The sequence below is a fragment of the Bombina bombina genome, chromosome 1, assembly GCF_027579735.1.
Source record: "Bombina bombina isolate aBomBom1 chromosome 1, aBomBom1.pri, whole genome shotgun sequence".
Lineage (NCBI taxonomy): Eukaryota > Metazoa > Chordata > Amphibia > Anura > Bombinatoridae > Bombina > Bombina bombina.
This window is the reverse complement of record NC_069499.1, coordinates 1,108,324,705-1,108,396,793: the sequence shown is the minus strand read 5'-3', so window position 1 is coordinate 1,108,396,793 and position 72,089 is coordinate 1,108,324,705. Positions and strand designations below refer to the sequence as shown.

At 37.4% G+C, this 72,089-nt stretch overlaps 1 protein-coding gene across 1 annotated transcript; it reads right to left on the bottom strand.

The window, feature by feature from the left end:
• Nucleotides 1–15,244: 15,244 nt before the first annotated feature.
• SP6 (Sp6 transcription factor) lies at nt 15,245–37,303 on the bottom strand. The gene is made up of 2 exons (XM_053693886.1): nt 36,576–37,303; nt 15,245–18,304 (listed from the first exon to the last, which is right to left on the bottom strand). Exon 2 carries the CDS (start codon nt 18,272–18,274, stop codon nt 17,255–17,257), a length of 1,020 nt encoding a protein of 339 aa, XP_053549861.1. The 5' UTR covers nt 18,275–18,304; nt 36,576–37,303; the 3' UTR covers nt 15,245–17,254.
• Nucleotides 37,304–72,089: the final 34,786 nt, after the last annotated feature.

Below are 72,089 nucleotides of genomic sequence, written 5' to 3'. Positions count from 1 at the left end.
TGTCCTATTGACAATTTACATTGTAATTAACACGTATCTTCATTGCCCTTTAAAAGCATCAATCTTTTAGTGCTAGGACCATAATATACCCAAACCTATAGATTAACACAGTGTCTTCTGGTGACTTAAATAATAAAGAATTTTCCTAGAGCATTGGCTTAGACCTTTACCTTTTAGTAAACCAAGCTGGCATATTGTGTTTTAGACAAGAACCTTCTGTTAAGATGCCATAGAATATATAAATTCCCCAAAACAATATCTTAAACTTTAATCGTCTAGTGACCTTACTGTGAATTGTGTGTAACTTTCTGTACAATTTAACAAGCCATAAATTCTGTTATTCTAATACTAACTTGTGACATTTCTATTATCAACTAAGATTAGATCGGGATGTCCTAATGACACTTTACATTAAGATTAACCCGCATCTTTACTACCCATTGTAGACAACCACCTCTTAGTGAAAAGGCCCAAGTGTAGCCAAACCTATATATTGACCCAGTATCTTCTATTGGCTTAACAAAATAGTAAAGAATTTTCATAGTATTCTGTCTTGAACATATGCCTACTGATGACCTAGCTAGCATCTTTATATCTTAATATACATTGTATCATACCAGCAATACCATTGTGAAGTTAACAAAAAAAAAGAACGCCACTAATTCCAGCTGCACACCACACTTCTGAAATTCTCAGCCGCAAAGGGGTTAATCACTTAGCTGTTATGGGTAATATTTGCTGTAGTTTATGTTTTACCCTCCCAATTATTCCCTGATCCCTACCTGACCCCTCCCAAACAGCTCTTTTCCCTAATCTGCCAGTATCCAGTTTGGGGTTGTTGTTTATTGTTTTTTAATAAATATTTTTTTTATTTTCTGTAGTGCAGAGATCCCCCTCACCCTTCCACCTTTCTGATTCCCCAAAAACAGCTCTATAACTCTCTTTCCTCCCACTGTTTCCCTCTAGTCTGCAAGTAACAAGTTAGTGCTTTCTTTTAAAAATGTATTTATAATTATTTTCTGAAGCGTAGGGATCACTCTACAAGTGATCACTGTGTTTTATTTTTTTTCTGTAGTGTAGGGACCCACCTCCTCCTAGCCAAAAGGTTTTTTTCTGTAGTGTAGGGACCCACCACCTCCTCCTAGCTAAAAGTTTTTTTCTGTAGTGTAGGGACCCTCCCTCCCCCTTCCATAATAAGTCACACACTACATTTCATCTGGCTTCATATATAATATAAAGGCAGATGCCTCTTCCCCTCCCCCTGTTAAAGCAGGGACTGCAACCTGCGCCTTTGGGATAGATTTAGGTACTACATCAACACAGTACAGTGGGAAAAGTACTGTGTGAGATAGTACCTACATCAAAAAGGAACAGGTTAAGAGGACAGTATATAAAATGTTCAGTTATGTATATTGAAACAACTTTGCAGTATATTTTCATTACTTATTTTGCCCCCTTTTTGTAATTTAGCTTTAAAAATTAAGACATTTCTCATTCTCAGAATTTGAATTGTGTCCTGCTGACTTCTGCTCGGTATCTATCCCTAGTTGGCTTTATCAGATAACAACTGCAAAGCAGTGTATTTTATACTACCTTTATTGCAGTGGCTATAGCCTTGTTGTCTGTACACTAAAACCCAGATTGGCTCATATAAATAATGAAAATGGTGGGTAGAGTTTTGCCATTAAAAAATAATTGCAGTAAAAAGGATTCTAATTTGTTTTAACAACGATAAGCCTTGGCTGATATGTTATTCTATAAAGTTAACAGAAAAATCTTGTATATATAAAGCGTTTACCATACCTTTAAGAGAAAAATTCTATTTCTTACAGGAAGGCAAGCAGTGATGTGCAGGTACCTCACCTGTGATGGCAATAGAAAAAAATAATTTTAAATTGGAAAAAAATATCTAATTTTGTTTATTTAAAATCTATAGGGAGAGGCAGCGAGCAGGTCTGCCTCTCTCTATTGCGCAACAGTTACTACAGTGGTAATAGGAGGGCCGGCCCCACTGTCAATTTCAGCCACTGCTAGTCACACATTCAGAATACTTTCAGCCAATCAAATAAAGCCCTAAGTGAGGCATCTCTCATGGGGGGGGGGCTGTCTGTCAGCATCACAGCACAGCATGTCTGAAGGAAACAGGGAGAAGCTCTGCACTACTAATGTGCGACTGCACAGTTGACCCTGCTGTGACCATGCTCACAATAAGAACCTGCAAATTCCGGGCAGCATTGGAGCTGTATCGGAGAGCTGCCTGCCACATTACTGGCTTCACAATACCCTGGGGAACACACAGATGTGGCTGCACAAGTTATAGGTAATTAATGGGAATCAGCTTAACTGGGGAGGGATACACCATGGCAGTGCTTAAGGATGGGAGTGACTGTCTGAACCAGTTACAGGTGATTTAGGATACTGGGCGTACTGTGGAGGGGGGGGGAGCCTGAGAACAAACTATTAGTTTTATGAATAGTGTGTGTGTATGTATGTATATGTATGTGTGTGTGTATATATATATGTGTGTTTCTTGGGCGTATCATAGCCAGTGCCTCACCAACCTCTAACCTCACTGTACGTCACTGTTTTGTGTAGATACAAGTTACTGATTGCCACACAGGGTTTTGTTTTTAATACATATATCTGTGGTTAGAGCACAACACTATACTTTATAAATATTATAAATATATAAATATATATATGTGAATATGTGTGTGTGCATTTTTTTAATAAAGCTACACTATAATGACCTAACCGAGCAGACACAGCAATGAACCACCTTATGTGAACCCTCTCTTTCTTCTACTGAACATGTGTACAACAATCCAAGTTCATAACAAACATACATTTACAGATCTAAGATTGGTTAGCCATTTTCCTTCTGCTCGTTTGCGAGATAGTGAAGTCATTAAAAAGAGAAACAAATATAATATATATATACTGTATATATATATATATATATATACATATATATATATATATATATATACAGTATCTCACAAAAGTGAGTTCACCTCTCACATTTTTGTAAATATTTTATTATATCTTTTCATGTGACAACACTGAAGAAATGACATTTTGCTACAATGTAAAGTAGTGAGTGTACAGCCTGTGTACCAGTGGCGTGCAGTGACGTCAGAGGCTGGTGAGGCAGTGGCTAGGATATGCCTTCATTCTTTAGATATCCTTTGTTGAAGAAATAGCAATGCACATGGGTGAGCCAATCACATGAGGTATCTATGTACAGCCACCAATCAGCAGCTACTGAGCATATTTAGATATGATTTTCAACAAAGGATATCAAAAGAATGAAGAAAATTAGATATTAGATTTAAATTGGAAATTTATTTAAAATTGCATGCTCTTTCTAAATCATGAAAGAAAACATATGGGTTCCATGTCCCTTTAAATGGTGTCTTGGAAAACTGGTCAACTTAGTAAACATCTGATTTTAGTCTAAAGGATTGTAACAGAAACTCTTGCCAGATAACAAAATGCTTGCTCTGATTATGAGATCTAGAAATCCATGTCCATTAAAATATGTTTAAAACATACTTTTTACTTTAATGCTGCAAATTATGCTTATAGATTATTTCATTATTCAGTAAATATAAAAATGTCTTGATCCAGTGGCGGCTGGTGAAATTTAAAGATGGTGGGGCGCTTGACCCCACCCCTTTAAATAAAGCCACACCATCAGATGGCACTACCAATTAATTAATTAAATAAATAAAAGGTAGACATAAACACAGAAAAGCACTCGGGGGGAGAGGGAGAGAGAGACGGGGGGGAGACACAATCACACACAGAGGGTTAGAGAGAGAGAAAGAGAGAGAGACACAATCACACACAGAGGGTTAGAGAGAGAAAAAGAGAGAGAGACACAATCACACACAGAGGGTTAGGGAGAGAGAAAGAGAGAGAGACACAATCACGCACAGAGGGTTAGAGAGAGAGAGAAAGAGAGACACAATTACACACAGAGGGTTAGAGAAAGAGAGACACAATCACACACAGAGGGTTAGAGAGAGAAAGAGAGAGACACAATCATACACAGAGGGTTAGAGAGAGAGAGAAAGAGAGAGAGAGACACAATCACACACAGAGGGTTAGAGAGAGAGAAAGAGAGAGAGACACAATCATACACAGATGGTTAGAGAGAGAGAGAAAGAGAGAGAGACACAATCACACACAGAGGGTTAGAGAGAGAGAGAGACACAATCACACACAGAGGGTTAGAGAGAGAGAGAGAAAGAGAGAGAGACACAATCACACACAGAGGGTTAGAGAGAAAGAGAGAAAGACACAATCACACGCAGATGGGTAGAGAGAAAGAGAGAGAGACACAATCACACACAGAGGGTTAGAGAAATAGAGAGAGACACAATCACACACAGAGGGTTAGAAAGACACATAAGGGATGAGAGAGTCAGAGGGGGAGGAAGAGAGACAGAGAGAGAAAGAGACCATGGGGGAGAACGACACATAAGGAGAGAGATGGATAGATAGAGAGAGAGAGAGAGAGAGACACACACACACACAAGGGGGGGGGGAGAGGGACCACTGCATTTTTAAGTAATAAAACAGCAGAGCTACAGAGAGTTCAGAAAGTGAGACTATAAATTAGTGTGAAGTACAGAGGCAAGCTGCTAAGGTAGTGGGTGGGTGTAAATTTTGAGTAAACAAAATACAAAAACGATCCTTAAACTGCTGTAAAAGAGTAAAAAAACAAATAACACTAAACCACATTCATTAAATTATAATTTTCACTAACAGAATCCCTTTCAGCAAAATCTAAGGTTGCAGAACTTACTTCAATAAGATGTGGCTAAAACACTGCTCAGTCTCTGCATCTCTTCCTGCTCTGTAAGGAAGTGACAGTGGCACATTCCACTGCACTTGTAGGGGAAGTATAGAACTCTCTTTTTCACTTTAGCAAAGCTAGCAGCTTCACAGGACAGCAACAAAATAAATGAAAGTTGTTTTTTTCCATTTTTGTTTTGTTTTATATCATTTAACATCCAGCCCCAACCCTAAGTTCCACTTACTAATGCCTCTCACTGGATTGGGTCAACCCAAATAGGACTGCCTCAAATAAGCAGTTATGGGCCATGCAATGATCTTAACCACCTCCATCCAATAGGTGGCGCAGCATGTTGTGTAATGGTGGCCAGACCTGCTTGTGCCTCTCCATTGCACAACATGTAGCTGTGAAAAAAAAATGCTGTGGGAAAAAAAATTGCAATTTTAAAAATTTTTTTTTTTTTTAAAGCCAATAAAAAAATATATATATTTTTGCCCATATGAGAGGTGAAGCCCTGCCTCACCTGCCTTTAGTGACTGCACATCACTGCTGCCGCCCCTAACATCGCCGCTACCTACCTATATTTATTAACCCCTAATCTGCCGCCCCCAACTTCGCCGCTACTGTACTAAATTTATTAACCCCTAAACCTAAGTCTAACCCTAACACCCCCTAACTTAAATATAATTAAAATAAATCTAAATAAAACCTACTATCATTACCTAAATAATTAATATTTAAAACTAAATACCTCTAAAATAAACCCTAAGCTAGCTACAATATAACTAATAGTTACATTGTATCTAGCTTAGGTTTTATTTTTATTTCACAGGGAAGTTTGTATTTATTTTAACTAGGTAGAATAGTTACTAAATAGTTATTAACTATTTACTAACTACCTAGATAAAATAAATACAAATTTACCTGTAAAATAAAACCTAACCTGTCTTACACTAACATCTAATCTTACACTACAATTAAATAAATTACATAAATTAAATACAATTACCTAAATTACAAAAAAACATACACTAAATTACACAAAATTAAAAAAGAAATGATCAGATATTTAAACTAATTACACCTAATCTAATAGCCCTATCAAAATAACCCCCCCCCCCCCCAATAAAAAAAAACCCTAGCCTAAACTAAACTACCAATAGCCCTTAAAAGGGCCTTTTGCAGGGCATTGCCCCAAAGAAATTAGGTATTTTACTTGTAAAATCCTAATTAAAAAAACTAAACTCCCCATTGCCCTAAAAAGGGCATTTGGATGGGCATTGTCCTTAAAAGAGCATTTAGCTCTTTTGCAAGTGCCCAAACTCTAATCTAAAAATAAAACCCACCCAATAAACCCTTAAAAAAACCTAACACTAACCCCGAAGATCCACTTACAGTTTTGAAGACCAGACATCGATCCTCAACGAAGCCGGGAGAAGTCTTCATCCAAGCGGCAAGAAGTCCTCAACGATGCCGGGAGAAGTCTTCATCCAAGCCGGCAGAAGTGGTCCTCCAGACGGGCAGCAGTCTTCATCCAGATGGCATCTTCTATCTTCATCCATCCGGCGCAGAGCGGGTCCATCTTCAAGACATCCGGCGCGGAGCATCCTCTTCGATCGAAGTCTTCTTCCAGAATGAAGGTTCCTTTAAGTGACGTCATCCAAGATGGCGTCCCTTCAATTCCGATTGGCTGATAGAATTCTATCAGCCAATCGGAATTAAAGGTGAAAAAATCCTATTGGCTGATGCAATCAGCCAATAGGATTGAGCTCACATTCTATTGGCTGATTGGAACAGACTTCTCCTGGCTTCATTGAGAATGGATATCCGGTCTTCAAAACTGTAAGTGGATCTTCGGGGGTTAGTGTTAGGTTTTTTTAAGGGTTTATTGGGTGGGTTTTATTTTTAGCTTAGGGTTTGGGCACTTGAAAAAGAGCTAAATGGGGGGTTGGTTGTGTGGGTGGTGGGTTTTATGTTGGTGGGTGTTTGTATTTTATTTTTTTTACAGGTAAAAGAGCTGATTTCTTTGGGGCAATGCCCCGCAAAAGGCCTTTTTAAGGGCTATTGGTAGTTTAGTTTAGGCTAGGATTTTTTTTTATTGGGGGGGGGGTATTTTGATAGGGCTATTAGATTAGGTGTAATTAGTTTAAATATCTGTCTTTTTTATTTTGTGTAATTTGTGTGGTTTTTTTTGTAATTTTATTTAATTTAGGTAATTCATTTAATTGTAGTGTAAGGTTAGGTTTTATTTTACAGGTAAATTTGTATTTATTTTAGCTAGGTAGTTAGTAAATAGTTAATAACTATTTAGTAACTATTCTACCTAGTTAAAATAAATACAAACTTGCCTGTAAAATAAAAATAAACCCTAAGATAGCTACAATGTAACTATTAGTTATATTGTAGCTAGCTTAGGGTTTATTTTATAGGTAAGTATTTCGTTTTAAATAGGAATTATTTAGGTAATGATAGTAAGTTTTATTTAGATTTATTTTAATTATATTTAAGTTAGGAGGTGTTAGGGGGGTGTTAGGGTTAGACTTAAGGGTTAATAACTTTAGTATAGTGTCGGCGACATTGGGGGTGGCAGATTAGGGGTTAATAACTGTAATGTAGGTTGTGGCGATGTTAGGGACAGCAGATTAGGGGTTAATAATATTTAACTAGTGTTTACAAGGCGGGAGTGCGGCGGTTTAGGGGTTAATATGTTTATTCTAGTGGCAGCAATGTCCGGAGTGGCAGATTAGGGGTTAATAAATTTATTTTAGTGTTTGCGATGCGGGAGGGCCTCGGTTTAGGGGTTAATAGGTAGTTTATGGGTGTTAGTGTACTTTTTAGCACTTTAGTTATGAGTTTTATGCTACAGCTTTGTAGCGCAAAACTCATAACTACTGACTTTCAGTTTATGGTATCGATCTTGGCGGTATAGGGTGTACCGCTCACTTTTTGGCCTCCCAGGCAGACTCGTAATATCGGCGCAAAGGAAGTCCCATTGAAAAAGGACTTTTTGAAAGCTGCAGTAATTACGTTGCGTTAAGGCCAAAAAAGTGTGCGGTGCCCCTAAACCTACAAGACTTGTAATACCAGCGGTAGTGAAAAAGCAGCGTTATGAGCCTTAACGCTTCTTTTTCACTCATACCGCAAAACTCGTAATCTAGCCGTTAGATATCAAGGGGCTTAATAAGATCATAAGTACGTTTCTATGACCTCTGGTTAATTGCGCTTAGCTTAAAGGGACACTGAAGAGCATGCAATTTTAAGCAACTTTGTAATTTACTCCTATTATCAATTTTTCTTCGTTCTCTTGCTATCTTTATTTGAAAAAGAATGCATCTAAGCTTTTTTTTGGTTCAGACCTCTGGACAGCACTTTTTTTATTGGTGGATGAATTTATCCACCAATGAGCAAGAACAACCCGGGTTGTTCACCAAAAATGGGCCGGCATCTAAACTTACATTCTTGCATTTCAATTAAAGATACCAAGAGAATGAAGAAAATTTGATAAAAGAAGTAATTTAGAAAGTTGCTTAAAATTTCATGCTCTATCTGAATTACGAAAAAAAAATTTGGGTTCAGTGTCCCTTTAAAGTGAAACTGCAAGCTTGCGTTCACAATCAGTGATGTGCAGGGCTTCACCTCTCTTCACCTCTCATATGGGCAAAAATATATATATTTTTATTGGCTTTAAAAAAATAAATAAAAAAAAATTCCAATTTTTCCCCCCCCAGCATTTTTTTTCACAGCTACATGTTGTGCAATGGAGAGGCACAAGCAGGTCTGCCCACCATTACACAACATGCTGCGCCACCTACTGGATGAAATTGGTTAAGATCATTGCATGGCCCATAACTGCTTATTTGAGGCAGTCCTATTTGGGCTGACCCAATCCAGTGAGAGGCATTAGTAAGTGGAACTTAGGGTTGGGGCTGGATGTTAAATGATATAAAACAAAGCAAAAACGGAAAAAAACAACTTTTATTTATTTTGTTGCTGTCCTGTGAAGCTGCCAGCTTTGCTAAAGTGAAAAAGAGAGTTCTATACTTCCCCTCCAAGTGCAGTGGAATGTGCCACTGTCACTTCCTTACAGAGCAGGAAGAGATGCAGAGACTGAGCAGTGTTTTCGCCACATCTTATTGAAGTAAGTTCTGCAACCTTAGATTTTGCTGAAAGGGATTCTGTTAGTGAAAATTATAATTTAATGAATGTGGTTTAGTGTTTTTTGTTTTTTAACTCTTTTACAGCAGTTTAAGGATCATTTTTGTATTTTGTTTACTCAAAATTTACACCCACCCACTACCTTAGCAGCTTGCCTCTGTACTTCACACTAATTTATAGTCTCACTTTCTGAACTCTCTGTAGCTCTGCTGTTTTATTACTTAAAAATGCAGTGGTCCCTCCCCCCCCCCCCTTGTGTGTGTGTGTGTCTCTCTCTCTCTCTCTCTCTCTCTCTCTCTATCTATCCATCTCTCTCCTTATGTGTCGTTCTCCCCCATGGTCTCTTTCTCTCTCTGTCTCTCTTCCTCCCCCTCTGACTCTCTCATCCCTTATGTGTCTTTCTAACCCTCTGTGTGTGATTGTGTCTCTCTTTCTCTAACCCTCTGTGTGTGATTGTGTCTCTCTCTCTTTCTCTCTCTCTAACCCTTTGTGTGTGATTGTCTCTCTCTCGCTCTCTTTCTCTCTAACCCTCTGTGTGTGATTGTGTCTCTCTTTCTCTCTCTCTAACCCTCTGTGTGTGATTGTGTCTCTCTTTCTCTCTCTCTCTCTAACCCTCTGTGTGTGATTGTGTCTCTCTCTCTTTCTCTCTCTCTAACCCTCTGTATGATTGTGTCTCTCTCTCTCTAACCCTCTGTGTGTGATTGTGTCTCTATTTCTCTCTCTCTCTAACCCTCTGTGTGTGATTGTGTCTTTCTCTCTTTCTCTCTCTCTCTCTCTCTAACCATCTGTGTTTGATTGTGTCTCTCTCTTTCTCTCTCTCTAACCCTCTGTGTGTGATTGTGTCTCTCTCTCTCTCTCTCTAACCCTCTGTGTATGATTGTGTCTCTCTCTCTCTAACCATCTGTGTATGATTGTGTCTCTCTCTCTTTCTCTCTCTCTAACCCTCTGTGTGTGATTGTGTCTCTCTCTCTTTCTCTCTCTCTCTCTAACCCTCTGTGTATGATTGTGTCTTTCTCTCTTTCTCTCTCTCTAACCCTCTGTGTGTGATTGTGTCTCTCTCTCTCTCTCTCTCTCTCTCTAACCCTCTGTGCGTGATTGTGTCTCTCTCTCTCTCTTTTTCTCTCTCTAACCCTCTGTGTGTGATTGTGTCTCTCTCTCTTTCTCTCTCTCTAACCCTCTGTGTGTGATTGTGTCTCTCTCTCTCTTTCTCTCTCTCTAACCCTCTGTGTATGATTGTGTCTCTCTCTCTTTCTCTCTCTCTAACCCTCTGTGTGTGATTGTGTCTCTCTCTCTCTCTCTTTCTCTCTCTCTCTCTCTCTAACCCTCTGTGTATGATTGTCTCTCTCTCTCTCTTTCTCTCTCTCTCTCTCTCTAACCCTCTGTGTGTGATTGTGTCTCTCTCTCTAACCCTCTGTGCGTGATTGTGTGTCTCTCTCTCTCTCTTTTTCTCTCTCTAACCCTCTGTGTGTGATTGTGTCTCTGTCTTTCTCTCTCTCTCTAACCCTCTGTGCGTGATTGTGTCTCTCTCTCTCTTTTTCTCTCTCTAACCCTCTGTGTGTGATTGTGTCTCTCTCTCTTTCTCTCTCTCTCTCTAACCCTCTGTGTGTGATTGTGTCTCTCTCTCTCTCTCTCTCTTTCTCTCTCTCTCTCTCTCTAACCCTCTGTGTATGATTGTCTCTCTCTCCCTTTCTCTCTCTCTCTCTCTCTCTCTCTCTAACCCTCTGTGTGTGATTGTGTCTCTCTCTCTAACCCTCTGTGCGTGTTTGTGTGTCTCTCTCTCTCTCTTTTTCTCTCTCTAACCCTCTGTGTGTGATTGTGTCTCTGTCTTTCTCTCTCTCTCTAACCCTCTGTGTGTGATTGTGTCTCTCTCTTTCTCTCTCTCTCTCTAACCCTCTGTGTGTGATTGTGTCTCTCTCTCTTTCTCTCTCTCTCTAACCCTCTGTGTGTGATTGTGTCTCTCTGCCCCCGTCTCTCTCTCCCTCTCCCCCCGAGTGCTTTTCTGTGTTTCTGTCTACCTTTTATTTATTTAATTAATGAATTGGTAGTGCCATCTGATGGTGCGGCTTTATTTAAAGGGGTGGGGTCAATCGCCCCACCATCTTTAAATTTCACCAGCCGCCACTGGATCAAGATATTTTTATATTTACTGAATAATGAAATAATCTATAAGCATAATTTGCAGCATTAAAGTAAAAAAGTATGTTTTAAACATATTTTAATAGACATGGATTTCTAGATCTCATAATCAGAGCAAGAATTTTATTATCTGGCAAGAGTTTCTGTTACAATCCTTTAGACTTAAATCAGATGTTTACTAAGTTGACCAGTTTTCCAAGACAACATTTAAAGGGACATGAAACCCATATGTTTTCTTTCATGATTTAGAAAGAGCATGCAATTTTGAATAACTTTCCAATTTACATCTAATATCTAATTTTCTTCATTCTTTTGATATCCTTTGTTGAAAATCATATCTAAATATGCTCAGTAGCTGCTGATTGGTGGCTGCACATAGATACCTCATGTGATTGGCTCACCCATGTGCATTGCTATTTCTTCAACAAAGGATATCTAAAGAATGAAGGCGTATCCTAGCCCCTGCCTCACCAGCCTCTGACGTTTCTGCACGTCACTGGTTCACATTAATCAGCCACTTGTTTTTTTAAGATCAAAGAAAGAATTGAAAGAAAGTAGTTTATATATATATATATATATATATATATATATATATACACACACACACACACACTCTCATATACGAGATAATTAATTAGCTTCTTAAAGGGACAGTCAAGTCCAAAAAAAACTTTCATGATTTAAATAGGGAATGTAATTTTATCACCAATTTTGCTTTGTTCTCTTGGTATTTTTAGTTGAAAGCTCATTCTAGGAAGTTGATATGCTAATTTCTTAGACCTTGAAGACTGCCTCTAATCTGAATGCATTTTCACCACTAGAGAGAGTTAGTTCATGTGTTTTATATAGATAACATTGAGATCATGCAACTGAAGTTACATGAAGTTACTGATTGGCTAAAATGCAAGTCTGTCAAAAGAACTGAAATAAGGGGGCAGTTTGCAGAGGCTTAGATACATGGTAATCACAGAGATAAAAAAGTGTATTTCTACTTGCAAAACTGGGGAATTGGGAATGAAAGGATTATCTTTCTTATTAAACAAAAAAAAATCTGGTGTTGACTGTCCCTTTAAACATTGTTTTTGTACAGCTAAGCAGTTAAAAAAATATTCAGTATTATTTTGCTATATTTAAGAATTTGACAAAATACAGTACTTTATTAATGCTATTGGGAGATTGTTATTTTCCTTTTTCTTATGTATTTTCTATTGTAATGATTTATATCTTCTAAAAATAATAAAAATGAAAAAAAGAAACAAATGTAAGCAGCTTTTTAAGATTTAGTTGTGTTTTGAGGGTCTCAGATTTAGTCCTTGCAGGACCTTTTGGTATGGGCATGTAAGTTACTGTACACGTGTACGGAAGCAATGTTTACTAATTTAGATAAGTAACACACTTGTCCATGACACCAGCTACTTCCAGACTCACTTGCCCTTCAGGCTGCTTCCTAGGATAATCACTCACCAGGTGATCTTGTGTAAGCTCAGTGTCCCTGCAGGCCTCTGAAAAGAATATCATGTTTTATAGGCATAATAACAGGTGTCAGTGTAACAATTGTATTAGCATGATACCTATACTGGTATATTTTTTATTATGTTTCAAATAAAATAGTAGGAATATTAATATTATATTTTAATTATTATTATTATTTCTTTAATTCCCCCCCCCACCAAATTGCTAAACTTATGTGTACCCTCCAATACCACAAATATGGAACTAAACTATTTTTTTTTTTTTGCTAGCAGCTGATAAAATTAATTTTGGTTTAGTTACCGTTATTGACATTGTTCTTTTCATTGTACAATATGTAACCAAAGTTTGTAAATTATTTTTATTAAGAGACCTAGCCTTTTGCATTGTATTTGTTCATTAAAGGGACACTGAACCCAAATGTTTTCTTTTGTAATTCAGAAAGAGCATGCAATTTTAAGCAACTTTCTAATTTACTCCTATTATCAATTTTTCTTCGTTCTCTTGCTATCATTATTTGAAAAAGAAGGTATCTAAGCTTTTTTTTGGTTTCAGTACTCTGGACAGCACTTTTTTTATTGGTGGATGAATTTATCTACCAATCAGCAAGGACAACCCAGGTTGTTCACCAAAAATGGGCCGGCATCTAAACTTACATTCTTGCATTTCAAATAAAGATACCAAGAGAATGAAAAAAAATTGATAATAGGAGTACATTAGAAAGTTGCTAAAAATTTCATGCTCAATCTGAATCATGAAAGAAAATTTTTGGGTACAGTGTCCCTTTAAGTGAACGGATAGGTAAAATGAAAGATCTCAAGCTTACTGTGCAGTTAATTTTTTAGTTTAATTATTGTTTTGTTGTTTTCTTATTTCTTATGTTGTTTATCTGGATGCAGGCGGTGTATTTTAATTGGGAACAACTGTCATTTTTTTTATTTTGTATACATCTAATATTTTATAGAGGTATTATTCCATCTCAGTTAACGGGTTAAAACTTTAAAAGGTACAGTCTAGTCAAAATTAAACTTTCATGATTCATAAAGGGCATGCAATTTTAAACAACTTTCCAATGTACTTTTATCATCAAATTTGCTTTTGTTTTCTTCGTATTCTTTGTTGAAAGTTAAACCTAGGTAGGCTTATATCCTAATGTCGTTAAAGCCGTTGAAGGCCGCCTCTTATCTCAGTGCATTTTGACAGTTTCTCACAGCTAGACAGTGCTAGTTCATGGGTGCCATATAAATAACATTATGCTCACTCCTTTGAAGTTAATTTATGAGTCAGCACTGATTGGCTTAAATGCAAATCTATCAAATAACTAAGATAAGGGGGCAGTCTGCAGAGGCTTATATATAAGGTAATCACAGAGGTGAAAAGTAACTGTGTGGGTTAAGCAAAACTGGTTAATAAAGGGATTATTTATCTTTTTAAACAATACAAATTCTGGAGTAGACTGTTCCTTTAAAACCAACAAAGGATTGTTACATTATGATGTAGTGAATTAGGGAATGGTACAGCCTGATACCCTTGTATATGGCATGTGGATATAATACCATATATGTTCCTGCAGTCTCATTAGGATGTAAGATACAGATGAACTGATTGCAACCACTTCTGGAGTTTGGAATTTTTTTGAAAGGCACTTTGATACATTTTGTGTGTCGTGTGGAGTGTCCCAGCACCCTCTGGTGTTCAGTGTGTCCCAGAATGTCAGCCCATCCCAAGATCACACCCGCAGAGACCACAAATCCCACAGGAGACGCTGATTCATGGATTATACAGAGCACTCACCAACTTGACGCCTGCAAAGCAATAGACTGAGGCCCTGGCTCCTCTCCCCCCCTCCCTGTGTCTGTGCTGACAAAAACACAAACTCATCACAAATTACACATAACTTTTATTTGTATAGCCATTGCCTTCAGCAGTAACAGAAGAATTCTCAATCTGGAAGGGAAGGGAATATGTGTCGGGGCTTCACTACTCAGAGGGTAAATAAGTTTTAATTATTAGAATAAAATTTATTGGTCCCCTAACAGATCTGCATTGTACCTTTTACAGGTAAATATCAATTGAAAGGATGCTTATAGTAACTCTGATTTGGGCACAAGATGTTTCAACCTACTAAGTCCAAAGATAGGATGTATCTTCCTATCAGCCAGACAGTGGCACTAAATGCTATTGTTACTGTAAGCAAATGTATTTTACTTCCCGGAAATCCACTCACCTCACACAGTTTTGTCTAAATGTCTTCTTGGCTTATTATATATTAATGAAAATGAAACTACAAAGGATTAGTTACTGGCCATAAACCAAACCAACCCCTCTTCCGAGAGGGATGGTCCTAATAAATTACAACCCTCAATTATAGGTATAATTAGAAGAATATTTACACTGTTCTTGTGGAAAAGACGGACTGACTGGGATGGGTAACACATCTCACACATGGACACATATTTACAGCATATATAAAAACATGAAATAGACAAGCAGGTACAATGCATGCTGAACTGGCAGAAAAGGGTTAATGTTTTTTTTCTTCTTAAAGTCCATATTGCTAAATGATCAACACAGCACATTTTATCCTGTCACCTGGGGCCTGGCAGTATACTAGTGGTTAATACAGCACCCTAGCAGGTCCCCTGGGTGCAGCTGGTGCCTCTTTGGGCGTGGCGCTGTTCTCTTCCAGTGTTCCTCCCCACCCACTTTTATAGGCATATCCCCCCCCATAACAAAGGGAGAGTCTGTAAGTGGGAGGGGTGGCCCCCCACCCTTAGTTTAACGAGGGAGAGCAGAGAGGGATGTGTTCATATGACATCTTGACAGCTCATATGCCCCCTGGTTATAGCTATGAGGCACCGGGGAATGTTAAAATAAACTACATGGTTAGATAAGAATCAAAAAGAAAATGAATAATGAAAAAATGATTATATAGAAAAATCTCTGCTCAAGCACTGTCTACAAAAACTGCATCTGAACTTTCCTATGCTAGCATTACTTGTGCCCCATTTTCTCTCTCCCACAGCTATATAATATGCACTCCCCCTACTAATAATGCTGTCAGTACGTGCTCCTTTCTTAGCTAACACTGCAGGCTGTTCTCGCTATCTTCACTAAAACTACACCCTCTTGTTTCTTTTTCTTTCTAATTCTGCATCCTATCTTCCATTTTAGATTGGATAACACAACTATCTACTTCTCTCTGGTTCCTGCTCTATCTACCTCCACTAAAAACCGAAGCTTTAGATTGCCTCTTTACCATATAGACCACGCATTGCACCTACACTAAAACCTAAGCATTAGAAGGTCTCTTTACCATATAGACCATGCATTGCACCTACACTAAAACCTAAGCATTAGATGGTCTCTTTACCATATAGACCATGCATTGCACCTACACTAAAACCTAAGCTTTAGATTGCGTCTTTACCATATAGACCACGCATTGCACCTACACTAAAACCTAAGCTTTAGATTGCGTCTTTACCATATAGACCACGCATTGCACCTACACTAAAACCTAAGCTTTAGATTGCGTCTTTACCATATAGACTACGCATTGAACCTACACTAAAACCTAAGCTTTAGATTGCGTCTTTACCATATAGACTACGCATTGAACCTACACTAAAGACCTAAGGTTTAGATGTCCTCTTTACCATATAGACCGCACTCTGCACCTACACTAAGACCTAAGCTTTAGAAAACCTCTTTACCATATAGACCTCACATTGCACCTACACTAAAACCTAAGCTTTAGATGACTTCTTTACCATATAGACCTCACATTGCACCTACACTAAAACCTAAGCTTTAGATTGCGTCTTTACCATATAGACTACGCATTGAACCTACACTAAAACCTAAGCTTTAGATTGCGTCTTTACCATATAGACTACGCATTGAACTTACACTAAAGACCTAAGGTTTAGATGGCCTCTTTACCATATAGACCACACTCTGCACCTACACTAAGACCTAAGCTTTAGAAAACATCTTTACCATATAGACCTCACATTGCACCTACACTAAAACCTAAGCTTTAGATGACTTCTTTACCATATAGACCTCACATTGCACCTACACTAAAACCTAAGCTTTAGATTGCGTCTTTACCATATAGACCTCACATTGCACCTACACTTAAACCTAAGCTTTAGATGACTTCTTTACCATATAGACCACACATTGTACCTCTGTTTTAACAATGCAACTTGAGTTGATGTTAATTAATCTAACAATGAACCTGCACTTCTTACCACATTGTACCACACTGTACCCCTTTACCTTAGCTAATGTTCATCTCTAATCATCTCATACCCTTTAATAGCACTGCACCCTGCATTACACATCTTGTGACTACACCGCTTCTTGATTTATGGATTTAGCCTGAAAACATTTACCTATAAAACATTGCTATTAACTATTACTACCTGGTGGTAACAACAAAAATCTGAATTTAAGCCTTTGTAGATCTTTTTGTTTTAATACAGTAGTGTGTAAGTCCAATCTGTTGCACACATTATGAAGGTTTAAGGCACGTAACGTATACTATCTACAAAATAAATTAATACATTACAGCATCCCACATTTGTTTGCAGTCCTGCATTTTATTAGTGGGGGCAGACCAAAGTTTCACAGAAGAAACAGCCTACACACTCCAGTGTTGATAGTTGTAAAATTAGGTTGTCAGTTTGGCTGTGTTTGACTATTCTCCTCTGGTTCACTCTTTGTTTTGCTTGAGGATTCTGCAGCCCCCCGACTCTCACTGTCATGGGTTTTCATGTGTTTAGTGAGGTGATCACTCCGCATAAAGACTCGGCTACAAGAAGGGCAGGGATATTTTTTTGCCCCTGTGTGGGTCTGTAGGTGCCTCTGCAGTTCATCACTCCTTGTAAACCTCTTGCCACAGAAAAGCCAGTTGCAAACAAATGGTCGGTCTCCACTGTGCCACCGTAAGTGTGCTTTCAAGTGAGAAGTCTTAGCATATGCTTTTCCACAGCCTGGTATATGGCAGTTATGAAAAATTTTCCGCTTAGCTCCCTCTGCACCTGTGCCCACACGTTCTGCTTCCTGACAGTTGGGGCAACGGCAGGCAGCCTGTGCAGCACTTCGTGGCAAGGCTCGTCTGGCTCCTTTGGGACGAGGAGAGCCATCTGAGCCTTGGTCAGTGGGATGGGATTCTAGAGTGGGGTCCAATACTCCCATGAGGTGAGGAGTAGAAGGCAGCATGTGAGTTGGTGGCATGCATAGCTCAGAACTGTACCCTCCTGAAGATGCCTGGTGTGATGAAGGAGCAGGAAATCCACCAGCACCAGTTTGCAAATCAACCCAACTGGAAGTGGCATGAAGATCCCACCAAGGAGGAACACCTCCCTCTTCCCCAGAGTTTCCTGGAGCTGGTGGTCTTATCCACTGCTCATATGGGTGAGACATCTCAAAGGGTGGATGCAAGAATTTAGGGAATGGGTTGTTCTCTGATGATTCACGGCCTGCAAAACTCTGGCAGGGCCCTCTCACAGATGTTAGGGATGTATAGCGCTCAGCAGGAGGATACTGGAGCTCCTGGACAGAGTCAGGCTGCAGGGAATGGGCTGAATCAGCGTCTGTAGGATGATTGTATGGTTTCAGAGAGAGTTCAGAAGAGGAGGGAGAGCCAGGAGCCTCTGATGGCTGGTTACCCAGAGAGGAGCATACAGCAGTGAGCATTGCAGAGGGTGATCACCAAGAAAATATTATCTGTAGGATAAAGAATGAGAGAATGTGAGAATTTGAGAAGTGATTTACATAAAATGTTTGGAGAAACTAAACCAATCTCTGGTACAAGAAGTGTTTACTTTACTGTGATATTCTGCCTACCCCGTCCTGCCCTGAGTGCTACAGATTTCCTAAAGCTCCAATCTGGAGCCAAGTGTTTCCAAAGTATGAAAAAGAGAGAGGCCAGACTCCTATGTCTCCCGCCCTGATTAGATGTTTTTAAATACACAGAGGAAATGTAAATATAGTTTATCTTTCATCCTAAATATCCCAGGAGCCGGCAGCTATATTAAAGGGCTGAAGGATGCAAATTACAGTAATTATTGTCTGAGCTCTAACAAAGTAGAGGTTGAGAGAGACCCCAAGGATATTGGGGTCATAGAATCCAGGGGCTTGAAATTAAATCCCTGCAAAAACACAATGTAAATTCTGTTACCAAATAACACTATAAATCTATATTATGTATATCTTTATTTAATACATATTTACATTTGGTAGCAATGTATATCAAGTGATCTGCATAACAGCATGATAAAAAGCACAGGGACATGGAAGCAGTAATTTATCAGCTAAATGCATCACTTTAGTGCCAATACTCTACTTAAAATAAATAAATTACAATAAATACATAAACAAACATGTTTCAGTTTTGTATATTAAAGATACAACCTTACTATTTTAGCTTATGTGGCACTGTTTGTTTAGTTTTTAACTAGGTTAAAGGAGAATACAACAAGAAAAAAATGTCTGCATCAATATTCTCTATGGGAGCAAACTCTAAGCTTGTCATGTGTAAGAAAGAGAGAAACTGCACATCTGCACAAAGCTTAAAGGGACATTGTACTGTAACATTTTCTCCCCTTAATGTGTTCCCAGCGATCCATTTTTTCTGCTGGAGTGTATTAAATTGTTTACAAATAGCTCATATACCTTTATTTTGTCATTTGAAATAGCTGTTCTTAACAATTGTTAAAAAACATCTATACTGAACATTTCAGTACTTTAAAGTGATAGGAAACCCAAAATGTGCCTATTATGATTCACAGAGAGCATGCAATCATAAACAAGTTTCTCATTTACCTCTATTATCAAATTTTATTTGTACTCTTGGTATCTTTTGCTGAAAAGCAGGGACATAAGCTTAGGAGCCAGCCCATTTCTGGAGCACTATATGACAGCAGTTTTGCAAAACTGATATCCATATGCAAGAGTACTAGATGGCAGCACTATTCCCTCCAGGTGCCTACTTAGGTATCTCTTCAACAAAGAATACAATTGGAATGTAGCAAATTTGATAAAATAAACTTTTTTTAAATTGTATACTCTGTCTCATTCACTTTAAGTACTGGTTATAGACAAGCTATGTAGACATGAAGCTGCCAAAGAAATTACACTCCTAGCTTGGGGTTAAAGAGACAGATTTTAAAATGTTAACGTTCTATTGCTCTCTGTAAGTACTGATCTTTGTGTAATGTGACAGAGAAAATATAAGAAGGCCATTGTGCATATAAATAATAATAAAGATGCCTGTTAAAATATCAGCCCATTTTAGTTGTGGTTTCAACTAGAAAAAATGTTATTTCATATAGAAAAATAAACCTAAATGAACAATTATACATACATTGTATACTCTGCAGCTGGTATAACAAGTCACTGGAAACGAATTTTATACCACACTGTTCCTTTAAGTTTCTGTTTCTTTTCAGCATGGCAATTAGTGGCTTCTATGCAGCAGAATGGCTCATCTTTATGTCCATTTAACTGTTATATAAGAATTTCCCTAAATGAGCACAGGCCATTGGCCAATAGACCAAATTATTTAAACCACTGGTCAGACCTAAAAGAACTCATAACTTAACCTTCCAGTATTTTGGAACTCGGCCACAAAGAAATCTGTTTGGTTACATATATTTTATTAGTTATATTCATTGATATCATCTCTTAAAGGGACACTGAACACACATTTTTTCTTTCATGATTCAGATAGAGCATGCAATTTTAAGCAACTTTCTAATTTTCTCCTATTATCAAATTTTTTCAGTCTCTTGGTATCTTTATTTGAAAAGTAAGACTGTAAGTTTAGATGCCGGCCCTTTTTTGGTGAACAACTTGGATTGTCCTTGCTAATTGGACAGAACCAATAAAAAAAAGTGCTGTCCATGGTACTGAACAAAAAAATGACTGACTCCTTAGCTTAGATGCCTTCTTTTTCAAATAAAGATAGCAAGAGAATGAAGAAAAAAATGATAATAGAAGTAAATTAGAAAGTTGCTTAAAATCGCATGCTCTATCTGAATCATGAAAGAAAAAAAATGGGTTTAGTGTCCCTTTAAAGGGCATTCCAGACAAAATTGGAATCCACATGGATGCATTTAAGTTTTTGAATAGAAGAATTTTTGTAGTATACTGTAAACTGCTTGTAATAAAAGCTATAGCTGATTCAAATGTGTATTTAATTATGCACGTGCACCAGCATTTTAAACACAGCACTTTATCAGAGAGCCTAAGGTGCTTGTACTATCTGGTAATGACTAAGTGCCAGATTACGAGTGGAGCGCAAAATATCACTTACCTGAGCACAATATTTGCGCTCCACTCAGTAATACCAGCGCACGCAAATGTGTGCTGGTATTACAAGTTAAGTACAATGCGAACACGGCACTCACGAGAGTGCACTTCCATAGGCTCCAATGGAAACCTTGTTTTCATGCCGTGAGACACGGCATGAGAACCTAGCACAGTGAAGGGGGTAAGTTGCGCAGCGATGGGCAGCAAAGGTTAAATATATATGTATATATAAATATATATTTATGTGTTTATATGTGTATATACACATATATATATATATATGTATATAAGTATAAACATATATGTTTACTGGGAACACACAATTCCCTAGAGACTGCAATTTAAAGACAATTTTTAGTATGTTTTTTTTATTTTCTAACACCCCAGACCTGCTCACGTTTACACCTAAAAACTGTTTTTTTTTTTTTTTTTTTTTTTCTTTAAAAAGATGCTCATATTTTTTTTTTATTTAAAAAAGGCACACTACACTGTATTTAGGGGCAATTGGGCAACATTTTAAAAATTAACCAGAGGTCTGACCTCTGGTTAATTTTTTGAGCGCTAATTGCTACCACTGTAATGGCTGGTTATTTATTGTGCGCCCGTAAACGGATGAATTTGCCCGTTTACAGACGAGCAATAAATTAGCGCTCCACTTGTAATCTAGGCCAAAAGTGTTTAATTGCTGACATGATACAAGCCCCACTGATGTTCTGAGCAGCTGCAGTATTTAAAATGCTGGTGCACTGAGATATCTAACTGCTTCACATGCACATGCAGAGAAAAATGTTAACATTAAAACAGTGATAACTTTTATAATACATGTATATTGCAAATATGTTTCTATTCAAAGATGTAATTCATCTATGTACATTTAAATTTTGTCCATAATGTCCCTTTTTTGCTTAACCCTTTGAGTGCTAAGCACTTTCCTACCTGGGTGCTAAGGTGATTGAAGTTTTTTTTTTAAATTTTTATTTTTGAATTTTTTTTTCTTAACTTTTAGATATTTTTCTTCAGATCCCCAAGACTTACACTGTTGGAAATGTTAGGCGATTACCTTTCCAATGGTGGGTCTTGGGTGTCTGTAGCTGCTTAGATGCCTGAGATACAGGCGTCTAAGCAGCATGCCCCCTTTCCCTATACTTTCTATTGTTACTTGTTAATAAAGTTGCGCGGTGATGTCATCACGTCATTGTGCGTGACATCACCACACAAAACGTGAAGCCCCGACGATGCCTGTCACTTCATAGGCACGATCGCAGGGGGTAGGAGCGGGTGGGAGCCCCCAGATCTCCCTCAATGTGGGAGAGTGCTAGCGACGGCTCTGAGCCGTCGTTAGCACCAGAGTGGGAAACTCTGTGATGGCTCAGAGCTGTCGTTAGCACTCAAGGGGTTAAAGGGACATTAAACACACATTTTTTTCATTCATGATTTTGAAAGAGAATGCAATTTTAAACAATTTTCTAATTTACTTCTATTATCTAATTTGCTTCATTCTCTTGATATCCTTTGCTGAAAAGCATATCTAGATAGGCTCAGAAGCTGCTGATTGGTGGCTCCACATAGATGCCTCGTGTGATTTGCTCACCCATGCACATTGCTATTTCTTCAAAAAAGGATATCTAAATAATGAAGCAAATTAGATAATAGAAGTAAATTGGAATGTTGTTTAAAATTGTATTATTTATCTTAATCATGAAATAAAAAAAATGGGTTTAATGTCCCTTTAATTATAATGCAAAGATTCTAAATTGTCATAACTTACTGGCAGGATAGACAGACAGACAGAAAGACAGACAGATTAGATAGACAGATAGATTAGACAGACAGATTTATATAGCTACATATACTAGTTATATAGAGGTGATGCACTGTAAATGAATTCATTTGAGATCATCACTTAAATTTACAGTATTCACAGTATTAACAGTATAGCAAACACAACACTTTTTTTTATAAATTATAATGTTTTAAACTGTCCTAACTTACTAGCAGGATAGACAGACAGACAGAAAGACAAAGAGATTAGATAGACAGATAAATTAGACAGACAGATTTATATAGCTACATATACTAGTTATATAGAGGTGATGCACTGTAAATGAATTCATTTGAGATCATCACTTAAATTTACAGTATTCACAGTATTAACAGTATAGCAAACACAACACTTTTTTTTATAAATTATAATGTTTTAAACTCTCCTAACTTACTAGCAGGATAGAAAGGCAGTGGATAAGACAGACAGAAGACCGATTCTATGTAACTTTTCTATTTTTCTCTGTGGTTTTAATCTAATAAAGGAATTGATATTTTTTTAATCCACATAGGATACAACTTTGTCCTTTAGATAGATATGTATACTGTAAGCAGTCAGCGAGAAGATCTGATTTGGCTGACTGAAGCAAATCTGGAAGCAAAAACAGCCTAAGTAAGGGTTTGTCTTGAAGGCTTCCATTTTTTTTTTTTGCAAGCTTAAAGGGACAGTCAAGTCCAAAAAAAAAACTTTCATGATTTAAATAAGGCATGTAATTTTAAACAACTTTCCAATTTACTTTTATCACCAATTTTGCTTTGTTCTCTTGGTATTCTTAGTTGAAAGCTAATCCTAGGAGGTTCATATGCTAATTCTTAGACCTTGAAGGCCGCCTCTGCATTTGACAGTTTTTCACCAGTAAAGGGTGTTAGTTCATGTTTTTTTTTATATAGATAACATTGAGCTCATGCACGTGAATTTACAGAGGAGTGAACACTGATTGGCTAAAATGCAAGTCTGTCAAAAGAACTGAAATAAGGGGGCAGTCTGCAGAGGCTTAGATACAGGGTAATCACAGAGGTAAAAAGTGTATTATTATAACTGTGTTGGTTATGCAGAACTCGGGAATGGGTAATTAAGGGATTATCTATCTTTTAAAACAACAAAATTCTGGTGTTGACTGTAGCTTTAAATGATGCAAATTGTTTTTTTATTTGCAAAAACAACCCTGATCCAGAGAAATAGGACTGTATTAAAAGCACCATTCTCCTGGTCTCTAAAATATTTTTATATAAAGTTCTAGTTGTTTAGACATACAGTATAAATAGAAATGCATCATACATAGGGGATACCTGACGTTATCTTTTAAAGTGGACCAAACAAGGAACACAAACTTTATCTCAGCTATCCTAGGGTTCTGTAGCTTGTAGTAAAAAGACCCGGAAGCTTTTGCAAAAGACCTCTATAAAAAAATAAAATGTTCAAAAAGAATAAAAAATATTACTTTATTATTGATTAACAAAATAGCCTAAATACTCTGGTGAGTATGAGTGTGTCCTCTGCTCTAAGCAATCACTGTCTTTTATATAGCTGGTTTAGGCAAATTGCAGCAATTTGAATGTAACCTAGGTTACAGGACTTGCTTTTCAGCTTCCTTAGGGAACGTGTTACAAGCACAAATATTTAAACAAAAGCAAGGTATTTTACAGCAAAAGGTAGCAAGCAAAATACACTGTGTGCAGAATTATTAGGCAAATGAGTATTTTGACCACATCATCCTCTTTATGCATGTTGTCTTACTCCAAGCGGTATAGGCTCGAAAGCCTACTACCAATTAAGCAAATTAGGTGATGTGCATCTCTGTAATGAGAAGGGGTGTGGTCTAATGACATCAACACCCTATATCAGGTGTGCATAATTATTAGGCAACTTCCTTTCCTTTGGCAAAATGGGTCAAAAGAAGGACTGACAGGCTCAGAAAAGTCAAAAATAGTGAGATATCTTGCAGAGGGATGCAGCACTCTTAAAATTGCAAAGCTTCTGAAGCGTGATCATCGAACAATCAAGCGTTTCATTCAAAATAGTCAACAGGGTCGCAAGAAGCGTGTGGAAAAACCAAGGCGCAAAATAACTGCCCATGAACTGAGAAAAGTCAAGCGTGCAGCTGCCAAGATGCCACTTGCCACCAGTTTGGCCATATTTCAGAGCTGCAACATCATTGGAGTGCCCAAAAGCACAAGGTGTGCAAAACTCAGAGACATGGCCAAGGTAAGAAAGGCTGAAAGACGACCACCACTGAACAAGACACACAAGCTGAAACGTCAAGACTGGGCCAAGAAATATCTCAAGACTGATTTTTCTAAGGTTTTATGGACTGATGAAATGAGAGTGAGTCTTGACTGGCCAGATGGATGGGCCCGTGGCTGGATTGGTAAAGGGCAGAGAGCTCCAGTCCGACTCAGACGCCAGCAAGGTGGAGGTGGAGTACTGGTTTGGGCTGGTATCATCAAAGATGAGCTTGTGGGGCCTTTTCGGGTTGAGGATGGAGTCAAGCTCAACTCCCAGTCCTACTGCCAGTTTCTGGAAGACACCTTCTTCAAGCAGTGGTACAGGAAGAAGTCTGCATCCTTCAAGAAAAACATGATATTCATGCAGGACAATGCTCCATCACACGCGTCCAAGTACTCCACAGCGTGGCTGGCAAGAAAGGGTATAAAAGAAGAAAATCTAATGACATGGCCTCCTTGTTCACCTGATCTGAACCCCATTGAGAACCTGTGGTCCATCATCAAATGTGAGATTTACAAGGAGGGAAAACAGTACACCTCTCTGAACAGTGTCTGGGAGGCTGTGGTTGCTGCTGCACGCAATGTTGATGGTGAACAGATCAAAACACTGACAGAATCCATGGATGGCAGGCTTTTGAGTGTCCTTGCAAAGAAAGGTGGCTATATTGGTCACTGATTTGTTTTTGTTTTGTTTTTGAATGTCAGAAATGTATATTTGTGAATGTTGAGATGTTATATTGGTTTCACTGGTAAAAATAAATAATTGAAATGGGTATATATTTGTTTTTTGTTAAGTTGCCTAATAATTATGCACAGTAATAGTCACCTGCACACACAGATATCCCCCTAAAATAGCTATAACTAAAAACAAACTAAAAACTACTTCCAAAACTATTCAGCTTTGATATTAATGAGTTTTTTGGGTTCATTGAGAACATGGTTGTTGTTCAATAATAAAATGAATCCTCAAAAATACAACTTGCCCAATAATTCTGCACTCCCTGTACATGGGGACATGTATAGAGGGCAGCGGAGCATGCTGAAGGCTTATATAAAATACATAAAATAATAGTTATATGACCTAGAATCCCATGAATATAATAATAAAGTTATATGTACATACGTAATCTCTATTGGAAAGTTTATCCTGTCTGTCAATGGGTAGTTGCCCATGTTATAAGGGAGGCACATCTTTTTCTGCAGCTTCCCACCATCATGTGACAATTTATTTTTTATAAAATGTATATATAGTCTTGCATAATAAAAAGAATACAAATACACATTATGAAACAGCTGAACTCTAGCATAATACCCTCCAAAAGGGAAGGCCTTCCTCAAAACACCATGCTATATCGTAGCACCTTATACCTCAGCATTCATGTGCCTTGTTATGGAAATCAATCAGGCACTTATGGGGAAAGTAACTTTGTGTGCCTGTCTGGGGAAGAATCTATCCATGGTAATCAACTGGTAATTCCTACTTTATACTTTCCCAAACACACCTGGTTAGATTCACTACAGCTCTTGTGAAATGCAATGTAATCAGGAAACATGTCTGTGGTATCTGCTGTGCCCTATACTTTTAAAAGAATGGAGTAAAATGTTGGACTTCTAAGTTATTACAGCCCTATCCATTATTTTCACTATTCAGCTTGTATTTCCCCAGTAGATTCACTACATTTAAAGAACCATCTCTTCATTGCCAGTTCCACAGTCTGTGTGTAGAATAATGAGCTTCTTCTCAATGATTAATTCTGTGATTTAGTTTTAATTCTAACCAGCTTTTAGTGTTAGTCTCAATTTGTGCGCCCCTATTAAAAGGGACATGAAACCCTAAATTTTTCTTTCATTATTCAGATAGAGAATACAATTTTAAACAACTTTCAAATTTACTTCTATTATCAAATTTTGTTTTTTGTTTCTTGGTAATGCGCTACTGGGAGCTTGCCAAAGACATTGGTTGAGCCAATACAAGAGGCATATATGTGCAGCCATCAATAAGCAGCTAGTTCCCAGTAGTGCATTGCTGATCCTGAGTCTACCTAGGTATGCTTTTCAACAAATCATACCAAGTGAACTAAGCAAATAATAGAATGAAATTGGAAAGTTGTTACATTGCATGTTCTATCTGAATCATGAAAGAAAAAAAATTGAATTCCATGTCCCTTTAAAGGAATAGTATAGTCAAAATTAAACTTTCATAAATCAGATAGAGCAGGCAATTTAAAGCAACTTTCTAATTTACTCCTATTATCAATTCTTCTTCGTTCTCTTGGTATATTTATTTTAAAAAGCTGGAAAGTAAGCTTATTAGCCAGCCCATTTTTGGTTCAGCACCTGAGTAGCGATTGCTGATTAGGGGGTCGCCAATATTTGCGCGGGTTTGGTATCCTATATACGGCGTAACCTAGAAGTTACGCGCGTATATTTCTGCCGTCGCCCGTAGTTTTTTGGGCCATAGGCAGGTATACCAAACCCGCGCAATTTGGTATCCAATATACAGCGTAAGGACTTACGTGGCGAAAATGGAGAAATCTTACTCCATTTTCACCTCGCCACAAAAAGCAGCCGTAAGAAGCCTTACGCTGACTATTGGAGCCCCGTAACTCCCTAAACTGGCTGCTAAAATAAACCTAACACCTAACGCATGCGCAATATCTATCTCCCTGTCAACCGCGATCTTCTAAAATAAACATAACACCTAACGCATGCGCAATGTTTATCTCCCAGTCAACCGCGATCTTCTAAAATAAACCTAACACCGAACGCATGCGCAATGTCTATCTCCCTGTCAACCGCGATCCCCCGCCGCAATCCCTAATAAAGTATTTAACCCCTAAACCGCCACCATCTACATAAACTAACCCCCTACTGTGAGCCCCTAAAACCGCCACCATCTAACTGATCTATCCCCTAATGTGAACCCCTAAAACCGCCACCATCTAACTGATCTATCCCCTAATGTGAACCCCTTACACCGCCGCCATCTATATTAAAATTATTAACCCCTAATTTAATCTACCTACCCCGCCGCCAGCTATATTATCTATATTAACCCTAAGTATATTATAGTTAATATAGTTATTACATTATATATATTAACTATATTAACCCTAATTATATTAGGGTTAATATAGTTACTATAGTATTTATATTAACTATATTAACTCTATCTAACCCTAACACCCCTAACTAAATTCTTATTAAATAAATCTAATTCATATTATAAACTAAAATATTCCTATTTAAATCTAAATACTTACCTATAAAATAAACCCTAAGATAGCTACAATATAATTAATAATTACATTATAGCTATGTTAGGGTTTATATTTATTTTACAGGTAAATTGTTAATTATTTTAACTAGGTATAATAGCTATTAAATAGTTATTACCAATTTAATAGCTACCTAGTTAAAATAATTACCCAATTACCTGTAAAATAAATCCTAACCTAAGTTACAAATACACCTACACTATCAATAAATTAAATAAACTACAAATATCTATCTAAAAATACAATTAAATAAACTAAACTAAATTACAAAAACAAACAAACACTAAATTACAAAAAATAAAAAAAAGATTACAAGATTTTTAAGCTAATTACACCTATTCTAAGCCCCCTAATAAAATAATAAAGCCCCCCAAAATAAAAAAATTCCCTACCCTATTCTAAATTAAAAAAAGTTCAAAGCTCTTTTACCTTACCAGCCCTTAAAAGGGCCTTTTGTGGGAGCATGCCCCAAAGAAAACTGCTCTTTTGCCTGCAAAAAAAACACACAATACCACCCCCCAACATTACAACCCACCACCCACATACCCCTAATCTAACCCAAACCCCCCTTAAATAAACCTAACACTACCCCCCTGAAGATCTCCCTACCTTGTATTCACCCAGCCGGGCCGAACTCCTCATCCGATCCAGGCGATGTGTTCCAGCAAGCGGCAGTGAAGTCTTCTTCCATCCGGGCGATGTCTTGAAGCAAGCGGCAGTGAAGTCTTCTTCCATCCGGGCGATGTGTTCCAGCAAGTGGCAGAGAGTCTTCTTCCATCGGCGATGTCTTCAAGCAAATCGGCATCTTCAATCTTCTTCCTTCGCTCCTCCGCCGCCTATTTTAGGGTTTATTTTATAGGTAAGTATTTAGATTTAAATAGGAATATTTTAATTAATAATATTAATATTAGATTTATTTTAATAAGAGTTTAGTTAGGATGCTAGAGTTAGATAGGGTTATTATACTTAATATATATATAATATAATAACGATATTAACTATATTAACCCTAATATAATTAGGGTTAATATAGTTAATATATATAATATAATAACTATATTAACCCTAATATAATTAGGGTTAATATAGTTAATATAGCTGGCGGCGGTGTAGGGGGATTAGATTAGGGGTTAATACATTTATTATACGTGGCCGCGGTGTAGGGGGATGTAGATTGTAGGCAAAAGAGCAGTTTACTTTGTGACAAAGCCTCTCCAAAAGCCCTTTTAAGGGCTGGCAAAAGAGCTGTTACTTTGGGGCAATGCCACGCAAAAAGCCCTTATCAGGGCTATTTGTAGGGTTAGACTTAGGTTTAGTGGTAGGGATAGTTTAGTATTTTAGGGGTTAAATAATTTAATATAGATGGCGGCGGGGTAGGGGGATTAGATTAGGGGTTAATAATTTTAAAATAGATAGCGGCGGGGTAGGGGCTCACTTTAGGGGGTAAGTAAGGTAGATGGCGGCGGTGTTAGGGGCTCACTTTAGGGGGTTATAGATTTAATATAGCTGGCGGCGGTTTAGGGGTTAATAACTTTATTAGGTAGCGGCGGGCTCCGGGAGCGGCGGTTTAGGGGTTAATACATATTTTATTGTTAGGCTAGTGAGGGGGGATAGCGGATAGAGGGTTAGACGTGTCGGGCTATGTTAGGGAGGCGTGTTAGACGTGTCGGGCTATGTTAGGGAGGAGTGTTAGACAGTGCGGGTGATTTAGACTTTAGTCAGGTTTTGTAGGGGCCGGCAGTTTCTAACGTGCCGCAAGTCACTGGCGACGCCAGAAATTTGTACTTGCGCAGATTTCTGGACATCGCTGGTTTGTCAGACTTACGGCACGTTAGCATCTGACGGCGACATATATGGGATAGCTCGAGTTGCGAGCTGAAACTGCGGGCGACGTGGGTTCCCTCGCTTGCGCCGCAAACTACGATCTATATCGGATCGACCCCCAGATGGCTACATTTAGACACAAATCAGAAAGCGCTACCCAGGTGCTGAACCAAAAATGGGCCGGCTTCTAAGCTTACATTCCAGCTTTTTAAAATAAAAATACCAAGAGAACAAAGAAAAATTGGTAATAGGAGTAAATTAGGAAGTTGCTTATAATTGCATGCTCTATCTGAATCATAAAACTTTAATTTTGACTATACTATCCCTTTAATGTATTTGCTGTAAGTGCTGTGTGAGACTATACAGGTATTTTTAAGAGACTGAATAAGTGCATACATATGTGTGTGTGTGTGTAGGTTTTCGATCTTATTAGTTTTACAATAAATCTTATAAATAAAAAGCTTCTGGGAGACTGTATGCTGCCTTTCAATATTAGCCCCCAGCAGCTGGATTACAACTGGAATTACCAGTTTGTTACCAATCACTATACCATTTTCCAAACAAAACTAACTTCAGTCACACTAATTATAATATGATTTGTATGTCTATACATATCTCACTACAGAAACATTGCTAGTGGTAGAACTAGAGGGCATACACTATTCATTATTATAGCACCCTTAAACATCAAAAGGTGCCAGCTGCCCTAAATCTGCTTGTTTACATGTCCAGTTCTCTACTCAAGACAAAGGGAAAAATTAAAAAAAAAGGAAAAAGGGTATTTTATGGAAATAAAGTCAAGAATTATTAGCAGAATCTGAGATCCACCACCTGTACTCTTGTTACCATTGTGAACACTTAATTTTAGCTTTGAGGTTACCTTTGTTTGCACTCATACATGTTATGATCTTGAAAAATCCCAGAATATCACTTTAGCTGGGCTGGGATATCGAGAGCCGGCAAGTAGCAAGAGTGATGTCGTTATAGTTTGCCAGTCAGTAAAAAAGTTACAAGTCAGACGAGAAAATGTTATATGCCAAGAAGAATTCCAGCTAATATCTAATTCATTTCAATTTCTTACTAGTGCTAGACTAATGCACAGGGATAGGCAAGGTGTCCGTACATGGACATTGGTGTCCGTGACTAGCCCTTACAGTGTACGCCACAACCTTAGAATATCTTTTATTTCTGATTAAATAATAGGAATACAAAAATATGTAGTGTGAATAAAGTTAGTGGCTTGTCAAGAGACTGCTAGCGATATTGGGTGATAAGTTATGGAATAAAGCCTGAGTGAAATACTGGATGTGTATCTGCATCTGTATAATAACACCCGGCTCTATACAAAGACACAGTAGTGACACTGGCACAGGGGTATAACCAGAGGAGGGCTGGTTATAAAATCAGTGGCATCTGCATCAGTATAATAACACCCAGCAATATATAACGACACAGTAGTAACACTGGCACATGGGTATAGCCAGAGGAGGACTAGTTATAGAATCAGTAGTATCTGCATCAGTATAATAACACCCAGCACTATATAATGACACAGTAGTGACACTGGCTCATGGATATAGCCAGGGGAGGGCTGGTTATAGAATCAGTGGTATCTGCATCAGTATAATAACACCTATCACTATACAAAGACACAGTACTAGTGACACTGGGTCATGGTTATTGCCAGGGGAGGGCTGGTTATAGGATCAGTGGTATCTGCATCAGTATAATAACACCCAGCACTATATAATGACACAGTAGTGACACTGGCTCATGGGTATAGCCAGAGGAGGGTTGGTTATAGGAACAGTAGTGTCTGCATCAGTATAATAACAACAAGCACTATAAAATAATGTTTTTAATTTCAAATGTACCTTGGTCTCCTTCACTAAGGTCTGTACTTTGGAAAATGTCCGCCACAGCCTTTGTCTGTGCCTATCCCTGCTAATGCAGATAGTCAGTCCGGTAAATATATATTTATTACATACAGACATGGTTCCAGTAAGATGCATATTATCGACTATTTGAATACTATTACAGAGATAGCTTCCTCAACCTTTATGTACATGTTGTAAAACATTATCATAGTTGTTAAGGAACACCAAAAGGAAAAAAAGTGAGATTATGGCTCCCAGTCCTTTTAATAAATTCCTGATAAGAAAGTTTGGCCCCAATTGTAACTTAAAATGGAGTTATGTCTGCTGGACCTTTTAAAGGGACACTAGCAAAATATATTTCCCCATAAATGGTAAGATTGAGTGGCGTGTTAAGGGTTACACGTGAATCGATAAGGGGTTTATCGCGGCTAAAAAAAAAGGAAACAGGCGGCTACTGAGCTACTGAATAAAGAGGTGATTTATTTCCAAATAGAAATAGATGGTAGACAAAAAGCCAAAACTACAAATATGACACAACAAACCAGGGAGGGAAACAGCAGACTTACATGTTTCGCGCAGACTAGCACTTAATCATAGAAGCTTCTATGATTAAGCGCTAGTCTGCGCGAAACATGTAAGTCTGCTGTTTCCCTCCCTGGTTTGTTGTGTCATATTTGTAGTTTTGGCTTTTTGTCTACCATCTATTTCTATTTGGAAATAAATCACCTCTTTATTCAATAGCTCAGTAGCCGCCTGTTTCCTTTTTTGTTGTTTTGCGGCTGTCCACCGCTCCCTTGGGCTGGCTCCACACTTCCCCCTTCTCCTGAGTGGGTCTGTTTCTTTCTCTTCCCACTTACCCGACGGACGTTTCCTGCAGCAGCACCCTCTCTACTACACGTTTATCGCGGCTGTTTGTGCTCGTCAGGTTTTCCGCTCATATTACAAGTTACACTAGAATGATTACCGCGTCCTCAGAGCTTTGGTTAACTGTTTCGCGAAACAAAAAAGTGTCACAAAACACATCAAAAATATATTATAAAGTATAGATACACTCACAATAACACCATGGGGCCTATCTATCAAGCTCCGAATGGAGCTTGATGCGCCGTGTTTCTGGCAAGCAGTTATGAAGCAGCGGTCACAAAGACCGCTGCTGCATAACCTGTCCGCCTGAGCTCTGAGGCGGACAGACATCGGCCGAAATCAACCCGATCGAGTACGATTGGGTTGATTGACACCCCCCTGCTGGTGGCCTATTGGCCGCAAGTCTGCAGGGGGCGGCGTTGCAATGTGAGCTGCTGGTGCAATGCTGAATACGGAGAGCGTATTGCTCTCCGTATTCAGCGAGGTCTGGCGGACCTGATCTGCACTGTCGGATCAGGTCCCCCAGACCTTGATAAATAGAGGCTCATATATTAAAAATTATTAAAACAAGTATTGCACACAAAAGTTATAAAGGCTCAAAAATATGAGGTCTCAGGTGTTAAAAAAAAGCAAGCAAAGGGCTTTAACACAGAGATACATACATACACATGTCTAAAGATATATATGTATGTATATATATATATATGCCAGTAAACAAGGGTTGAGACTTGGCCCAAAACATGTTTGGCTGTTGTTCTTACTTGGTTACAGGCTTGTAACCTACACTTCATGTTTTTACATGCTATGGATTTTTTTTAAAAATATTTCTAAATAAGGTTTTTTGGATAGTTTTAAACTTTTGCTTTCTTTCTTTTTTAGTTTGGAGATGTGGGATTGCAGAGTGTGCCTACATATATATGTGTTAATATGTGTGTACATATGTATTTACAGACATATATACATATATAAACATATAAATACATATGTACATATATATTAATATTATTATTATTATTCCTCCTTATTTATAAAGCGCTAACAGATTCCGCAGCGCTGTACATGGGTACAAAGATAAATGTACAGTACAGTACAATATAAAAGCCACCAGACAAAGTTTAACAAACAAATACAGGGGGAATTGAGGGCCTTGTCCCCGTGGGAACTTACAATCTATATAGACATATATATATATATATATATATATATATATATATATATATATATATATATAAGTGCATTGGAGCCCTGCAGTTAAGTAGCTGAAAGCATGTATAATCATATTTATGCAATATTCATATTTAATAAAGTGTTATACTGTGTATTTACTGTACATATATTTTACATTCCAATCCTTCACATAAAGGAACATTTTCTATGTATTTGTAAATCAATATTCCTATATATATCTGCCTCTCTTCTGATATATATATTTGTGCAAAAAAAAATCATATATATATATATATATGTATTTATAAATAAATAAAACATATTCTTCTATGTGAAGAACGTTTAAAAATGTAAAATATTAATATTTTCATGTCGGGCTAGCACACTTGAGAATATGGGATCGTGTTTGCATGCGAATAGGGTGTTAGGTTTTTTCCCTACTGTTTTTGCTCCATTGAGTTATATGGGGGAATACATTATTGCAAGTGATATCCTAAGTTTGGATTTACGTGTGTTGTTCTAGCACGCAAGTGAAAACATTTTACATTCAACTCATAATACGAGTGCAACCCGTCGCGCACAAAAAGCTTACTTCTAGCGAAGTTAAAACTCGAACGGGATCGTTAATTAGCGCTCCACTTGTAATCTGGCTCAAAATGTTTATGTGTTGTAAAACAAACTTTGCACTATCCTTTCGTTATTTATTTTGCATGATTTTCCTATAATTTAAGGTTCATGTTTGGTGTTTTTAAATGGCCCCAAAAGAGCCTGTAACACTTTCCTGCTGGGTCCAGAACTGTAACCTTGAAACATCATTTATAGTGATTGCTGAATCAGAGTCAGTGTAACTGGCTGCAGCAAGAGAGATGCAATCATGCTCCACAGGCCTTTCAGAGGAAAATGAATTTGACAGCATTGAATTGTTATTTTATATATAGATATATTGCAATGCAAAATTTACTTGATATGTATGATGCAATAATGTCCCTTTAATAATAACAAAAAAATATTTCAAAATACCTCTATTTTAAAAAGGTTAAAGGGACATAAAATAAAAATTTAACTGGTTCAGATAGAAAGCGCAAATTTAAAATCTACTGTTATTATCAAATTTACTTTGTTGAAAAACATACCTAGATAGGCTCAGGGGCAGCAATGCGTTATTGGAACCGAGTTTGTGATTAGTGGCTATGACAATGTGCCTTTTGTCATTGACTCACCAGATGTTTTCATCTAAGTCACAACAGTGCATTGATGCTTTGGAGATGACTTTAACTATGTATTTAACCCCTTTTCAAGAGTTTAACACACAGTTTTATTAGTGAAATAATTAAATGCTCTAACACAGAGCATTCTGCACTTTCATGTCCGTTTAAAAGTTGGGCTATAAAATGGAATTAGAAGGATATGTGTGTTGCGCACTGCAGTATTAATTCTCATTGGCTGCCAGGGACAATTCTTACAGCTGTATTTGTTAAGTCTCCTGGAGCCTGGGAATAATAGACTATGTATTCAATGCAAGAACAGGCATTTAAAAAACCTAAAATAAAATTATTATTTTTTTACCTACAACCTACCTTAGGTGGAACAAAGAAAAAAAAATATGTGCAATTTCCCTTTAATTACAGATATGCATGGAAACTTGTTGATACAATAACACTTTTGACAAATATAATGTTATGCTTTAGTATATAATTAATCACTTAGTGTTTTTCTGGCCCAAAGTAGGACCCCCATCTATTCTGGAGCAGTAGAGGCTCAAATTTACTGAGGTAGGTATCAGCTCACCTCCTCCAAGTCTAATCTTTTTTATTATCCATCAAGGACTAGATTTGGAGACTAATAAAATACAGAGTATTTGGTGATTGGAAAATTCACCTAGAATCTAAATTTCCACAGAGGTTTATGTTATTAAATCAGTAATGATTGCTATAGATCTGTGTGTGAAATCTTTATAGCCCTGTGCATTATTAATAACATTTGGTGCATGCTGCTTGTCTATATAAAACATATTTTAATGTTACAGAACACCAAGTTGCACAAAGCCGTATGCAAATCCCAGGAATTCCTAAATTAATGGGTTTATTGAATATATTGTATTTATGATAAATAGTTAATTTGTATACACACGTTCTGTTTTTAATGTTCATTTCTCTTCATAAAAAAACAAAAATGTAAGTGGAAATACAACAGCAAAATTATTTAGAAAGTGCTATAAGCTAAATTTGTATAGGTTGATCTGTACAGTAAAGGATTTTCATTTCATAGCATCCATACTCGCTGTCTTTAAATGGACATAGAACTATACTGTTCTGCTAAGAAATGAGTTCCTGCCATAATTGTTTTAAAAATCTCTGCTATGGGTTAATCACCAAAGCCAGGGGTGGTAATTCATTTAGTCCCAAATTGTTAATAATCTCTAAAATAAATTATTGGGTGTTCCATAGCACGTTTATAAGGGGGATAGTAAAGAAATATTCAAGCTATTACTTCTTCCTTTTAAATCCACACACACATATATATATAATATGTACACGTCTAGGTAAAGCACAAGTCAGTTTACATATCCTATATTTGTATCACAATCACAAGTAAAGCACAAAATCATTATATTACTCATACACCTACCTTTTCAATCTGTGTAGAGGATTCTGGGAATATCCTAAAAGCAGCAGTCAGGAGCTTTTTATGATCGCCAGTGCTCAGCAGCCTAGGAACATCCTGAAATCAGAATCATTGTAACTCTCAGTTTGTTAGTGTCAGAAGTTAGAGATATCTGCACACTTGGGCAATCAGTTTATCTCATGTGGGGCGTTTCAGTCAGTAGTGAAGGATTCTGACGATATCAGTAACCTGTAGACATCCTATGTATAGATGATGTGACAGCCTGAGGTGTCTATGGGTTAGCAGCAAACCTCAGCAGATTCTGTGATCAAACACGGACTATATGTCAGGAGGATATTCACTTCCAGAAACAAGTTCCCTTCATACATTTGTGCTCAGAAAACTGTTGCGTAAACGAAGCATCTGATTCCCTGGTATCGATAAACTGGATCCTATTGACAATTTATAGATCCTGTTCAATCCAGCGCATGGGGTGTACCTTTGACTAGTTGCATGATAATTCCTAAAATCAGCAGCAGGCTATGGAAACGTTATCAGTTGCCAAAAATAAATCCCGAGGCCATAAATAATAAATAGCTTTTACCTATCCTGAGATGAGCAGTCAGTCATTTGGGGACTTTGTGATCAGCAGTCTTTAGATGTCTGTCAGTCCTATAACCTCTCTCAGATACAAGATCAGTAGCGCTGTGCCATCCTGCAATCAGCCTGTGAGTCTTATGGGATCTCCTGCGATCAGCTCTGTCACCGGTTGCTTCTCTCACACCTAAACTTTCCAGCCTGCACCTCTGCCTTTTTCCCAACTGGGCTCCTCCCCCACTCACCTCTGTTAAGACTTTAACCCTTTGATGCAGAGGAAGCAGTTGCAGCTGGCAGAGCTGCATCCTGTGAAGTTTAACTCATTAAAGAATAGGTGTGTCTGCCGGCAGACACCTCAAACACACAAGAAAGGAAGAAGGATTTGAGGATTACCTGTAAGATATTTGTTACTGCAGGATGTGCCCAAAATAAAGAGTCTCACAGACTATGGCATACACAGCCAGGAAGTAATATATGAAGTTTGAATGAAATAAGAACAGAACGTCTTTTGCAGGTTTTATAATAATGAAAAACAAAATAATAAAAGGAAAAGATAAAATAATATTTGTATAAACTAAAACATGCTGTTTTATCACAAGAAATAAAGCACATTTCATACTGTATAGAAATACTAAACTATTCTGCCTATACTGCAAACCTCTTGCCCTTGGCTGCTGCATGAGTCTGGCAGCCAGGTACGAACATATTTAAAAAAAACTACTCTAACAGATTGCATTGGGAGACTTTAGCAGTGCTATTCCAATCCAGAAGAAAATAATATTTGAATTTGACCTTGGTCTATTTCCCACAGCATTTCTTTTTTTTTCTTCTTTTTTTAACATGTTTGTTTTTTATTCTATAGCATTTGCATTAACTTGGAAGCTCATATCATAAGTAACAATTAATCGCTGGGTTCATAAAAAAGTTATAATTTTACAATATGGTCCAAATTTCATTCAATTTGAATTTGCATTTGAATCCATCTAATAGCAGAATGGATATTTGTTTCTCCTGATTTGAAGAAAATACTTTGAATAAGAAAAAACAACACTTGAAATCTAGCTGTGAAAAACAAACAACTATAAGAAATTGCAGTATCACAGAATTTGCAAGTGTGTTCTTGAAAGGATTGCCACAGACAGTCATTGAAGCTAAAGATACATAACCAAAATAAAAATAAAACATAGCAGCTTATTAAAAGGCCATTCTAGTGGGAAAATTGCATGCTCTATTTAGTTAGCACGTGATTTTAAGACTAGTGACCAGTGCTGGTGATTGAGTCAGCAGCAGTTTCCGCTTGGGACCAGCATTGCTCTGTGGATCCTGAGTTGTACTTTAACCATGTGTTTAACCATGCAAAGGTAAACACATAAAGGTGCAGGGTCACTAGTGTTAAAATTGCATGTGCTAATGAATAAGAGCATTACATTTTTCGACTATAATGGCCCATTAATTCAGTATTGATAATCACTGCATTATTTATTTATAGGGTGCTTTACCAACTTAAAAGGACACTGAACCCAAATTTTTTCTTTCGTGATTCAGATAGAGCATGCAATTTTAAGCAACTTTTTAATTTACTCCTATTATCAATTTTTCTTTGTTCTCTTGCTATCTTTATTTGAAAAATAAGGCATCTAGCTTTTTTTTTCGTTCAGACTCTGGAAAGCACTTTTTTATTGGTGGATGAATTTATCCACCAATCAGCAAGGACAACCGAGGTTGTTCACCAAAAATGGTCCGGCATCTAAACTTACATTATAAATAAAATTTGATAATAGGAGTAAATTAGAAAGTTGCTTAAAATTTCATGCTCTATCTGAATCATGAAAGAAAAATTTGGGTTCAGTGTCCCTTTAAATAATACTATCAATTCATCACGTCTGAAATGAATGGTTTCATATCATTCTCAATAATTTTATTAATAACAGGTTTATATCTCCAAACACATTGCAATGAGTATACTTGTTTCATAGTTTACAAGTTTGATTTAAAGGGACAGTCTACAATATAATTTTTAATGTTTTAAAAGATAGATAATCCATTTATTACCCATTCCCCAGTTTTGCACAACCAACACGGTTATATTAATATACTTTTTACCTCTGTGATTACCTTGTATCTAAGAATCTTCTGACAGCCCCCTGATCACATGGCATTTTATTTATTATCTATTGACATGCATTTAATACTGTGTTGTGCTAACTCTTAAATAACTTCCAGGGCGTGAACACATTGTTATCTATATTAGACTTGTGCATGATCGAAAAATTCGTTTTGGTTCGGTTCGGATCGAATCGATCCGAATCTCCGAATTAAACAAATTCGTCCGAATTTTCGATTCGGAAAGAATCGAACCGCACATGTCTAATCTATATGGCCCACATGAACTAGTAATATCCTGTTGTGAAAAGCAAATACAAAAGCATGTGATTAAGAGGCTGTCAATAGAACCCTTGAAACAGGCAGACATTTAGAGGTTTAAATGTTATTAAGTATATTAATCTAACAATGTTGGTTGTGCAAAGCTGGGGAATGGGTAGTAAAGGCATTATCTATATTTTTAAACAATAACAATTTTAGTGCAGACTGTCCCTTTAAAGGCAAAATGGATTTTTACAAGGTGCAAGGTGTTTAAATTGAAAAGTGCAAAATACTTTGAGAGCTTGCCAGAAAATTGTGTTTTCTGATTCGCTAGAACACTGATGTTGGGTTGTCACTATTGAATGCATTTGGGAGTATTTTCATGATACAAATGCTTTTGTAAAGCAGAAGAAACATGGGTTATCATTGGGATTTTGAAATATTTGGACACCTATATGTGACTTTCACATTGGTATACATTGTTTGTTCTAGTTTTTTATTTTGTTACACCCAAAGATTCCAGTTATATCATATTTGTCTTTTGGGCAATTCAAATATTCATTGGAAAAAAAAGTCATAGAAAACAAACCCAGGGATCACCTGTGTTAACACTGACTTTTTCACAACAATAACTCTAATCGATATGAATAAGGTCCAATATTTTTGTACACACTGAATTTGCTCCATTTCGGGTAAGAAATCTATTCTACATTCTACGCCCCACGTTTTGTTTATACCCACCATACTACTGTGGGTGCTTCTTGGGGCAGTTATCCTTGAATCTCAGCCTGCCTTCCCTGTCTTTGTTTACCCCCGCAAATTGGATTTTATTGGTGCGTTACAAATAATAATAATGATAATAATAATAATAATGGAAAACAAAGGAAAAAGGTAAATTTGATAATAGAAGTTAATTGGAAAGTTGTTTTAAAAAAAGACAAAAAAATTAAATCTTCCATAACAATGAATGCCTCATAGCAAAACATTCAAAGCCAGCTTTAACAATGAATGCCTCATAGCAAAACATTCAAGGCCAGCTTACAAGTAAAGTGCATACGTTTGCACTCGAGCAATAAGTGTTTGAGCTTGTTGGACTTATCGCTTATATTACGAGTTGAAAGTAAACAATCTTCATTTACGCTAGAATGAGTACCGAGACAAGTTCAGAGCTCTGGGAAACTGTTTTGCAAAACTAAAAAGTGTCACAAAACACATCAAATACATTACAAAGTACAGTTACACTCATGATAACACCATCTAATAAAAATATTCAAAATAAATATTGCACAAAAAAGTTGTAAGGGCTCAAAGATATAAGGTAGCAGGTGTTAGAAAAAAAGGCTGCAAATGGCTACTTGCGATACATACATATACATGTCTAAATATGTATAATTATGTATGTATATATGTTTATATGTGTGTACACATGTATTTATATCTGTATTTATGTATTTACAGACATATATAGAAAAACATATGTACACATATCTAGACAAATATATAAGTGCATCAGAGCCCTTTGCAGTTAAGTAGATGAAAACATGTAAATGCATATTTATGCAATATTTATATTTAATAAAGTTTTATACTGTGTATTTAGTGTAAATGTAAATATTCAAATGTTCTGCACACAGCAGCATATGTTCTAAGTATTTTGAAATAGATATTTCTATATATATCTTTATATTTAGCGCTGCAGAATCTGTTGGCGCTCTACAAATACCTGTTAATCATCAGATATATGTAGAAATATGTATTTATGAATAAAAAGAACATATTCTGCTATGGAGAACATTGGAATGTGAAATATTCATACTTTCTTGTTGGATTAGCGCACTTGAGAATATGCGATCGGGTTTGTGCATGAGTAGAGTGTTTTGTTTTGCTCTATTGACTTCTATGAGGGAATACATGAATGCACAAAACAATATTCTAACTAAGGCTTTTTGCACTCGTCGGGTTAGCACGCAAGCGAAAACAGTTTAGGGGGTCCTCCAACAACATCTACAACATACAATGCTCAGGGCACAACTGTTCCACTGGGTTGGTCAAGATCATACTGTTACTTAAAGGGACACTAAAGTGAAAATTAAACTTGCATGCTTCAGATAGAGCATACAGTTTTAAGAGACTTTCCAATTTACTTCCACTATTAAATAGTGCACAGTCTTTTTATATGCACACTTTCTGAGGCTCCTACTGAGCATATGCACAAGTTCACAGAGAATACGTATCAATTGATTCAGAGTTACTACCTAGACTTGCTTGTAGTGCAGACTATAAGTTCACACCACCAGGCACTGCCTTGGAATAAAAAGCATAGAATGTACATATAAGAGTCTGTTATTGGCTGATGGCTTTCACATAATACAGGGGGCGGGAAAATGAGTGAAAAAATACATTTGTTAGAAAAAAAGCAACTGCTTATTTGAAATTCAGAGTAAGTGCTATTGCCTTGTCTTCTCATTGTGTACTTGTTAATTATGGAATTCTATTGCATTTAGTGGTCCACATTTTTTTTTCTTTCATGATTCAGATAGAGCATGAAATTTTAATCAACTTTTTAATTTACTCCTATTATCAATTTTTCTTCGTTCTCTTGCTATCTTTATTTTAAAAGCAGGAATGTAAATCTTAGCAGCCAGCCCATTTTAGGTTCAGCACCATGGATAGCGCTAGCTTATTGGAGGCTTACATTTACCCACCAATAAGTAAGCATAACCCAGGTTCTCAACTAAAAATGGGCCGGCTCCTATGCATCACATTCCTGCTTTTTAAATAAAGATAGCAAGAGAACGAAGATACATTTTTAATAGGAGTAAATTAGAAAGTTGCTTAAAATTTCATGCTCTATCTGAATCATGAAAGAAAAAAATGAGTTTAGTGTCCCTTTAAGTCATTTGGTGCAATTTTCTCCCTTCTCTTTAACACCAGGTTTCCAGTGCAGCAGATAGCAGGACAGTGCTACTGAAGGCAATAGTTAGTAGCCACGCATATGATCTGATGATCATGAAGGGGTTATAGGGGCAGGTAAATACAGATATAAAGCTGTCTAAAGAGGTTTGCAGGACTATGAATAAGCTTCAGTATAATGTTGGCATAAAGGGGTTTGCAGGGGTATTTGTCTGCATTGATGTCTCACTTAGGTATATGATTGAGATAAAGGGGTTTGAAGGGGGTGTATAGAATATATGGCCTCACTTGCTCATATAGTTGACAAAATGTAATTTTATTTTGTGAGCAAATATTTAGTTATATTATGTGTCAATCAATCAATATTTAAAATTAGTAATAGTAATAAGTATTATGCGTAGATGAGGAGATGATTCTTGCACTGGGGCCTTATGTTCATTAGTTCTGCAACTGAATGGATAAATTCCTAAAACTGTGCTTGTTGGCACTGTGCCATCTCATGCAGTTGTTGATTTGTTGTATGTGCATCTGTGTATTGTGTTTGTAAATAAACACCTGGGGCCAGATTACAAGTGGCGCGCTATTTAGCACTTTGACTCAGGCACAAACACTGGCAGAAGTAAACTTTTAACGTGCACGGGTTAGCAGGTATTGTAAGTTGAAAGTAAACTGTTTGCACGCAAGCGAAAGCCGACATGCACTAACTTCAGGATGTCAGATATCACAACCTCATTAACTTCTCCTCACAGACTTCAATGGAGTGTGCAAAGTGAAAAAAACCTAACTCTTATCACTTGCATGCTACTCCAACATGCATTAGACCAACTGCACTAACCCGAAGGTAGTTATGAATGCATAGTAGAAAATGTTCTATTTATACATTTATTTATATATATATATATATATATATATATATATATATATATATATATATATATATATATATATATATATATATATATATATATATATATATATATATATATATATATATAAAATGAAGCAAACAAATGCACTCACAGGTCTTCACATCAAAGTGTCAAAAAGTTTTATTTGACGATTCGGGGGATAAATACGTCCCCTTCATAATTCTGATGAAGGGGACGTGTTGATCCCAAAAACGTCAAATACAACTTTTTGACACTTTGGTGTGAAGACCTGTGAGCGCATTCATTTGCTTCATTGTATCTACATTTTTGCACCCAGGCAGTTGGCCTAGTAGGGTGGATTCACTCAGTGGAGTTGTTGACATATATATATATATATATATATATATATATATATGTGTGTATGTATGTATTTAGGTATATATATATATATATATATATATATATATATATATATATATATATATATATATAGCAAAACAAGGAAAAGTGGACTACACTCTCAGACCGGACTGGGTACACATCCCATGACTCCTAAACAGGCTCAGTTTTGGTTCCTATCGCACTCACTTAAAGCTACACTATTTCCAGAGTCACAGGCAGTTAACCCCGGGCCTGCCAAGGTGCAGGTCCATAGGGAAAATTACAAAACAGACAACACAGCACACAGAAAAAGTCCAGCACTCACTCACAAGCTCTCAGCTAAGATTAAAAGCAAAACTGGAAGAGTCAGTGTTCCCGGTCCGGTCTGAGAGAGATTTTTCCTTGTTTTGCTTAGCCTAGGGTAATTACATAAGTCCCTGAACCCTGACTTGTTCCCAGTTTGTTTGATTAAGAGCTTGCATTTGTGTGCATGGCTGCATTTGTGTGGCTGTATTAGGGACCCAGGTTTTTGGAAAAGACCTTGACGTGGTACCTTGGTTTGTCCAATTTGGCCAAATGCGGTAACTGACTCCAAAGGGCTCCACAGTATATATATATATATATATATATATATATATATGTGTGTGTGTGTATATATGTGTTTATATGTGTATATATTTAGAAATGTATTTGTAAATATATATATATATATATAGTCCTTTCATTTAAATACCATATACCTTTGAACCCTTATAACTTTTTTTATATTTCTATGAATAATTTTATTAGATAGTGTATATATGAGTGTAACACATTATTTTTATGTATTCATGTTGTGTTTGGTGCAACTTTTTATTTAGCTCTAACCCTTTACGCAAGGACTTTGGTCACGCTAACCTGACAAACACAAATTTAGTTTGCACTTGTGTGGTCACGTTTACTTTCAATTTGAAATATGCGTGCAATTTAGCGCTGGTGCAATATTTCAATACTGCGACTGCGCTAACATTAGTGCGCCACTTGTCATCTAGCCAATGGACAGCAGTACAAATACATTTATGTCTCTATATATATATATATGGGAAAATGCAATGGATTTCACAATGTGTTGGTAAAATATTGTGATTTCCTTTTAAAAGCTACACCTTCAAAACAGGAACCTTTATAAGGCTAGGAGAGATAGAAGATTAGTCCTATAAAGAGGGAAAGTCCATCCAAATAAAGCCAGTTGGGAGGGTTGTATTTTACACACACTCTGCATGTATGAGATGGAATTGTAATGTCAGAATTCAATTACTTTTTCAAATTGTAAGTTATTCTAAATGGCAAAATAAGTGTACTTTTAATGAATTTGTAAAGCTTTCTAAAATAGCTGGCACCCAGGGCTTGCGTAGAATGAGACTTTAAAATTGTGTTACCATAGCTCTGCTTTAAAAGTACCTATATAAAATATGTAAATTATAGGGTGACATTGCTTTCAGTATAAATATAACGTGTATTATCAACAAGTCTGCTTGGTATGGGTGGCATGGCTTGGATGAGAACAGATCACCGATTGTGCTCTGGTGAATTTAAATAAGGTTATTCAATCCACTTATGACATGGGTGTATTTTCTATGTATATTTTTTTGCTATACAAAGATAACACTGATATTAAGACTAATAGGAAATGTATATTTGTGCACAACTTGCCCTCAAGGATCAGTTGTTTAGTGTATGAGAATTGAAACACCCACTCTAGTGGAAGACATGGACACACCTGAGAGACATAAAATAAATTAAAAACTTGCTTTAGTGAACACTGGAACATTAAAAACAAACAAAAAAACAAAACAAAACTTATTACATTTTAAAATATACCCTTTTAGATACAACTAAGAAAAATAATGTAATATCTGTTAACAATAATGATCAATGGAGGATTTTCTGCTGTCCCTTCAGTTTGACTCCCTGGGCTCCATTACATATGCGGCGTCGCCCGCAAAAGCCGTTTTTTACACGATTTTGGTATTACATATATGGCGTAGCATGCAAGTTACGTGCGTATATTTTACCCGTCGCCCGCAATTTTTACTCCCATAAGCTAACATGGGACCGCGTCGCAAATCGGTATCCAATATTCAGTGCAGGGACTCCATTTTCACCTTGCCATACAAAGCAGCCACAGCAGGCCTTGCACTGAGTATCGGAGCACCGTAACCCCCGAAAATGCCTTAAAAAATAAACTAACACCTAACGCATACGCAATATATATCAACCTGTCAACCGCAATCCCCCATCGCAATAACTAATACAATTTATTTACCCCTATATCCGCCATCAAACCCACACCTCAACTAATAAAAGTATTAACCCCTAAACCGACAACCCCCCACAACGCAATAAGCCTAATTAAACTATTAACCCCTATATCCGCCATCAAACCCACACCGCAAGCAATAACTAAATTATTAACCCCTAAATCCACCAACCCCAACATCGCATACTACCTATTAAAACTATTAACCCCTAATCCACCATTAACCCACAATGCAAACTACCTATTAAAGTATTAACCCCTAAACCGCCAAAGCCCACAACCCAATAAACCTATCAAAGTATTAACCCCTAAACCGCCAAAGCCCAGAATGCAGTAAACTTAACCCCTAACCTATCACCCCCTAACCTAACACACCCTAAATTAACCCAAATTACCTAAATTACAAAATACTAAAGTTACTATTAAAATAAAAAAACTAACACTACTTTAAAACTAAAAATAAACTAAGTATAAATTAAAAAGACAGTATAATCAAAAATTCTGGTGTAGTTTGTTCCTTAAAGCTACAATTACAGAACCCCCCCACCCCCCCAACAGTAACCCCCCCCACCCATCAAACCCCCAAAATAAAAGAACCTAACACTAAAAATCCTAAACTACCCATTGCCCTGAAAAGGGCATTTGTTGGGCATTGCCCTTAAAAGGGCATTTAGCTCTTTTACTGCCCACCCTAAGCTAAATAAAACAAACCCCCCAAAAAAACTTAAAAAAAGCCTAAGTCTAACCCCCAGGTTGGTACTCACCGTTCCTGAAGTCCGGCGGAGAATGTCCTGTTCCAGGCGGTGAAGTCTTCTTCCAAGCGGCAACCTCGTCTTTCTTCTTCCAGGAACATCCGGCACAGAGCGGAGCTGAAGACTGATGACCGCAGAGCTGAAGACCGGCAACCCTGGAACTAAAGACCGGTGACCCTGGAACTGAAGACCGGCGACCGCAGAGCCATGGAGCGTGGAAGATCCTCTTCGTATGATCTCTGTCGTACACTGGATAGAGAATTCAAGATACACGACTAAAAATGGCATTTCTTGAATTCTTCAAATTCAAATCAGTCAGGATGAAAGCTACTCAAATCCTATTGGCTGTTCAAATCAGCCAATAGGATGAGAGCTACTTAAATTCTATTTGCTATATATATATCAGCCAATAGAATTTCAGTAGCTCTCATCCTATTGGCTGATTTCAACAGCCAATAGGATTTGAGTAGCTTTCATCCTATTGGCTGAATTGAATTTAAATAATCAAATCAGCCAATAGGAATTCAAGGGACGCCATTTTTAATTGCGTACCTTGAATTCTCTATCCAGTGTACGGCGGAGATCGTACAAAGAGGATCCTCCAAGCTCCATGGCTCCGAGGTCGCCGGTCTTCAGCTCCACAGTCATCGATTTTCAGCTCTGCTCCGCGCCGGATGTTCCTGGAAGAAGAAAGAAGAGGTCGCCGCTTGGAAGTAGACTTCACCGCCTGGAACAGGACCTTCTCCGCCGGACTTCAGGAACGGTGAGTACCAATCTGGGGGTTAGACTTAGGGTTTTTTTAAGTTTTTTTTTTGGGGGGGGGTTGTTTTATTTATATTAGGGTGGGCAGTAAAAGAGCTAAATGCCCTTTTAAGGGCAATGCCCAACAAATGCCCTTTTCAGGACAATGGGTAGCTTAGGTTTTTTAGTGCTAGGTTCTTTTATTTTGGGGGGTTTGGGGGGGGATTTTACTGTTAGGGGGGACTTTGTGTATTTTGTTGTAAAAGAGCTGATTATCTTGGGGAATTGCCCTGCAAAAAGCCCTTTTAAGGGCTACTGGTAGTTTATTCTTAGAGTAGGGAGTGTTTTTATTTTGGTGGCTTTTTTATTTTCATAGGGATTAGGTATAATTCTTTAAAATTTGGTAACTTTGTTTTTTATTTTCTGTAATTTAAGATTTTTTTATTTTCTGTAATTGTAACTTAAAGGGACAGTCTACACCAGAATTTTAATTTTGATTGGACTGTCCCTTTAACTTATACTTAGTTTATTTTTATTTTTAAAGTAGTGTTAGTTTTTTTTATTTTAATAGTAACTTTAGTATTTTGTAATTTAGGTAATTTGGGTTCATTTAGAGGGTGTTAGGTTAGGGGGTGTTAGGTTAGGGGTTAGGTGTATTGCGTTGTCGTCTTTGGCGGTTTAGGGGTTAATAATTTAGTTATTACTTGCGATGTGGGTTTGATGGCGGATATAGGGGTTAATAGTTTAATTAGGCATATTGCGTTGTGGAGGGTTGTCGGTTAAGTGGTTAATACATTTATTATTAGGGATGAGAGGGGGGGATTGCGGATATAGAGGTTTTACGTGTCTGGCTTTTTTTTTGGGAGGCGTGTTAGACTTTTATGGGAGATTAGATTTTTTTTTCAAATTTTCTTAGGCGCCAGCAGTTTCTTAAGTGCCGTAAGTCACTGGCGACTCCAGAAATGAAATTTACGCTTATTTCTGGACATCGCTAGTTTATCTGACTTTATGAACTGCCGGCGCCGTATATGTAATACCCCAATGTGCGTGGTGAAATTATGGGCGGCGCGGGTTGCAGCGCTTATGCTGAAGCCTGCGCCGTATATGTAATCTCGCCCCCTATGCCTCATTTACCTATGCACACTGACTTGAGAATAGACATTTTACAATAGTATGTTGTTAGGATATATAAAAAGCCAGATTCATTCATTTTAAACTTTGATAATTGTTCCATGTTTATAATTAATGAAGACGTGGGTTGCTAATTTAGCAATCTAACAAAACAGAAAGCAATAATAAGCATAGATAAGAGTAGACATTCTAACTATAAGAAGACAGTGAAGCATCTGGCTTTTGTATCATGAGAGGAGACAGTTCTACTACAGAGGATAACCCCATGTCCCTTCTTTAGACAAATGTATCAGTTTAGGTGAAGTTTCATCAGCAGGGTGCCCTAACTGTATGGTCACCCTCACCAGCCCCCCTTTTTGTTTGTGGGTGGGAATCTGAGATCAGACCACACACAAAGTACAAATCCAGATCAGCCACTTAATTATATGCTTTATTTACATAAATTACCAGGTTAGAGAGCCATCCTGTCCCACAGTGCGCGCTAACAAGCTGACCTGACCAGAATTAACTAATGCACAACTCGGAAACTCTAGGAGGTTTTTAAAATTACACTTGGAAAAAATCCAGGCAGCACCCTCTTATTCAGTATGAGTGTGGGAATGAATTTATAGTCTTGTGAAACAAGGGAGGAACCTTCCATTCTAGGCTAAGCTATGGCTACCTTATATACTAAAGCAGAGAAATGATTGCAATAGAGACTATGGAAGGGTAGCTGACAAATATAATTGTAACAGAAGTTCAAAATATGTACACATACACATTTACTACAGATACTAGTATTGCTTTATCTATCTATCTATCTATCTATCTATAATCTATCTATTATCTATCTATCTATCTATCTATCTAACTATCTATCTATCTATCTATCTATCATCTTTCTATTATCTATCTATTATCTATCTATCTATCCATCTATCATCTATCTATCAATCTATCTATCTATCCATCCATCCATCTATCTATCCATTTATCTATCTATCTATCTATCTATCAATCATCTATTTATCTAGCTAGCTGTCTATCTATAACTAGTTTTCTATCCATTCCAGAGTTTAAGTTCCCATTCAAACATTAAAAAGCATGGAAATTGCAAAGTTAAACTCTCAAATCAAATAACATATTGTATAATAATATTATATTACTAGGTCGCCTGACTTCCATACTTTTTTTTTTAAAACTAAATCCATTGTGTGTGTGTGTAGTGTATTTTGTGTGTCAGACCAATATCCAGGATTATAACTCCCACAATGCTCTGCTGCCATATACTGCTAGAAAACACGTCTTAAATCAGCTTTCATCCTATTGGCTGATTTAAATTTGTTCAGCCAATAGGAATGCAAGGGTACCACTATATAAAAGGGGTACCTTGCATTCAATCTTCAGTGTGCAGCTGGAGACCGCATGAAGAGGACTTCCGTGTCGCCTGGCTGAAGATAAGGACTGACGTCGCCGCTGCCATCGCCGATGACCTTGCCATCTTCGCCACTGCCACTGGGATAAGATAGAAGATGGACCACGGCTGGGATGAAGATTGTAGAAGATGGACCCACAATGGATGAAGATGGAGCTCCACCGGGATTAAGATGAAGCGCCGCCCTTCATCATTAGTGAGTACCAATTTTGGTGTTAGTGTAAGTTTTTTTGTTTGTTCGTTCGTTTGTTTTTGTTTTTTTTAAGATTAGTTTTTTTAATTTTTTTTAATGGTAAGCACTCAATGCCCTTTAAGGGCTATGCCCATCCAAATGCCCTTTTCAGGGCAATGGGTAGATTAGTTTTTTTTTGGTGAGGATTTTTTTTATTTTTGGGGTGGTGGGTGGTTGTAATGTTAGAGGGTAATTGTTTTATTTCTTTATGCAAAAGAGCTGATTTTTTTTTAAGGGCTTTTATTATTTTTTGTAGATTAGGGTTTATTTTTAATTTTAGATGGGTATTTTTTTTATTTTTGGGGTATTAGAATAGGATTTGTTTTTGTTTTGGAAAATTTAGTTTGTTATTTTTTGGTAGGGTTTTTTATTTTTGTAATCCGTTATTATTTTTTGTAATGTAGTTTTTTATTTTTTGTAATGGTAGGGTTTTTTATTTTTGTATTGGTAGGTTTTTAATTTTTTGTAATGGTATTTTTTTGTAATGGTATTTTTTTTTTATTTTTGTAATGGTAGGGTTTTTTATTTTTGTAATGGGTTATATTTTTGTAATGTAGGTTTTTAATTTTTGTAATTTTTTTTAAAGTAATGTTAGTTTTTTTTTAGTTTAAGCTTAGGTTTTTATTTTCTTTTACAGGTAAGTTTTTATTTTTTTAAGGTAAGTATATTTTTATTTTTTTGTATTTTAATTAGGGTTAAATTAGAGGGTGTTAGGTTAGGGGGTTTAGTTTTTAGTTTAATACTTTGCGATGTGGGTGGATGGCGGTTTAAGAGTTAATAGTTTTACTTATTGTTTGCGATGTGGGGGGATGGCAGTTTAGGGGTTAATAGTTTTACTTAGTGTTTGCGATGTAGGGGAATGGCGGTTTAGGGGTTAATAGTGTAGTTTATGGGTGTATGTGTACTTTGAAAGGTATTTTTTTGTGTTTTGTGCAACTTTTTAGTTGCGGGAAAACAGTTATGTACAGCTCTTTGACCACGGTAAGGATTGCTGCGTTAAAGGCTATTCCGTGCGCGCAATCGAGATTTTTAAAGACTTGTAATATCGGCGGTATGATTATTGCACGTACTAAGACCATATTGCATGCAGGAAAGAAATTCCGCGTGACTTGTAATCTAGGTCTAAGAGTTCAGACTAAGGGGCCGATTTATGATGCTGCGAATGCAGCTGTTCCTGCGTGAGCCTTCAGGCTAGCCGGAAACATTAGTTAAGAAGCAGTGGTCTTAAGACGACTGCTCCTTAACTCGTCTGCCACCTCTGAGGTGGCGGACAGCAATCATGCCGATTGGATACGATCGGGATGATTGACACCCCCTGCTAGCAGCCGATTGGCCGCAAATGTGCAGGGGGCAGCATTGCACAAGCATTTTACTAGAAATGCTTGTGCAATGATAAATGATGACAGCGTTTGCTGTTGGCATTTATCAATGTCAGGCAGACATGATCTGATACAGCGTATCATGTCCACTCGAACACGATAAATGGCCCCTAAGTGCTATTGCATTTGTTGATTATGCAAATCTACTGTATTTACTGGTCCTTTAAGCATTATTTGGACTGTATTGTACTGCAGAAAGTAGTATATTGCTATCATAATGGGGAGAAAAAAGCAATTAAGAATTTAAATCAGGCAGACCATTATAACTCTTAAAGGGACAGTCTACACTAAAATTGTTATTGTTTAAAAAGATAGATAATGACTTTACTACCCATTCCCCAGCTTTGCACAACCAACATTGTTATATTAATATAGTGTATAACATGTAAACCTCTAAACTTCTGCCTGTTTCAAAGGTTCTATAGACAGACTCTTAATCTCATGCTTTTTTATTTGCTTTTCACATCAGGAGACTGATAGTTCATGTGGGCCATATAGATAAGATTGTGTTCACGCCCAATAAGTTATTTAAGATTTAGCACAACACAGTACTAAATGCAAGTCAATAGATAAAAAATAGTCACATTCATAGTCATGTGATCAGGGGGCTGGCAGAAGATGCTTAGATACAAGGTTATCACAGAGGTAAAAAGTATATTAATATAACTGTGTTGGTTATGCAAAACTGGGGAATGGGTAATAAAGGGATTATCTATCTTTTAAAACAATAACCATTCTATTGTAGACTGTCCCTTTAAAACTGTAGGTCCTTCCATTAGAGACATTTTTAAAAAGCCAAGATGCCAGTGAGTACACTTTCTTACACCATCACAAGGCACTTTTAAACTGGAGGAAACTCTGACAGGAAGATACCTGTCAGACCCAAAGCCACAACAGAATCAGAAGACAAGTTTCTGAGAGTCAACAGCTTGCATGAAAGGCACAGGACAACAGCTTCAAGAACAGATTAACACTGTGAAGAAAAAACTGTGAGCTGCAGGTTTGACAGGTTGAGTGACAGTAAGAAAACCATTGCTAAGATGGAAAAATAAAAAAAAGAAGCTTGCTTTGGTCATGAAGCACCATTAGTAGACTAGAAGAGGGTCTTCTAGATTGATGAATCAACATTTGAAATCTTCGGTTTGTCAAACAAGGTTTTTGTACAGTGCTTGTTCCTCTTTGTGTGATACCAAATGTCAAATATGGAGAAGGAAGCGTGATGGTCTGGAGCACTTTTGATGCATCCAGAGTCGGCATCCTGCACAGAGTGAATGGCACATAGTCAAAAAGTTTACCACAGCAATTTGCCGAGCCATGCAATGACCTCTGGTAAATGTCTTGTTTGTCAGGGTTTCTTTCTAAAGCAAGATTGTGACCCAAAACATACCTCCAGATGGATAGATTATTATAGTATGTATGAAATAAATGTATAGCTAGGTAGACACAGAGATAGATTATTATAGTATATATGAAATAAATGTATAACTAAGTAGACACAGAGATAGATTATTATAGTATATATGAAATAAATGTATAACTAGGTAGACAGAGAGATAGATTATTATAGTATATATGAAATAAATGTATAACTAAGTAGACACAGAGATAGATTATTATAGTATATATGAAATAAATGTATAACTAAGTAGACACAGAGATAGATTATTATAGTATATATGAAATAAATGTATAACTAGGTACACAGAGAGATAGATTATTATAGTATATATGAAATAAATGTATAGCTAGGTACACAGAGAGATAGATTATTATAGTATATATGAAATAAATGTATAACTAGGTACACATAGAGATAGATTATTATAGTATATATGAAATAAATGTATAGCTAGGTACACAGAGAGATAGATTATTATAATATTCATGAATTAAATGTATAGCTAATTAGACACAAAGATAGATTATTACAGTATATATGAAATAAATGTATAACTAGGTAGACACAGAGATAGATTATTATAGTATGTATAAAATAAATGTATAGCTAGGTAGACAGAGGGATAGATTATTATAGTATATATTAAATAAATGTATAGCTAGGTAGACAGAGAGATATATTATTATAGTATGCATGCAATAAATGTATAGCTAGGTAAACACAGAGATAGATTATTATAGTATATATGAAATAAATGTATAGCTAGGTAGACAGAGAGATAGATTATTATAGTATATATGAAATAAATGTATAGCTAGGTAGACAGAGAGATAGATTATTATAGTATGCATGCAATAAATGTATAGCTAGGTAAACACAGAGATAGATTATTATAGTATATATGAAATAAATGTATAGCTAGGTAGACAGAGAGATAGGTTATTATAGTATATATGAAATAAATGTATAACTAGGTAGACACAGAGATAGATTATTGCAGTATATGCTGGACAAACAGCTCAGCGTGCTAAAGCACTGTGGCTGAGCTCTGTAGCAACCCAAAGGTTGCAGGTTTGATCCCTGCCAAAGTCCACTCAGCCTTTCATCCTTCTGAAGTCGATAAAATGAGCAGCGCCTTGAGACCCTTACGGATGATTAGCCACGCTTTACAAGTACCCAATACAATACATACATACATTATTAGAGTATACATCGGTAGACAGAGAGATAGATTATTATAGTATATATGAAATAAATGTATAGCTAGGTAGACAGAGAGATAGATTATTATAGTATATATGAAATAAATGTATGGCTAGGTAGACAGAGAGGTAGATTATTATAGTATATATGAAATAAATGTATACATAGGTAGACAGAGAGATAGATTATTATAGTACAGGGAGTGCAGAATTATTAGGCAAATGAGTATTTTGACCACATCATCCTCTTTATGCATGTTGTCTTACTCCAAGCTGTATAGGCTCGAAAGCCTACTACCAATTAAGCATATTAGGTGATGTGCGTCTCTGTAATGAGAAGGGGTGTGGTCTAATGACATCAACACCCTATATCAGGTGTGCATAATTATTAGGCAACTTCCTTTCCTTTGGCAAAATGGGTCAAAAAAAGGACTTGACAGGCTCAGAAAAGTCAAAAATAGTGAGATATCTTGCAGAGGGATGCAGCACTCTTAAAATTGCAAAGCTTCTGAAGCGTGATCATCGAACAATCAAGCGTTTCATTCAAAATAGTCAACAGGGTCGCAAGAAGCGTGTGGAAAAACCAAGGCGCAAAATAACTGCCCATGAACTGAGAAAAGTCAAGCGTGCAGCTGCCAAGATGCCACTTGCCACCAGTTTGGCCATATTTCAGAGCTGCAACATCACTGGAGTGCCCAAAAGCACAAGGTGTGCAATACTCAGAGACATGACCAAGGTAAGAAAGGCTGAAAGACGACCACCACTGAACAAGACACACAAGCTGAAACGTCAAGACTGGGCCAAGAAATATCTCAAGACTGATTTTTCTAAGGTTTTATGGACTGATGAAATGAGAGTGAGTCTTGATGGGCCAGATGGATGGGCCCGTGGCTGGATTGGTAAAGGGCAGAGAGCTCCAGTCCGACTCAGACGCCAGCAAGGTGGTGGTGGAGTACTGGTTTGGGCTGGTATCATCAAATATGAGCTTGTGGGGCCTTTTCAGGTTGAGGATGGAGTCAAGCTCAACTCCCAGTCCTATTGCCAGTTTCTGGAACACACCTTCTGCAAACAGTGGTACAGGAAGAAGTCTGCATCCTTCAAGAAAAACATGATTTTCATGCAGGACAATGCTCCATCACACGCGTCCAAGTACTCCACAGCGTGGCTGGCAAGAAAGGGTATAAAAGAAGAAAATCTAATGACATGGCCTCCTTGTTCACCTGATCTGAACCCCATTGAGAACCTGTGGTCCATCATCAAATGTGAGATTTACAAGGAGGGAAAACAGTACACCTCTCTGAACAGTGTCTGGGAGGCTGTGGTTGCTGCTGCACGCAATGTTGATGGTGAACAGATCAAAACACTGAAAAATCCATGGATGGCAGGCTTTTGAGTGTCCTTGCAAAGAAAAGTGGCTATATTGGTCACTGATTTGTTTTTGTTTTGTTTTTGAATGTCAGAAATGTATATTTGTGAATGTTGAGATGTTATATTGGTTTCACTGGTAAAAATAAATAATTGAAATGGGTATATATTTGTTTTTTGTTAAGTTGCCTAATAATTATGCACAGTAATAGTCACCTGCACACACAGATATCCCCCTAAAATAGCTATAACTAAAAACAAACTAAAAACTACTTCCAAAAATATGCAGCTTTGATATTAATGAGTTTTTTGGGTTCATTGAGAACATGGTTGTTGTTCAATAATAAAATTAATCCTCAAAAATACAACTTGCCTAATAATTCTGCACTCCCTGTATATATTAAATACATGTACTTACAGGTGGCCCTCGTTTTACAACGGTTCAATTTACACCATTTCAGAATAACAACCTTTTTTTCCAGTCATGTGACTGCTATTGAAAAGCATTGAGAAGCAGTGCATTTATTAAAATAGCCAGTAGGTGGAGCTGTCCGCTTGTGTTGCAGCAAAGCCAAGCAAGCTGAAATGAATCAGTTTAACCAGACCTGAGCAATCAAACAGATTTTAAAGGAACAAGATCTTCCTGTCTATAAATCAGTCCAGATTGGAATGCATAGAAAGAACTGTTTGCTGAAAAAAGTGAAGTCTGTGTTGTGTGATTATTTTATTAGGTTTATAATGGTGTTTAGCAAATGTTTTTGTTCATTTAACTTAATTTAATTATATATTCTGTGTTGTGTGATTATTTTATTAGGTTTATAATGCTGTTTAGCAACCAACATTGTTATATTAATATAGTGTATAACATTTAAACCTCTAAACTTCTGCCTGTTTCAAAGGTTCTATAGACAGACTCTTAATCACATGCTTTTTTATTTGCTTTTCACAACAGGAGACTGATAGTTCATGTGGGCCATATAGATAAGATTGTGTTAACGCCCAATAAGTTATTTAAGATTTAGCACAACACAGTACTAAATGCAAGTCAATAGATAAAAAATAGTCACAGTCATAGTCACGTGATCAGGGGGCTGGCAGAAGATGCTTAGATACAAGGTTATCACAGAGGTAAAAAGTATATTAATATAACTGTGTTGGTTATGCAAAACTGGGGAATGGGTAATAAAGGGAGTATCTATCTTTTAAAACAATAACCATTCTATTGTAGACTGTCCCTTTAAAACTGTAGGTCCTTCCATTAGAGACATTTTTAAAAAGCCAAGATGCCAGTGAGTACACTTTCTTACACCATCACAATGCACTTTTAAACTGGAGGAAACTCTGACAGGAAGATACCTGTCAGACCCAAAGCCACAACAGAATCAGAAGACAAGTTTCTGAGAGTCAACAGCTTGCATGAAAGGCACAGGACAACAGCTTCAAGAACAGATTAACACTGTGAAGAAAAAACTGTGAGCTGCAGGTTTGACAGGTTGAGTGACAATAAGAAAACCATTGCTAAGATGGAAAAATAAAAAAAAAGAAGCTTGCTTCGGTCATGAAGCACCATTAGCAGACTAGAAGAGGGTCTTCTAGATTGATTAATCAAAATTTGTAATCTTCGGTTTGTCAAACAAGGTTTTTGTACAGTGCTTGTTCCTCTTTGTGTGATACCAAATGTCAAATATGGAGAAGGAAGCGTGATGGTCTGGATCACTTTTGATGCATCCAGAGTCGGCGTCCTGCACAGAGTGAATGGCACATAGTCAAAAAGTCTACCACAGCAATTTGCTGAGCCATGCAATGACCTCTGGTAAATGTCTTGTTTGTCAGGGTTTCTTTCTAAAGCAAGATTGTGACCCAAAACATACCTCCAGAGGGATAGATTATTATAGTATGTATGAAATAAATGTATAGCTAGATAGACACAGAGATAGATTATTATAGTATATATGAAATAAATGTATAACTAAGTAGACACAGAGATAGATTATTATAGTATATATGAAATAAATGTATAACTAGGTAGACAGAGAGATAGATTATTATAGTATATATGAAATAAATGTATAACTAAGTAGACACAGAGATAGATTATTATAGTATATATTAAATACATGTATACATAGGTAGAAAGAGAGATAGATTATTATAGTATGTATGAAATAAATGTATAGCTAGGTAGACAGAGAGATAGATTATTATAGTATATATGAAATAAATGTATAACTAGGTAGACACAGAGATAGATTATTATAGTATATATGAAATAAATGTATACATAAGTAGACAGATAGATAGATTATTATAGTATATATGAAATAAATGTATAGCTAGGTAGACAGATAGATTATTATAGTATGCATGAAATAAATGTATAGCTATGCAGACAGAGATATAGATTATTATAGTATGTATGAAATAAATGTATAGCTATGCAGAGAGAGAGAGATAGATTATTATAGTATGCATGCATTTTTGAGCAAACAGAATACCAGTTTAACTTACAAAATGCACTGAATCATACTTAGATTCCTGACCTGTTGTGACTGGATTTCAAGGGTTTCTTAAGAATGCATAACAAATAAATAATTGAGCCATAGGAGAGGTACTTGGACATTTACACATTTTCTTCACATAGAGATGTGTGTGTAGTTTAGAAACCATCTTACAGATAATATTTATTAGGCTGCAATTTAAAGTGCTCTCCATATGCAGATTTTATTCATTCATTAATATTTTCATTAATACAAACTCTTTAAAAATAATTTCTATGAGTTGAAAACACATACACGTGCAGCTGGAAACACAAACATGTGCACTGCATGAATAAAACATCTTTGCTTATGTGCTGGCTCAAACCTATCTAACAGTCAAAACATATAGTCAACAGAATGCAATTGTAAAATACAGGGAAATAAAATCTAAAATGATGATTCTTGGGATGTCCAACTCCATGCAAGCAGGGACAGCTATAGCATAGGGTGGAGGCCATCAATAGCTGGGAGAAGCATGTAAGTAACCCTCCCCAAGGCCCATGTGATATTCATTTTGTTCTGAATATTTGGTGTCTTCTTCACTGTGTTGGTGATATACTCACCCTGGACTGAATAACTTCTTCAGACCAAGAGAGTTTGTTTATTGATTACACACTGCAGTATGGAGAGAAACAATACAAAGTTTTCTCTGAGGGGGTCAGTCCCCTTCCCAGGTATTTATACATTCCACATCTAGTCTATTTACAGTTTATGATTAGCTAGCTAAAAAATGCAAGGGTTTTAACAAATATGGTTACATCATAAGTAAATGACAGTTACACATCAGAATTGTAGGTTTTACTGTGTTTGACAATACATTAAAAAAAAAGGCAAAGGTCAGGGTCCTCTAATGCTGTTAAACTCTGTGACAATAGCATCAAACAGCAATATGATTTAGTCGGGTGAACTCCATCTCAAACTGCAGTGCAGAGTTGCCGTGGTGATAGTGATGGGACACATGCGGGACTGAATCTTCACAGGAGGGCATCAGTCTGCTGGTTGCTGGGCTGACAAGGCTGCAGAGCTTGTGTAGCATTAGTTTGAGACAGATTACTATGATAGAAAGAAAAACAATTAGTACGACAAAGATTAGCAAACCTTGCAGTAGCTTTACACCTAGTTTATCCTGACAGGCCAAAAGTCAAATCAGAAACCAAAACACTAAACTAAGTATCATGCAAAATGGGTAAGTAATAAAATTATAATTTTTCCATTTTTCTCTCTAAGTATTGAGCTTTGGTTCTCCACATAATTAAAAGATAAGGATGTAAGTCTGTGTAAACAAAGTGATAACATAATGGAATATGATATTACCTGAAGATAGGCTGTAGTTTTAAAGCACAAAACCAGCTACTTCATATACACAAATAAACCCGAAATGCAATTTCTCATAAATGTTATACTCTGCAGCTGCTCTTACAAGTCTAACATAGATTAATATAAAAATTATTATTCAATGTACTGTCCCTTTAAGAGACTGGGGTTGCCACATACATACATTATATTGCTTTGTAATCTCTATCTAATAGCTAAACATAAGTACATACGTATTTGAGCACAATTATATTAACACCTAAACTACCTTGAATGCTCACTGCTATTAAATGGATGCAAAACTAATAATCCATCTGAAAATAAACAAAAAACAAATAGAGAATGTGGGGAAGGTGCAATATACAAAACCTCCCAGATACATTAGCCAAAATAATTAATCCAATCATCACTGGGAGAAAATTTAACAAGTATAATTTTTATATGTACTTTACAAAAAAATAAGCAAAATAAAAATGAATGTATAGTAATGTTTCATTTATAGTGAAACATTGTATACATTGTTGAAATGCCTAATTTAATAGTATTTTAACTAAAAGAACATTAATACAGAGGTACCAGACTCATGGATATGTGGTATGAAACCACAGATCCATCATGCACCTGTACCATCAGTGTGGCATTAACAATAAATGCATTGTCTTGTTCCCATGGGTGGTATGGCAGACATAACTGGGAACAATGAGAATGCACAAAAATATAAAAGGATACATGGTGAGTTTGATATACATATAACAATTACACAGTAATAGAATAAATAAATCATACAAAAATGAACTATTATGATCTAAGTGACTATTAGAAGGTATATAAATCAGGGAACTTTCCTTACACTCTAGTAAACATCACCAGAGTGTAAATGCAGCATACAGGAATAATAACAAGTAAAAAATGAGTCCAATCTCAGGAAACAGTCAAGCACTGTCAAAGAAACATAATTTATGCTTACCTGATAAATGTATTTCTCTTGTGGTGTATCCAGTCCACGGATCATCCATTACTTGTGAGAAATTCTCCTTCCCAACAGGAAGTTGCAAGAGGATCACCCACAGCAGAGCTGCTATATAGCTCCTCCCTTAACTGCCATATCCAGTCATTCGACCGAAAACAAGCAGAGAAAGGAGAAACCATAGGGTGCAGTGGTGACTGTAGTTTAAAATTAAAAAATACCTGCCTTAAAATGACAGGGCGGGCCGTGGACTGGATACACCACAAGAGAAATAAATTTATCAGGTAAGCATAAATTAGGTTTTCTCTTGTAAGGTGTATCCAGTCCACGGATCATCCATTACTTGTGGGATACCAATACCAAAGCTAAAGTACACGGATGAAGGGAGGGACAAGGCAGGTACTTAAACGGAAGGTACCACTGCCTGTAAAACCTTTCTCCCAAAAATAGTCTCAGAAGAAGCAAAAGTATCAAATTTGTAGAATTTTGAAAAAGTATGAAGCGAAGACCAAGTCGCCGCCTTGCAAATCTGTTCAACAGAAGCCTCATTTTTAAAGGCCCATGTGGAAGCCACAGCTCTAGTAGAATGAGCTGTAATCCTTTCTGGAGGCTGCTGGCCAGCAGTCTCATAGGCTAAGCGGATTATGCTTCTTAGCCAAAAAGAAAGAGAGGTTGCCGAAGCCTTTTGACCTCTCCTCTGTCCAGAGTAGACAACAAACAAAGCAGATGTTTGATGAAAATCTTTAGTAGCTTGTAAGTAAAACTTTAAAGCACGAACCACGTCCAGATTGTGTAATAGACGTTCCTTCTTTGAAGAAGGATTAGGACACAAAGACGGAACAACAATCTCTTGATTGATATTCTTATTAGATACCACTTTAGGTAAAAACCCAGGTTTGGTACGCAGAACTACCTTATCTGCATGGAAGATCAGATAAGGAGAATCACATTGTAAGGCAGATAACTCGGAAACTCTACAAGCCGAGGAAATAGCTACCAAAAAAAGAACTTTCCAAGATAAAAGTTTGATATCTATGGAATGAAGAGGTTCAAACGGAACCCCCTGAAGAACTTTAAGAACCAAATTTAAGCTCCAAGGTGGAGCAACAGGTTTAAACACAGGCTTGATTCTAACTAAAGCCTGACAAAATGCCTGAACGTCTGGGACATCCGCCAGACGCTTGTGCAAAAGAATAGATAGTGCAGAAATCTGTCCCTTTAAGGAACTAGCTGACAATCCTTTCTCCAATCCTTCTTGGAGAAAAGATAATATCCTGGGAATCCTGACCTTACTCCATGAGTAGCTCTTGGATTCACACCAATAAAGATATTTACGCCATATCTTATGATAGATCTTCCTGGTGACAGGCTTTCGTGCCTGAATTAAGGTATCAATGACTGACTCGGAGAAACCACGCTTTGATAAAATCAAGCGTTCAATCTCCAGGCAGTCAGCCTCAGAGAAATTAGATTTGGATGGTTGAAAGGACCTTGAAGTAGAAGGTCCTGTCTCAGCGGCAGAGTCCATGGTGGAAAGGATGACATGTCCACCAGATCTGCATACCAAGTCCTGCGTGGCCACGCAGGCGCTATCAAGATCACCGATGCTCTCTCCTGCTTGATTTTGGCAATCAGACGAGGGAGCAGAGGAAACGGTGGAAACACATAAGCCAGGTTGAAGGACCAAGGCGCTGCTAGAGCATCTATCAGCGTTGCCTCGGGGTCCCTGGACCTGGATCCGTAACAAGGAAGCTTGGTGTTCTGGCGAGACGCCATGAGATCCAGTTCTGGTTTGCCCCAACGATGAATCAATTGTGCAAACACCTCCGGATGGAGTTCCCACTCCCCCGGATGAAAAGTCTGACGACTTAGAAAATCCGCCTCCCAGTTCTCTACACCTGGGATATGGATAGCTGATAGGTGGCAAGAGTGAATCTCTGCCCAGCGAATTATCTTTGAGACTTCTAACATCGCTAGGGAACTCCTTGTTCCCCCTTGATGGTTGATGTAAGCCACAGTCGTGATGTTGTCCGACTGAAATCTGATGAACCTCAGAGTTGCTAACTGAGGCCAAGCCTGAAGAGCATTGAATATCGCTCTCAGTTCCAGAATATTTATTGGAAGGAGTGACTCCTCCTGAGTCCACGATCCCTGAGCCTTCAGGGAGTTCCAGACTGCACCCCAACCTAGAAGGCTGGCATCTGTCGTTACAATTGTCCAATCTGGCCTGCGAAAGGTCATACCTTTGGACAGATGGACCCGAGATAGCCACCAGAGAAGAGAATCCCTGGTCTCTTGATCCAGATTTAGTAGAGGGGACAAATCTGTGTAATCCCCATTCCACTGACTGAGCATGCAGAGTTGCAGCGGTCTGAGATGTAGGCGTGCAAACGGCACTATGTCCAATGCCGCTACCATTAAGCCGATTACTTCCATGCACTGAGCCACCGAAGGGCGAGGAATGGAATAAAGAACACGGCAGGAATTTAGAAGTTTTGATAACGTGGACTCCATCAGGTAAATTTTTATTTCTACATAATCTATCAGAGTCCCTAGGAAGGAAACTCTTGTGAGGGGGGATAGAGAACTCTTTTCCTCGTTCACCTTCCACCCATGCGACCTCAGAAATGCCAACACTATGTCCGTATGAGACTTGGCAATTTGGAAGTTTGACGCCTGAATCAGGATGTCGTCTAAATAAGGGGCCACTGCTATGCCCTGCGGCCTTAGGACCGCCAGAAGTGACCCCAGAACCTTCGTAAAAATTCTTGGGGCTGTAGCTAACCCAAAGGGAAGAGCTACAAACTGGTAATGCCTGTCTAGGAAGGCAAACCTGAGAAACCGATGATGATCTTTGTGTATCGGAATGTGAAGATAAGCATCCTTTAAATCCACTGTAGTCATGTATTGACCCTCCTGAATCATAGGTAGGATGGTACGAATAGTCTCCATTTTGAATGATGGAACTCTGAGGAATTTGTTTAAGATCTTTAGATCCAAAATTGGTCTGAAGGTTCCCTTTTTTTTGGGAACCACAAACAGATTTGAGTAAAATCCCTGTCCCTGTTCCTCCTTTGGAACTGGATGGATCACTCCCATAACTAGGAGGTCTTGTACACAGTGTAAGAATGCCTCTCTCTTTATCTGGTTTGCAGATAATTGTGAAAGGTGAAATCTCCTTTTTGGGGGGGAAGCCTTGAAGTCCAGAAGATATCCCTGGGATATAATTTCCAACGCCCAGGGATCCTGGACATCTCTTGCCCACGCCTGGGCGAAGAGCGAAAGTCTGCCCCCTACTAGATCCGTTACCGGATAGGGGGCCATTCCTTCATGCTGTCTTAGAGGCAGCAGCAGGCTTTTTGGCCTGCTTACCTTTGTTCCAGGCCTGGTTAGGTCTCCAGACCGCCTTGGACTGAGCAAAAGTTCCCTCTTGTTTTGCATTAGAGGAAGTTGATGCCGCACTTGCCTTGAAGTTTCGAAAGGCACGAAAATTAGACTGTTTGGCCCTTGATTTGGACCTATCCTGAGGAAGGGCATGACCTTTTCCTCCAGTGATATCAGCAATAATCTCCTTCAAACCAGGCCCGAATAGGGTCTGCCCCTTGAAGGGAATGTTAAGCAGCTTAGACTTTGAAGTAACGTCAGCTGACTATGATTTAAGCCATAGCGCTCTGCGCGCCTGGATAGCAAAACCAGAATTCTTAGCCATTAGTTTAGTCAAATGAATAATGGCATCAGAAACAAAAGAATTGGCTAGCTTAAGTGCTCTAAGCTTGTCAAGTATGTCATCCAATGGAGTTGCTACCTGTAAAGCCTCTTCCAGAAACTCAAACCAGAACGCTGCAGCAGCAGTGACTGGAACAATGCATGCAAGGGGCTGTAGGATAAAACCCTGTTGAATAAACATTTTCTTAAGGTAACCCTCTAACTTTTTATCCATTGGATCTAAGAAAGCACAACTGTCCACGACAGGGATAGTAGTACGCTTTGCTAGAGTAGAAACTGCTCCCTCCACCTTAGGAACTGTCTGCCATAAGTCCCGTGTGGTGGCGTCTATTGGAAACATTTTTCTAAAAATAGGAGGGGGAGAGAACGGCACACCTGGTCTATCCCATTCCTTAGTAATAATTTCTGTAAACCTTTTAGGTATTGGAAAAACATCAGTGCACACTGGTACTGCATAGTATTTATCCAGCCTACACAATTTCTCTGGCACTGCAATTGTATCACAGTCATTCAGAGCAGCTAAAACCTCCCTGAGTAACACGCGGAGGTGTTCAAGCTTAAATTTAAATGTAGAAATATCAGAATCAGGCTGCATCATCTTCCCTGAGTCAGAAACATCACCCACAGAAAGAAGCTCCCCTTCTTCAGCTTCTGCATATTGTGAGGCAGTATCAGACATAGCTCTTAAAGCGTCAGTATGCTCTGTATTTCGTCTAACTCCAGAGCTATCTCGCTTTCCTCTAAATTCAGGTAGTCTGGCTAATACCGCTGACAGTGTATTATCCATGACTGCCGCCATGTCTTGTAAAGTAAACGTTATGGGCGCCCTGGATGTACTTGGCGCCATTTGAGCGTGAGTCCCTTGAGCGGGAGTCAAAGGATCTGACACGTGGGGAGAGTTAGTCGGCATAACTTCCCCCTCGTCAGATTCCTCTGGTGATACATTTTTTAAAGACAGAATATGATCTTTATTGCTTAAAGTGAAATCAGTACATTTGGTACACATTCTAAGAGGGGGTTCCACCATGGCTTTTAAACATAATGAACAAGGAGTTTCCTCTATATCAGACATGTTTGTACAGACTAGCAATGAGACTAGCAAGCTTGGAAAACACTTTAAATCAAGTTAACAAGCAAATATAAGAAACGGTACTGTGCCTTTAAGAGAAACAAATTTTGTCAGAATTTGAAAAACTGTGAAAAAAGGCAGTAAATCAAACGAAATTTTTACAGTGTGTATAATAAGCTAACAGAGCACTGCACCCACTTGCAAATGGATGATTAACCCCTTAGTTAAAAAAAACAGATAAAAAAAATGATATAAACGTTTTTTAACAGTCACACCAACTGCCACAGCCTTGCTGTGGGCCTACCTTCCCCAACAAACAATTTTGGAAAGCCTAAGAGCCATTTAGAGATGTCCTATAGCATTCAGGGGACTCCTGGAGGAAGCTGGATGTCTCAGTCTGCGCAAAAAAGCGCTAAATTAGGCCCCTCCCACCCATGTGGAAAAAACTAGGCCCCAATAAAGTTTAATCACCAAAGTATATATAAAAACGTTTAAACATGCCAGCAAACGTTTTATATTGTAAATATAAAAGAGTATTACTTTAGAAAGTAAGCATGATACCAGTCGCTATTAAATCACTGTATTCAGGCTTACCTTACATAAATTTGGTATCAGAAGCATTTTCTAGCATTCACATCTTCTAGAAAAAATCTTAACTGCACATACCTCATAGCAGGATAACCTGCACGCCATTCCCCCGCTGAAGTTACCTCTCTCTTCAGTCATGTGTGAGAACAGCAATGGATCTTAGTTACAACCTGTTAAGATCATAGAAATCACAGGCAGATTCTTCTATTTTTTCTGCCTGGGACAAAATAGTACAACTCTGGTACTATTAAAAAATAACAAACTTTTGACTGAAGCAAGATAACAGCTACATTTCACCACTTTCCTCTTACTACCTCCCTGCTTGTTGAGAGTTGCAAGAGAATGACTGGATATGGCAGTTAGGGGAGGAGCTATATAGCAGCTCTGCTGTGGGTGATCCTCTTGCAACTTCCTGTTGGGAAGGAGAATATCCCACAAGTAATGGATGATCCGTGGACTGGATACACCTTACAAGAGAAATAATACTTCCCAAAGGCTCAGTCTTTTTGGATTTCCTTGCCAGTGATAGTATCAGTCTGTGGAGGCACCAATTTGTAGTGAGATCCATGATTTAACTTCTGTGACTTCAGTGGCTGTAGTTGTGATAAATAATACTCAGACAGGCCCCTTCTACTTTGGCTCCAGAGCTGTTTTTCTGGAAAAACTCCCAACCATTATAAGATCACCAGGTGAGATGGCATGCACTACACGATTATCATTCTTTAACTGTGCAGCAAGTACCTGTCAGTCTCCAAGATCAACGTAACAGATATTATATTTACAGCCTGTTTCTGAGCAATGTTAAACTAATAGTCATCAGCATTTTACACAGGGGGTATTGTAAAATACAGGGTAATTTACATTTTTCTTTAAAGGGTCAATAAAATTAAACTTTAATGATTTAGATAGGGCATGCAATTCCAAACAACCTTCAAATTTACTCTTATCATCAAATCTGCTTGGTTCGCTTGGTATTCTTTGTTAAAGGCTAAAACAAGGCAGGCTCATAGGCTGCAGCACTAATTGCCAAATTGCAAGTTTATAAAAAAGCACTGAGATAAGTGGGTAGTCTGCAGAGATTTGGATACTAAGTAATCACAGCGGTAAAATAAGTTTATCAATACTACCGTGTTGATCATGTAAAACTGGGGAATGGGTAACAAAGTGACCATCTATTTTTTATTTATTTATTTTTAAACAATAAAAAATGTCAAGTACACTGTCCCTTTAATTTCAAAAACACTTCCCCTGCTGATTGTATTAGTGACAAATCCTTAACACATACGGCTAGATTTAGAGTTTTGTCGGTAACGACCCGCGTAGCTAACGCTGGCTTTTTTCTGGCCGCACCTTTAAAATAACTCTGGTATTGAGAGTCCACAGAAAGGCTGCGTTACGCTCCAAAAAAGGAGCGTAGAGCATATTTAACGCAACTTCAACTCTCGATACCAGAGTTGCTTACGGACGCGGCTAGCCTCAAAAACGTGCTCGTGCATGATTCCCCCATAGGAAACAATGGGGCTGTTTGAGCTGAAAAAAAACCTAACACCTGCAAAAAAGCCGCGTTCAGCTCCTAACGCAGCCCCATTGTTTCCTATGGGGAAACACTTCCTACGTCTGCACCTAACACCCTAACATGTACCCCGAGTCTAAACACCCCTAGCCTTACACTTATTAACCCCTAATCTGCCGCCCCCGCTATCGCTGACCCCTGCATATTATTATTAACCCCTAATCTGCCGCTCCGTAAACCGCAGCTACTTACATTATCCCTATGTACCCCTAATCTGCTGCCCCTAACACCGCCGACCCCTATATTATATTTATTAACCCCTAATCTGCCCCCCACAACGTCGCCTCCACCTGCCTACACTTATTAACCCCTAATCTGCCGACCGGACCGCACCGCTATTATTATAAAGTTATTAACCCCTAATCCACCTCACTAACCCTATAATAAATAGTATTAACCCCTAATCTGCCCTCCCTAACATCGCCGACACCTAACTTCAATTATTAACCTCTAATCTGCCGACTGGAGCTCACCGCTATTCTAATAAATGTATTAACCCCTAAAGCTAAGTCTAACCCTAACACTAACACCCCCCTAAGTTAAATATAATTTTAATCTAACAAAATTAATTAACTCTTATTAAATAAATTATTCCTATTTAAATCTAAATACTTACCTGTAAAATAAATCCTAATATAGCTACAATATAAATTATATTTATATTATAGCTATTTTAGGATTAATATTTATTTTACAGGTAACTTTGTATTTATTTTAACCAGGTACAATAGCTATTAAATAGTTAAGAACTATTTAATAGCTAAAATAGTTAAAATAATTACAAATTTACCTGTAAAATAAATCCTAACCTAAGTTACAATTAAACCTAACACTACACTATCAATAAATTAATTAAATAAAATACCTACAATTACCTACAATTATACCTAACACTACACTATCAATAAATAAATTAAATACAATTCCTACAAATAAATACAATGAAATAAACTAACTAAAGTACAAAAAATAAAAAAGAACTAAGTTTCAAAAAATAAAAAAATATTTACAAACATTAGAAATATATTACAACAATTTTAAACTAATTACACCTACTCTAAGCCCCCTAATAAAATAACAAAGCCCCCCAAAATAAAAAAAATGCCCTACCCTATTCTAAATTACTAAAGTTCAAAGCTCTTTTACCTTACCAGCCCTGAACAGGGCCCTTTGCGGGGCATGCCCCAAGAAGTTCAGCTCTTTTGCCTGTAAAATAAAACATACAATACCCCCCCCAACATTACAACCCACCACCCACATACCCCTAATCTAACCCAAACCCCTCTTAAATAAACCTAACACTAAGCCCCTGAAGATCTCCCTACCTTGAGTCGTCTTCACCCAGCCGAGCCAAATTCTTCATCCAAGCGGGGCAGAAGAGGTCTTCCATCCGATTGAAGTCTTCATCCAAGAGGCATCTTCTATCGTCATCCATCTGGAGTGGAGCGGCAGCATCCTGAAGACCTCATCCATCCTGGCCGACGACTGAACGACGAATGACGGTTCCTTTAAATGACGTCATCCAAGATGGCGTCCCTCGAATTCCGATTGGCTGATAGGATTCTATCAGCCAATCGGAATGAAGGTAGGAAAATTCTGATTGGCTGATGGAATCAGCCAATCAGAATCAAGTTCAATCCGATTGGCTGATCCAATCAGCCAATAAGATTGAGCTCGCATTCTATTGGCTGATCGGAACAAGCTGATTGGCTGACTCCATCAGCCAATCAGAATATTCCTACCTTAATTCCGATTGGCTGATAGAATCCTATCAGCCAATCGGAATTCGAGGGACGCCATCTTGGATGACGTCATTTAAAGGAACCGTCATTCGTCGTTCAGTCGTCGGCCAGGATGGATGTTCCGCGTCGGAGGTCTTCAGGATGCTGCTGCTCCGCTCCGGATGGATGACGATAGAAGATGCCTCTTGGATGAAGACTTCAATCGGATGGAAGACCTCTTCTGCCCCGCTTGGATGAAGACTTCTACTGGATGGAGGACCTCTTCTTGCTCCGCTTGGATGAAGAATTTGGCTCGGCTGGGTGAAGACGACTCAAGGTAGGGAGATCTTCAGGGGCTTAGTGTTAGGTTTATTTAAGGGGGGTTTGGGTTAGATTAGGGGTATGTGGGTGGTGGGTTGTAATGTTGGGGGGGGGTATTGTATGTTTTATTTTACAGGCAAAAGAGCTGAACTTCTTGGGGCATGCCCCACAAAGGGCCCTGTTCAGGGCTGGTAAGGTAAAAGAGCTTTGAACTTTAGTAATTTAGAATAGGGTAGGGCATTTTTTTTATTTTGGGGGGCTTTGTTATTTTATTAGGGGGCTTAGAGTAGGTGTAATTAGTTTAAAATTGTTGTAATATATTTCTAATGTTTGTAAATATTTTTTTATTTTTTGAAACTTAGTTCTTTTTTATTTTTTGTACTTTAGTTAGTTTATTTCATTGTATTTATTTGTAGGAATTGTATTTAATTTATTTATTGATAGTGTAGTGTTAGGTATAATTGTAGGTAATTGCAGGTATTTTATTTAATTAATTTATTGATAGTGTAGTGTTAGGTTTAATTGTAACTTAGGTTAGGATTTATTTTACAGGTAAATTTGTAATTATTTTAACTATTTTAGCTATTAAATAGTTCTTAACTATTTAATAGCTATTGTACCTGGTTAAAATAAATACAAAGTTACCTGTAAAATAAATATTAATCCTAAAATAGTCATAATATAAATATAATTTATATTGTAGCTATATTAGGATTTATTTTACAGGTAAGTATTTAGATTTAAATAGGAATAATTTATTTAATAAGAGTTAATTAATTTCGTTAGATTAAAATTATATTTAATTTAGGGGGTGTTAGTGTTAGGGTTAGACTTAGCTTTAGGGGTTAATACATTTATTAGAATAGCGGTGAGCTCCAGTCGGCAGATTAGGGGTTAATAATTGAAGTTAGGTGTCGGCGATGTTAGGGAGGGCAGATTAGGGGTTAATACTATTTATTATAGGGTTAGTGAGGCGGATTAGGGGTTAATAACTTTATAATAATAACGGTGCGGTCCGGTCGGCAGATTAGGGGTTAATAAGTGTAGGCAGGTGGAGGCGACATTGAGGGGGGCAGATTAGGGGTTAATAAATATAATATAGGGGTCGGCGGTGTTAGGGGCAGCAGATTAGGGGTACATAAGGATAACGTAGGTAGCGGCACTTTGCGGTCGGCAGATTAGGGGTTAATTATTTAGGTAGTTGGCTGCGACGTTGTGGGGGGCAGGTTAGGGGTTAATAAATATAATATAGGGGTCGGCGGTGTTAGGGGCAGCAGATTAGGGGTACATAAGTATAACGTAGGTGGCGGTCGGCAGATTAGGGGTTAAAAAAATTTAATCGAGTGTCGGCGATGTGGGGGGACCTCGGTTTAGGGGTACATAGGTAGTTTATGGGTATTAGTGTACTTTAGAGCACAGTAGTTAAGAGCTTTATAAACCGGCGTTAGCCCAGAAAGCTCTTAACTACTGACTTTTTTCTGCGGCTGGAGTTTTGTCGTTAGATTTCTAACGCTCACTTCAGACACAACTCTAAATACCGGAGTTAGAAAGATCCCATTGAAAAGATAGGATACGCAAATGACGTAAGGGGATCTGCGGTATGGAAAAGTCGCGGCTGAAAAGTGAGCGTTAGACCCTTTTTTGAATGACTCCAAATACCGGCGGTAGCCTAAAACCAGCGTTAGGAGCCTCTAACGCTGGTTTTCACGGCTACCGCCAAACTCCAAATCTAGGCCATAGATTCTGCAATTATCACTCCAAGGCAGGTATACACTTTCTTGTTCTCCTCCAGACACATTAAGGAAAACTTTCCCTAGTTTACACAGTAAGTCTTTCCAAATGACATTATTGAACAGTTTTAGAACATGTCATTCTGTTTCTGGACCTACAGTTACACTCAAAGGTTCTGATATGTGCTTATTCCCAACTCCAATAATCATTAAAGCTTTTGACTATATTTACAAAGGGCTAATGTGCTTTGTCTAACAAGAACTGACAGTCAGAGTCTACATTCTTCTTAGGGTTAAAAACAGTACCCTCTCCCCCTCCCTTTTTCTTATAGCACACAGCTCCTATGTCTTTACTGTCTGACTGCTCAAAAATCTTATCTGTGTCACATTTTTCTATAGTTAAAACATTGTATTCCACTTGAAAAATGTAAGTAAAAGAAGTTAAACAACCATATACAAACATCTTCATTAAGATTATACCTGGTTTAATTGTATTCATCCACTAAATATTATTTGAACTAAATATTGTCTTTGCATAATTATTGCAGCTGGCCAGTTCAATCAATACAAGACAACATGTATATATGAAAATTTGCGGCATATAATTTACCATCAATAATTCTGTGTAATTTCAGTGGAGAACACAATAAACCTTATACACACAAAAGTTCAAAATACATTTACCTTTAACTACACATTGTACACTATTGTTCTGACAAAATCATACAGCAGAGACACATTGAACACTGACAATCAACCACTAATTAAAGCTTAAAAAATATTCACTCCTAAGGTAGAGAACCCACCATGCAAACTTCTAATATCTCCTTACATACCTCCAGCACCTCTTCAATATTTATACACATTTTCATGAGCATTACATTCTGAACCATCTAACAAAGAAATACATTTCCTCTCAATTATTCCTATTTTTACAAAATTGTGTAACAGTGA

Coding starts and splice junctions, on each gene's coding strand:
- SP6 (XM_053693886.1), bottom strand. CDS start 18,274: ATGCTCACTGCTGTATGCTCCTCTCTGGGTAACCAGCCATCAGAGGCT.